Source organism: Callithrix jacchus, chromosome 15 (genome assembly GCF_049354715.1).
Source record: "Callithrix jacchus isolate 240 chromosome 15, calJac240_pri, whole genome shotgun sequence".
In the NCBI taxonomy this organism is placed as follows: domain Eukaryota; kingdom Metazoa; phylum Chordata; class Mammalia; order Primates; family Cebidae; genus Callithrix; species Callithrix jacchus.
In genome coordinates, this window is record NC_133516.1 from 19,241,418 (window position 1) to 19,313,506 (window position 72,089).

A 72,089-nucleotide genomic window follows, 5' to 3' on the forward strand; every position below is an offset into this window, starting at 1 on the left:
TCTAAATTGTACCATTTGACCTCCAGGATTTCTTTCAGTTCTAGGTGAAAGATAATTTTAAGGGGAAAAAAAATCCACTCTTTCACACCTCACCATTTTCATTTTCATAAGTTGTCATCCTTGCATCAGCTCATCTCTGAAATTCTACAAAGAGGAAGCTGATAAAAACAATTTATCTTCTTTTGCCAACTATCTCATCTGTTTAGCAATGAATATCTTAAAATAGAGGGGTGATACAACCTTTATCTTGTAGAAAGGATGTGGGAAACTCAGAGATAAATAATTATTACAATTCTAATTTATTAGGAATAAGTGACAGAAAATTATATCAAAGTATTAAAAGATAAGAAGAGGAGTTAACTGCTTTTTAGTTATTTAATAAATGCTAACTTTGGGCTAGGTACAGTTCTAGAAATAAGATATAGCATTGAATGAAAACAAAAACATTCTAGATATCTGTGGGAATATAAAAATGTGCATGTAAGCCAATAACTACGTGTCCATTGGTGAAAAGGATTATGAATAAAAAACAAGAAAGATGCTGGAGAGTGAGGGGTTGGGTTATGTGATATTTTATATATGATGGTCATGGGAAGCTTCTTGGATGAGGTGACATTTCAGGACAGTGATTGCTATGAGAAACCATAGCATGTTGGATATCCAGAGAAAAACAATCTAGGCAAAGGGTACAGCAAATGTAAATGGTCTGAAGTGGGACTATTCCTTTGATATCTGAGGAAGAGCAAGGAAATCAATGTGATTGGTGAAGAATGTGTCAAGGAGAGGAGATGGTATCAGAGAAACAAAGGATTAGTCTGTTCTCATACTGCTATAAAAAATTGCCCAAGACTGGGTAAATTATTAAAAAGGGAAATTTAATTGACTCACAGTTTCACTTGGTTGGGGAGGCCTCGGGAAACTTACAATCACGGTGGAAGCAGAAGCAGTCTGCAGATGAGAGAGCATGCAAAGGAAGTAAAGGGGGAAGAGCCACCTATGAAACTATCAGATCTCATGAGAACTCACTATCATGAGAACAGCATGGGGTAACCACTTCCAAAATCCAATCATCTCCCACCAGGTCCCTTCCTCAACACTTGGGGATTACATTTTGAGCTGTATTTGGGTAGAAATAGAAAGCAAGACCATATTATTTTGCCCCAGCCTCTCGCAAATGTCATGTTTTTTTTTTTTTCACATTTCAAGACTAATTATTTGAGACAAGTGAAGTCCCTTCCACTGAGAAACCTGTAAAATAAAAAGTCAACTCCTTCCAAGACACAATGCGGATATAGGCATTGGGTAAATACATCATTTCAAATGGAAGAAATTGGCCAAAACAGACATGCTATAGGCCCCATGCAACTCCAAAACCCAATAGGGCAGTTATTAAATCTTACAGCTTCAAAATAGTCTTCTTGACTCCATGTCTCACATCCAGGGTACACTGATTAGCGGGGTGGGCCCCCAGTCTTAGACAGTTCCTTCATGGGCTGGTATTCAGTGACCTGTGGCTTTTCCAGGTATACATTGTAAGCTATGGGTGGGTCTATCATTCCAGGGTCTGAAGACTGGTGATCCTCTTTTCATAGCTCTGCTAGGCAGTGTCTCAATAGGGACTCTGTGTGGGGCCTCCAACCCCACATTTATTTGCCTTCTGCACCACCCTAGCAGAGGTTTTTCATAAGAGCTCTGATCCTGCAGCCGGCTTCTGCCTGGGCATCCAGCGATTTTCATGCATCCTTTGAAATTCAGGTTGAGGTTCCCAAACCTCAATTCTTGACTTCTATGGACTTACAGGCACACACCACGTGGAAACCACCAAGGCTTGGGATTTGCACTCTCTGCAAAAATAACCCAAGCTGTACCTTGGCCCCTTTCAGCCACAGCTGGAATGCATGGCACCAAGTTTCAAGGGTGCATACAGCAGTGAGGCCCTGGGCCCAACCCATGAAACCAGTTTTTCCTCCTAGGTCTCTGGGCCTGTGATGGAAGGGACTGCCTCAAAGAACTCTGTCATGCCCCGGAGATATTTTCTCCATTGTGTTGGCTATTAATGTATGGCTCCTCATTATTTATGCAAATTTCTGCAGCCAGCTTCAATTTCTTCCCAGAAAATAAAGTTTTCTTTTCTATGAAGTCTCTAGGAAGTTCCAAACTTTCCCACATCTTTCTGTCTTTTTCTGAGCCCTCCAAACTGTTCCAATCTCTGCATGTTACTGAGTTCCAAAGTGGCTTCTACATTTTCTACATCTTTTAGAAGCACCTCACTGCCTCAGTACTAATTTACTGTATTAGTCTATTTTCACAGTGCTCTAAAGAACTACTCAAGATGGGTAAATTTTAAAGAAAATATGTTTATTGGACCCATATTTCCATATAGCTGGGGAAGCCTCAGAAAACTCTCAATCATGATGGCAGGGGAAACAGGCACATCTTACGTGGCAGTAGGTGAGAGAGTGTGTGAAGGATGTGAAGGGGAAAGAACACCTTATACACCATCATGAGAACACTCACTGTCACAAGAACAGTATGGGGCAACCGCCCCTAGGATCCAATCATCTCCCACCGTATCCCTCCCTCAACACCTGGTGATTACTATTAGGGATGATAGTTGGGTGGGAACACAAAGTCAAACTATATCAGGCCATGTAATATATAGGACCTTGGAGATCATACTCCAAGGTGCAGAATTTGAACTTTATTCTAAATGTAAAAGCCTTAGATGGTTTTGAGCAGAAGAGAAACACAATTATGAATTGAGTTGTAAGATAATCATACTGCTGTCTGGAAATTAGACCATGAGTGGACAAGGATTAAAATCCAGTGAACAATGAAAAGGTCCAATAAAGTATTAATCATCCAAATGAGAGACTACAGGGACTGGACTAATGTCCAGTTGAGAAGTGAGCAGGATCAGATTTGAGGTAAACTGTAAACTACAGCTAACAGGATTTAATAATGGATTGGACACAGTGTATGAGAGAAAGAATGTATTCAAGAGTATCTTCAAGACGTTGGCTCGCTGGCTAAAGAAACAGATACAGTTAAGCTGAGAAGAGTAGAATCTCAGGTTTTTGTTTCATTTGCTGTTGGTGGGGGACAAAGAGGCTGAAAGAGGGAAGAAAAGGAGGAGAAATGGTATCAACAATTTTGTTTTGTTCATGTTTAGTTTGTGATTCCTATTAGACATCTTAGTGGAAATACTGAGCTAGTACTGTATATCAAGAGTGGAGTTTAAAAAACAAATGAGTCTGGAGTTTTAAATTCAGGTGGTTTTAGATAAGTTTTAGTTAAGAAGACTTGACAGATGTCTGGAAGGAGAAATCAGAGGCTGTCTATTGTCCTGAGAATTGCTTCCCATTGGGATTTACCCTAATGGGGGAGGGGGGGATTTTTCAGCCAGGGTAGATTTTTGTGTTTGTATTTAACTTAAAACACTTTCCTCTAAAGTACTTCAAATCTAAACCATGTCTCATAATCTTTGCACAGCGAAATGCCGACCTCATGACTGTCAAAATAGACACTCAGTTCAAGTTAAAACAATAACAATTTAAGCTGCTCCTATTAAATAAGTGTTCAGAGCACACCACGTGTAGTTGATAACTGTGGGCACTTAATTCATACTTTTGGTTGAATGAGAGGCTGATTGGCACTGAAAGACAGTGTATTAATAGATAAAGTGAATAAGCATTGTATAAAACTTTAATATTAAATGTAAATTAATTTAATTTTTAAATTTCTGGACAGTGCATGCTCTTACTTTTTAATAGGGAGAGTTTTAAAAGCCGTTAATAATAAAAACAGGCTCCAAAACACATCCTGTTTAAATAATTAACAAAATAAACTTTCTGCAAAAGTTTGAAATTATCATTTTATACAAGTTATTAATATATTCAATAAACATTACTTTTATATTTTAGTTTAAAAACAATTTGGTCTGAAGAAGATTTTTTACCCTAATCTTTTCCATAGAACCATATTATTGATTCTGGCAATTTACATTGTTCTTACTATGTTAAATAGTTTAATTTAAACTATAAGCCTCATGACTTATAAAAACTGGATTAAATAGAGCTTTTGAAAATGTCTTACAAACTCAGTAAGAAAGTAAGAAGTATGAGGATTAAAATATAAAGTCTAACACCACAGTTTATTGTTTTCTTCTCCAGAAAACTCAAAATATAGGGTGGAGACTATTAGTCTTTTCTAGCTTTATTTTAATCATGTTCTAACAGATAATACACTGAAAACATGGTAATTTAATGGAGGAATTATCTCAGTGCTGGAAAATTATAAAAATTAAGAACATTTTCCCATAAAATTTTATAGTACTATAGACAAGACACAGTCATGTTTGTATTTAATGACTATAAGTTATCAGATGCCTACTAAGTTCCAGGTACCAAGCAAGATACTTTGTCATTTCTCTGACAATCTCAAGATGAGAATGTGGGGGTTGTCAGGGACACAGTAATACACAAAAACAGCAACTGATAACATTCATCAGAATACAATGATTTAAAGTATCTATGACCTGCAATAAACTCAGAGAATAAAAGCATGAAAAGTACCAGTTTTAGAGGAAAAGAGAATCTTTATAAAAGCAAATTTTCTTTCCTTAACAACTGTATTGTTTAAGTTGGACAGAGAGGGTTAATTCTAATGTTTCCTTGGGAGGATTTATTTTTATTTATTTATTTATATATTTTTCAGAGTCGGACTCCCTCACGGTGAGGTAGCAGTTTAGGCTTAAAAACGATTAAATAGCATAAGAAACTTAATCTCAACCTACTTAATTTCCTAGGATTCCTGGCTGCAATGCCAGGCTGTTTTGTAAATGTGCAACCTGAGATCATGAAGAGTTGGAATTTGCTCGTGCAGTTAGCTAAGCAATACAGAAGAAAAGTATCAGTACTTGAACTCAGAAGATCCATGCTTACACCTTCCATTATTTGTGTGAGTTTGGGCAAAACTCTTCCTTTCTTTCAGGTCTCAATCTACTACCTATTGGTATAAAAGGATGTCAGTGAATGTATTAGTCAGAACTCTTTCAGAAGTAAATAATAGAAACACAAGTCAAAATACATTAAGAAAATATGAAATTTATTTGTGCATAAAACTGCAAATTCTAGGGTTATAACTCTGTGTATGGCTGGATCAAGAGGCTTGCTTTATGTAATCAGGCATTGTACCTCTCCAGCTTTCAGTTCTGCTTTTTTCATAGAGTTGCATTCATTTGTTTTTTTATTGGCTTTAGGCTTTTCTTTTATCTTCTTGATAAAGAGTTTTCTTCCCTGATAATTATAGTAAAATATCTAAAATGGAGCCTCATTGATCTGACTTGAGCCGTATACTCTACCTTTAGAATCATTAATTAGTTTATTAATTTATTTACTAGTTACTATTTGAGCTCTACTATGTGATAGACACTGTCCTAACATTTGTGAAACAATGATGAACAAAAATAAAACACATAAATGTATAACATAGCTGCTTTTATAAAGCATTCATTCTGATGGAACAGTCAGGCAATGCAGTAATGCATGAATAAAAAATATTCTGTCATTCTCGTCATGTTACAAAGAAAAATAAAGCAGGGAAAGAGAACAGGGTCATGGTGGCTACTTTATATAGGGTTATCAGAGAGGTCTTTTCTTATCAGAAAATTCTTCTGGAAGAAAACTGATGCTGGCAAAAAGCAGCAAGTTTAAGATGTGCACTTGTTGCATCTCAGGAATAGCAAGAAGACCAGTATGGCCAGGTCAGGATGGTCTAGGAGGAGAGTAATAACGTATAAGGATGGGGAAGTAGCTAGTGTCAGATTTAATTTTAAGTGAATTGTAAACCTTGGAGGATTGTGAACAGTAGAGTAATAAGATAATTATCTAACTTATGTTTTGCAAAGATCTTCTGCTACATAGAGAATAAACTGTAGGACCAAAGTGAAAATGGTGCTACTCTGGGTTTTTGCAACAAGGTAGCCCTGAGACACTGACTGTGTCTTACTCAACTCTTTATGCTATTTCTGTTTGGATCAGGATTTGACACATATTAAACACAAAATAAATGTAGTCTAACATAATGGGTATTTGGGTTGGTTTCAAGTCTTTGCTATTTTGAGCAGTGCCACAATAAACGTATGTGTGCAACTGTCTTTGTAATAGAATGATTAATAATCCTTTGGGTGTATACCCAGTAATGGGATTGCTGGGTCAAATGGTGTTTCTAGTTCTGAAGTGCTTCTGCACAGCAGAAGAAACTATCATCAGAGTAAACAGGCAGCCTACAGAATGGGAGAAAAGTTCTGTAATCTACTGATCTGACAAAGGGCTAATATCCAGAATCTACAAAGAATTTAAACAAATTTACAAGAAAGAAACAACCCCATCAAAAAGTGGTCAAAGGATATGAGACATTTATGTGGCCAACAAATATATGAAAAAAGTTCATCGTCACTGGTCATTAGAGAAATGCAAATCAAAACCACAGTGAGATACCATCTCAGGCCAGTTAGAATGGCAATCATTAAAAAATCAGGAGACAGATGCTGGAGAGGATGTGGAGAAACAGGAACGCTTTTACAATGTTGGTGGGAGTGTAAATTAGATCAACCATTGTGGAAGACAGGGGGGTGATTCCTCAAGGATTGTCATTCTTATACGTATACCCTGATATACGTATATCAGGAGTTCTCAAATGTGTATGCTTACTAGGGCATTTTAATATGAAGTTAGATGTTTAAATTTACAGTATAAATTTAAAATTTGTTAGACCAATTGAGAGACCATCATTAATCCACATTTCCTACAACACTTCTATGCATGTCAGACATATTGCATTTTGCCAATCTGGTGGACATACGAGTTTGGTTTAAATTTGCATTCTTCATTAATTGTACTAATAAGGTTTCATTATTAAAGTTATTAGTAAGATGAAGCATATTTTCATATTTTAATAAGCTTATCTCATTTATCTTTTGCAAAACGACTTTGCATGACTTTTGCTTTTTTTCTATTTGGTTGCATTTGTTATAATTGATTTATTGGTCTTTTAAAATATTCTCGAAATGAAGTCTTTATTATATACTATGCAGTGGTTATTCTTCCTAATTTTGGATTCCCTGCTGATGTTTCTATTTTGTCTTTGATGAACAGAGTACTTCATTTTAATATAGTTATATACAACTAGTTTTTAAGGATTTGTTTTTGTGTCTTATTTAATTAGAAAAATTCTTTAATTCATGGTGAGAAATTTATTCTCCTGTATTTTTTCTGACAATTTTGAGTTTTTTAATATTTGAGTTCTTAACAGATGTAAAGTTAATTTTTGTGTATAGTATGGATTAGAGACCACGTTCATTCGTTTGTTTTTCTGTAACTATCTACTTGCCCCACAGCATATATTGAAGCATCCCTCATTTTCCCGTTGATCTGTAATACTATCATGTCTTACATCACAATTCCATATATGCTTAGGTCTATTCGTACTCTCTATTCTATCCCACTATTCAGTTTTCTACCCACTGAGGATTTATAAAAAAGTTTAATTTTCTGACATATATATGTCAGAAAAAAATATGTATATACCACTGCTTTCTCCTTTTTGCCTTGTTCTTCTTTTGCTTCTTCATCTTCTTGACTTGAATAAGGTGATAAGAGTGAAGGTAGAATAAACTTCCTGAACCATGAAATAGCCATGAGAATGGAAGCCATACACTAAGAATGACAAAGATAGAAGATGCTTGAGCAATGATATTACAAATTCACCAAAGCATCTGTCTACTACCTACCTTGGGACAACTTGGTATGTGAGGTAAACCAAAGCTCTGTTTGCTAATTCTGTGGACTTTCATGTGACATTCAGGAGGTATGTTGCTCTTCAAGTAAGAATCTGCCATGGAGTGGGAGTGGGGATGGGGGAGAAGTTTGCTGACAGCTTTTCTCTGTAGTACTGTTGTCATCTGCTGCAACTTTCTAGTTAAAGCCACACTTTTAACAGCTCACAGATAATGAGCAAGTACAGTGGGGGTATTAGGAAGTGACCATTGCCACCCAGTGCAGGACTACCTTATGGATGTCCTTTAAACAAGAACTCCCCATGGTCTGGCCACAAGGCTTTAGGAGAGCCACTCATCAGCCTGAAGTTTTTCTGATATAATTCTCCTGCTTTCCTACTCTCCATTCACAGGTGTCAGACCAGGCTGTATTTGCTAACTATCCCCATAGGCTAAATCTGGCCCACAGCCTGTTTTGTGTATGACCCAGAAACTAAGAATGATTTACATATTTCAAAGAATAATAAAAGCAACAAAAACAGAAACATATAATAGAAAATGTATGTGACCCACAAAGCTTGAAATATTTGCTTTCTGGTCATTTGCACAAAAAGGTTTGCCAATCCCTGCTGATCTCTGGCAAAGATTTTTCCTATCTGCTCCTGCTGCCTTTTCCTTTTTTTTTCTCACCACGCACATTAGCCATCATGCTTTTGCAAGTCTAACTCTGTCTTGGCATCCTCCTTCCCGGAATACTTAAATTGACACATTTGGTTTCCATCACATTAAATTATAAAGATGCAATCATTAAAAGGGCAGACTCAGGATCAGGATTCAGGGCTGGTCTGTGAACCTAACACACCAGATTTCTTTGATGATACTCTCACAGAAAAAAAAAAAAGAATGAAAAATTTTAGAGATAATAAAAGGATTCAGTAATGAGAAAAATAAATTTGGTTTCTGCCATTATTAACCAGTTAGCCTAGTGATATGTAATGATCAATTTAAATGTCCAAAGACTGGGGCACATTTTCAACTTGACTCAATCCTGTGAAACTGATGTTTTGCTACTCTATTCCGTTGAAATCCTTTCCTTCATTCTCATTCTTAACGTGTACCTGTTTTTCTATTGCTTTCTGGACATCTCTACTTGGATGTGCAATAGGCATTTTAAGATTACTGTGTCTAGGTTGGATGTGGCGACTCATGCCTGTAATCCCAGCATTTTGGGAGGCAGAGGTGGGTGAATCACCTGAAGTCAGGAGTTGGAGACCAGCCTGGCAAACATGGCGAAACTCAGCCTCTACTAAAAATACAAAAATTAGCCAGGTGTGGTGGCTCATGCCTGTAATCCCAGCTACTCTGGAGGCTGAGGTAGGAGAATTTCTTAAACTCCAGAGGTGGAGGTTCCAGTGAGCTGACATCGCACCACTTCACTCCAGCCTGGGCCACAGAACAAGACTGTCAAAAAGAAATATTGTTCTCTGCCATTTCTCACCTTAAAAGAAAAGAAAAAGGAAAAGAAAGAAGAAAGAGATAAAGAAAAGAAAGAAAGAGAGAGAGAGAAAAGAGAAGGAGGAAGGGAGGGAAGGAAAGAAAGATTGCCACATCCAAAATGAAATTTCTGACTTTCTCTTTCAAACCTGTTCTCTCTCAGTCTTCCCACTTTAATTTTTTGTCTGCTCCATCCTATCAATTTCTTAGGCAAAAAGCTTTGAAATCATTTTTGACTAATCTTTTACCATCATATCTCACATCTAGTCAATCAGTGTTAGCTCTACTGTAAAATAATATCCAAATTCTAACCTCTTCCTCCTATGACATACGGCGATCACCAAGCCATCTCTTGCCTGGATTATTGTAATAACCTTCTATATGAAATCGTTGCTTCTCTCCTTATATCCACTTATAGTCTATTTTCAACACACCAGGAAGAATAATCCTACTACATCTCAATTTAGATCTGTTTCCTCTGCTCAAAACTTAACAATACCTTTTGCTTTCATTCGAAGTAAAAGATGAGGTCTTTAGAATGGTCTGTCATGCCCTATACATTTTAAATCTCTTTCCCTTTATGGTTTCATCTTAAAATACTATCTTCCTGGCTTATTTCATCACAGCTGCACTGGCCTCTGCTCTTTTTTGAACATTTTGTACATGATTCTACCTTAGGGAACTTGCACATGCTATTTCTGGAATACTTTCCTACCAGGTACCACTTGATTTGCTTCATGTCTTTTAAGTTATTTCTTAAACATCACCTCATTGAGGACTTCCATTGTCACCTTATTTTAAACCGTTACCTCCTCCAACCTTCTCAATATTCCATGACTATGTAGTTTAGGTTTATCACTGTTTAATAAGCTATATATTTAGTGTATCCATTTTATCATCTGCATTCCTTATCTAGAATGTAACTTCCTGAAAGGAAAGAATTTTTGTCTATTTTATTCATGGCTCCTGGGTTGCACAACTCCAGAGGCAACTTTTCTATTATTGCAGAAAATACATCGCAAATGATAGATCCTTAAAAATATTTTGTGAGGCCAGCATGGTGGCTCATACCTATAATCCTGCTCTTTGGAAGGTCGAGGTGGGTGAATCACTTGAGCTCAAGAGTTTGCAACTAGGCTAGACAGCATGGACATACCCCATCTCTACAAAGAATTCAAAAATGTGCTGGGCATGGTGGCATGTCTTGGTAGTCACAACTACTCAAGAGGCTTAGGCAGAAGAATTGCTTGAGCCTGAGAGGTAGAGGTAGTAGTGAGATTAGTGAGATGAGAGCATGCCATTGCACTCCAGTCTGGGTGACAGGAGTGAAACCCTCTCTCTCTCTCTCTCACATGATAAATAATAATTATTTAATAGTCATGTAAATATATTTTTTGCATAGCATCATGTAAAATTATTTACTAGATAAATAATAACTAATAAATAATTGTACATGATGCTATGCAAAAAAATAAAAAAGGTAGAAACCCCAAAGCCTGTCTCTGAAAAGGAAAAAAGGCTAGAGAAGTCATGTCAAATTATTAGAAAGTTCTGCTTTTGCATAACATGACTATTATATTTAAAATAATTATTTCTATTTTTTAATATTTTTCTACTTTCTTTATTGTTTTAATTTTATTATCAAATAAATAAATATTGTGGTAAAAATTATCATAAATAATAATTTTAAAAACCACCACCCTTGCTGTATTGGACCTCATATATCTTTGCTGTATTTCACCCTCATCTTCCAGGAAGTATTCTCTGCTATTTCCCACCCTTGATCCAGATCTCTGCTTGACTCAGATCACCTAGAGGCTGTTGGATTTTTTAAATAGAGTCATGCAGTCAATAGACATTTAGAAAAAGCACAGCATTAATAGAAGCAGGAAATTTAATTCACAAAAAATGATTTCAAAAAATAAATAAAAGCCTCTTTAGATAGCAATGTGATCTATTCCAGGTCAGCTCGGTTAAGAGATATGAGCAGTTTGCAGACTTCATCTTTCCTAAATTGGTGTGTGGGGGTTGTGAATGTGTGTTCATTTTTTTTCTCTATTTTGGAAAAGGGGAACAAAGCAATACATTACAAAAATAACAAAATAAGTGAACTAAAATCACAGAAATACTGTTCAATTAAAAATAAGTGAAGCAAGCTTAAGGTTTAGCTAAGGACTTTTCCTGAGAATCACAAATTAAAAAGAATAACTCAGGCTCCCCTTTATAAATAACCACATATCCTCTTGAACTCACATTGTTTGTTAAAAAGAAGCCTGTTCATTTAAACAGTAATACTTTGTATTACTGACTATTCTTTGGAGGTAAATTAAAAATAATAGAGAATGGCAAGAAAAGAGGTCATTTGCCAAAGAAACACGACAAAAGCATCTGAAGACCACCTCTTTTTAACTCTTCCTTTTCCCCATAAACAAAAAACCCAAATTCCATACTAGAAAATAAAGCAAAAACGTTAGATAAGGGGTGAACTGACAGGAAATCTATTAAGTGCCTGGATTAGTGTTACCCAGAAGATGTCTGGGACAAGGTTGATCCTGAGAGCTGACATAGGCCTGTGGTTTGCAATCCGGACAGGATGTTGAAATCCACTGGGGAGCTCCTGCTTGGACTCTCCTCTCAGAATTTCTGATTCCCTTCATTTGGGTGGGGCCTTAAAATTGGGAAGTTTCAAAAGCTCCTAGGTGATTCTAACATGCTGTTATGGCTAAGAACCACTGCATGGGTCTAATGCCTTTGCTTTATGAATGAAGAAACAGTGGGTGGGGTTTCCATGGCTCACCTGGCTCATCAGTGGTAGAACCAGTGCTATGTTTCAAGTTTACTTCTCTTTCCAGCTCACATCCTTTATACTGCTCAGCCCAGGACAACGTCTTATTCATTTCATAGCTGCTTTACCCTGTCTGCATTTAATGAGGCTGGCCCTATGGTAGGTTTCAGTAAACATTAATTAAATAAATTCATATCTAGTTTTCAATTGCTGATAATGACCATATTGGGAAACTTAACAGTGGAAGTGGAGTGTGCAAAATGTCAAGGGATTTCCAGAGTTTCAGCATTGAGAAAGTCTCTGCCTATTTTTAGAGCTCAACAAGCCATCCCCACATAACCCTAGAAGCTGCATTGACTTCTATCAAAGTTGCATGGTACCAGCAAAATGAAGAGATTTTAGGGCAAGGTGAGGGTAAATGGGGTTTGTGGGAAAGAGGAGGAAAGCAAATTCAGAGAGGTTAGACCTGAGCTGCATGTAAAAAGAAGGAAATATGTACAACCAGATCATATTAGGAATAATGACAGGCTGAAAAAGGTGGGAATATAGGGACAAAGTGAGGTTTTCCCTTGATCTGGGCAAATATAGAAAGTGCTAAACAAGAAGAGGAAAGGCTTGAAGAACAATGGTATTCAGGTAAGGTTGAGCTCACACAGAGGTGATATCTACTTGGCATGATTCACAATCCAAGTTTTCCTTTGTTTCTTTTCAGGAGAACCAAGTTATGTTATTGCCTTTCAAACTTTCCCTGGCCTGGACCTTATCTTCAGATATTTAAATTCTGTAGAAACAGAGTGAGAATTCTGATGCATCTGCTTAATTTAAGAATTCAAATCAAACTGACTGGTAATGATCTTTGTATCTCACCCATCATGCTAATGCCTAATATTCCACATTAGAGCTGCGAGCCTTTACTTAAAAGCCTGGTCTCATTAATATGAAAGTTGTCTAGGAACAGGTCACAATGAAGGTTGTGTCAGTTACTGATACTTTAAGATAATGAGTGGATGAGTTTCATCACATCATTAAGGGATAGTTTTGATCAACATCATTACAGAAAGAATAAGGGTGTCCAGTGGCTGTCTTTCACTCTTCCATCTCTGTGAGGAACAAAGACACTTAAGTTTGCACAGTGCTTTACCACTCACAAAATATCTTCATATCTTATTATTTATAATTTATTATTGTATGTCCGCATTTTACAGATGAGAAAAAGTATTAAGTAACATCTCCTGGCATCCTCTTCTATAATCACCCTTGATTATTCAACTTGAGAGAAATAGGGCATCCTAGTGGGTGGAGCCACTCAAATTTGATAAATGAACAAGAGACATCATATTTCTTTCCCAGGAACATGGTGAGTTAGATCCTATCCCAAGCCACCTCCTCTTCTAAGAATGGCAGTCTTAAAATAAATAATTAGAAAACAAGCTAAGAATCCTTTTTTAAACTTAAAAAACAGTTTATTGAAAAAGAGTAATGCTTTATAGAAATTCCCATTATAAAACTCCAAAATATCTACTGGTCTATTTTCAGGTGTCGTAGAAGAGTATAAAAATATTGAAATTTAATAAATTCTATTGTAACAATTTTGTTGGTCATTTTGGACCATAAAATGTTTTGTGACATTTAGTAACTAATATCCACATGGAATTACACTCACACATCATGAAGATCTATGTATGTAGCAAAAGCCATTTACGTGTTAATTTCCAAAAGCATATATTCTCGGGTTTGGAAGGCACACTAATATTTATTGGGTCACAGTCCTCATAAGACACAGTGGCTGACTTTCCTTATATGGTTTATTGTGAAGTACCATTTCCAAACTATCCTCGCAGCCTCAGCCGCCAGCAATGGTGAGAGCTAAGAGAGCATCACTTAACAGATAGCACCTTACAAGTTACTATGATTCCAAAATCTCCCGTGCTATTGGATTTACCAATACTTAATTTTTTATTTCTTCCCATTACATCTGCTTAGCCACAAAAAGCATCAGGCCATACTCACTAGAGAAGATAAGACTTCCTTAGAATCTTATTCATTTATGAGTGAATTTTGCTTCACTGTCTTGTCACTTGAGAGATGGTTAAGGCAAGAAACCTATTTCTTGATATTTTTTTCTGTTCAAATATTTGTAAAATAACACCAAAACCTATGCAGTTAATTCCTTAATTCTTTCCCTTAGTAGAGCACTTTTTAAATTACAAAACCACATTTACATGTATTCTATCTCACTGGATTCCCCACAACATCACTGTGAGGTGGGCAGATCAGGAATTACAAACCACCTCTTGCAGATGAAGCAATAAACAGGGCAGCCAAGTGCTTTGCTCAAACACAGATGGTGATTGATAGCACCAAGACTCAAATCCAGGTCTTCAGACACCAGTGCCAACACCCTTTCCATTACATCATCTTGCTTAAGTGAAACAGCATTCTGTACAGACTGGAATAGTGAGAGCAGTTGTTAAAATGGAACAGAGCACAAACAACATGTCAGGCACAGCTGAAAGAATGGAAGTAGACTGGTAGAGAGAGGAAGGTACTGAAACACACGAAGGTATGTGTGTAGGTATTTTTCAGTGACTTCTAAATAGCCAATTGAGCAAACAAAAACACTACACAGACATATTTCATGATCAGGGAATACGATTAATATAAACTAATTAATACTTACACTGCCTCTACTAACTGGTTAAGTATCATTATCTCAATTTGGCAGATAGAAAAAAGAGGTAGAAAGATCAAGTGACTTGCTGACAGCTATAGAGAGAATATTTGTCACCAGATTCTCACTCCAGAAAGTCTAGCTCTTTGTTCAGACAAACAGACCATATCTTATCAGGAAGATACAAAATACATGAAAATTACATGTGGGAAAACAATACAATTAAGGAAAGGGGAACAAAAGGTGGTTCGGGGGGATATACAACTGTGAATAAGTAGTTTAAAAATTCAATCAATAAAACTGTGTTACGACACCTGGGTGAACAGCATGCAGCTACTCAATCGGACAAATATTTTCAAAGCAAACAAGAGTGCTGTGGGTCAGAGTACAGGGATTGTGTGGGAAGGTCGACAGGAACACATCACTTTGGTCATGCAGAAATATTTGCCTCCAAAGTTCTGATTGGTGAGAAATTCTTCCATTAAAAATTAAAATGTAGGCTATGAAATATGTTAGATTCAGGGGTTAGAGACCAGTGAAATATAAAACAAATAGGGCTTAATGAAAATGCAAGTGGCAGAAGATGATGGTAAAAAATACAATAGGTATATGAGAAAGGCACACATGAATTGAGAGAATCATCGGTAAGGCAGGCTAGGTCTTATGGCAAAGACACTAAAAGCTGATGAAGATGAGTAAATGATATTTGACTATGATATCTGTATATATAGACAAAGAAGAAAAATATACCAATAAACTTTTTCATTAATATGGAATTAAATACATTTACCTATTTTTAGAGATACTTTAAGTATGCTAGTATCAACATAATGAGAAGAATATTTTACTATGTTTAATAGAAAAACATGTATATATACATATCTATATATATATTTAAGGAGCACCCCCTTCCCCAATTTGAGTTTGGCTACTCAGTGGGAAGCAGTAACACAAATGGAAAAATCTTCCCTCCTGTATTGAGGAAAGAAGATAAAATAAGACTAAGCCATGTTTAGCAGTGAGCATTTTTAACACATGAGTTTTGCGTTTGTTTTGTAATACCATACTTCAGATTACAATACTCAAAAGTCTAAGGTCCTAATGTTAATGATAGTTTCTCAACGTCCATTTTCGGTTTGTTCCAACATGATTGTCTCCTTTTGTGTCTGTGTCACACGTAGTCTTTCCCACTTGAAGGTGCAGGTTTTGGATAGGGCCGTGGTGTTGGGTAAGAGGATGTTTTTTGGGGACAGGAACAGCAAAGTAGGGCACCTCCTAGAAGGCAGAGAGAAGCAGCAGCCCAGCCAGTGAAGAGAGCCTGACCAAATTCATACCTAAAAGGAAACACCAATGCACCTGTTAATCAGAGAAATACTGGCAAATTTTCTAACACAATGAAGGAAAGAAATCAATACTTACTATATTTTTTTCGTTGAAAATAACCCCTCAATATCCCTTGGGAAATACTTTAAGATTTGTGAACACATACACAAAAGAATGTTTATATTGCAATTGTTGACACTTTGCAATAGTAGATCAGGAAATCAAACTTATAATACCAGGTCGATTACACAAATAATTCCAAAGACTTTTCCATATGTAGGATACTCATAAAGCATGTTTATATATTTTAGAAGTCGGGTTTGGATCATGGTTCCTAGGCTAAGCCTTAGCACAGTAGGCTTTATCATTAAGTAATAATCATATTCTATTAAGAAACTGATAGAGCATAATGGAGATAATCAGAGTTTTGAATAGTTGATCCATTGATCCCAGGTACCTATATAAACTGAAATTCTATTTTTATGATTTTATAAAGAAAAGGTCTAAGCAGCCCATGAACCATTCTGGATTAAGCTGATCCAGGCCGATGTATTAAAGCAGACACTTAGGTGAGGTATCACTCAGATGTGAGTGATTTTGGACAATATGGAAGAGTAGAGAAGGGTTGGTTCTATAGATTATAAGGCCTGAGTCTGAATCCTGATGCAAACTTTCTGCAATTCTGGGACAGCAACGTCACCTCTCAGCATCAGTTTCTCCTCCTCTCAGCAGGATAATCCCACCTGCCTCAATAGACTGCCTTCAAGATCACATGCAATAATGTAAATAACAATTGCAAAATGCCTGGCAATTTATAAAGTGCTTTCCTGTGAGTTACTGGTATTATTACCTTGGTGAAACTTTAGCCTACTGACCTCTAACAATTTCTGTCCTTACATTGTAAATCTTATGGGATGGGCTCCAACACAAGTATTGCAGTATGTGTTCTCCATATGTGCGTGATTACATGAAAAGAAACACATCTTATCTCTCCAAACACTGAGGATTTTTATCCATTCATCCAAGCATTCAACAAGCAGTAATTATGTTTTAACATCCTGACTGAATATAGTTATTAGGCGTTAAAGATGTGAAGACAGTGAGATGAAGAGCCTTGTCTCTGATTAAACAATGTTGTTGCATGAGAGCTAAGAATTAGCTCTTCAACTTGCACAACTTGCAGCATAAAAAAAGACCTTTGTAAAGCCAATTTTACAATTGTGAAAGAACAAAAAACTTCAAGGTGGTATCTGAACACACTAAAAACGTACATCATAGTTTTACATGTAAAAATAAACCATTGGAAATGAAGTATTATTATTCATTAACCCCTACAGTAGTATAACTTTTCTCAGTCAATCATAAACTGCGCATTAGTTATAAACAATCATAGGTAGGTGTTGTAAACATCAGAATACACTTCAAAAAGGAAATCTCAAATATATTAACATCTTTATTAATACCTGATTTAAAAAAAGAAAAAAAAAGTCCAGTATATCATTGGAAAGCATAGAGCTTAAAACTTTTCGACTTTGGAAGGTATTTTGTTGTCATCAATACAGGCTATTAAAGAAATTATCAAACTCTTTTTAACATAAGTCACAGATCATTTAAATTGTTAGTTTCACATAAAATTCTGGAAAGCAAATCTGGGAAGCTAAGGCACTAGCAGGACTTTGTAGAACATAAAAAGGGTATTTTCTCAGAAAACAAACTATTTCATGCATGAATAGCATTACCTGGCATTGACTGGGGTCATGGGGTCATAGAATTCTTGAACAATTCTATTGCCATACCATGCTGTGGCGACTAAAATAGCCAGACCTACAGAAATTCAAAACAAAAGACTGTCAGTCACCATGGAACACTGAGCCTAAATACACAGCCTGTTAAACCAAAACATATTTTGCATGAATTAAATCTCATCAATAGTGCTGACATTTTTATTTTGGTATTAGGGAGATCAGAAGTCCAGATATGATTGATTTCAAGTATCTATTAAAATACAAAAATCCTAGGTTGGAGCTAGACATAATTTATACATTTTATGACATCTTGGCACAAATAATGCTTTTTTTGGAAACAGGCAAGTATATGTTGTACAAAACCACTTTCAAATACACTGTTATACATTAGGGTACTAAACTACATTTGATAAAACTATTGTCATTATTAGTATAGATAGAATTGCTTGCAACAGGGGAAGATGAAAACCCTTCTATGTTCTTGATCAAGCTCAAAATTTACATTTCTGCAGAATCAAAAGAAGAATGCAAGCAGCTAGATAGTGGTGAGATTAGGACATGTCTCAGAATGGACCAGAATACCTGCATTGCTCCTGCCCCATTGGCCAAGGGAATACCTGGCATAGGCATACATTGACCTGAGATTTGTTGAGGGTGTCACATCAGATCATTTATGCAACCAAATCTCAATTTCCCCTGGCATTTTATATTCAATGATAGCAGAGAAATCATTTAGTCAAAATCATTCACTTCATCGTTTATAAGAAATATAAAATACTTCACTTTTTCTTACTAAAAAAGTTAAGTAACTTTTTTATAGGAATTCTAAGCATTCATCAATATAGACAGATTAGACGTTTGTATGGTACTCTCTCTCCCCAACAAAATAATGGTTCAATGTAATTACCTCTAAACTTGACAGAGAACACTATTGCTTTTGGCTGCTCAAATAGACCATGTGAATGATCTTGAACTTGTGACCCTTACTCTTAAAAGAAGTCCCTGAAACTGGAATAGGAGTGATGCAGTAACCTGGAGGCAAGAGAAGGAAGAATGCCATGCAATCAGTCTATTCACAGTCTTTGCTATAAGGTGAAATGATTGGGAATAAAACACTATCCATGTCTTTTCAGACAGGGGCCAATCTGTATTTGGGTAAACTGAGAGCCTGGTCCTTTTAAACTAACCATATATTTAGCAAAGCCACAGATACTCTTCCTCAGTTACTGGTTAAACTGACATATTATACTGGAGCAAAATCCCCTACAAGTCTTCTGTCAAAAAGAAAATAAGGCAATAACGTCTATTCTAGTTTTTTTCTTTTTTCTTTTTTTTTTTTTTGAGATGGAGTCTTGCTGTTGCCAGGCTAGAGTGCAGTGGCACAATCTCAGCTCACTGCAACCTCCGCCTCGTGGGTTCAAGCAATTCCCCTGCCTCAGCCTCCTGAGTAGCTGGGACTATAGCTGCACGCCACCATGCCTGGCTACTTTTTTGTATTTTAGTAGAGACGGGGCTTCACCATGTTGGCCAGGCTGGTCTTGAACTCCCAACCTCAGGTGACCTGCCTGCCTGAGCTTCCCAAAGTGCTGGGACTACAGGCATGAACCACTGTGTCCAGACTAAAAAGCACAATTTATTTTCAATGGAAAATATAATGTCATTATTTTATCAAAAAATTAAAGATACTTCTGTATTGTTTTCTTTCCTAACTGCTTTAATCTGATGATTCCAACAGGCCACCTCTACTCCAATTGGCCTTTCTTTTCATTGATATGTAGGTACATCCTGTTTATTCCAGAATTAGATCTGCCCAGCTGGAATTCTATCCTTATTTTTCTCTAATAATCTCAATCCTTCCATCCCTAATAGACTTGTGGAGTTCACATATTCTTGTGTTTTCTCTCACGATTCCCTATCTTTTCCACATAGTATCTGTGGAGACAACATAGGAATTTTATGAATTATAAAAACTTCCTCTTTAGTGTTTTCTAAATAGCCAACAACTTTCTTCACTGGAAGAGACTGGTTCTAACAAACTTCAACCTAAAGACCTGTCAGATGTGAGCAGAGATCTCAAGTTTTCATTTGGTTTGTTTTGAGAACACGAAAGTCAACTGGACTTCAGGTCTATGTTTGCAGTTTGTTTTGGAGACTGAAATGAAGTGTAATGAGTCCAGCACAATATATGGAAGCTGAAAACTAGATTTCAAATCATACCAGGAACAGGTTAGTAAGGTAAAGGGGGGCCTTTTGTTTAAATTTTGTTTAAATTCTAGATTTACAGCCTCTATTACCTGCAAGAAGAAATATCACGCCCCCAATGACAGCCATCCGCATCTTCTGCACCTCATCATCTTCCAAGCACTTCATACACTTCATGCCAACGGTGGCCACAAAGATTGCTATCACTCCCAGCAGGATGCCAACCACCATCAAGGCACGGGTTGCTTGCAATGTGCCTGGCAGAAAACATTTTAAAACATGTAAAAAATACGCTTATACCAGTAAGATAAGAATGGAAGAAGACCAAGTATATGTCACTGTTGTATAGAAGAGAGAAAACTGGACTAGGAATCTAGGAACCACAGTTATAAGGATGTTTACACTGGTAACACAACATATAGTATCTTCTCCAGAAAAACAAATGCCAGGCTGGATGATGGAAAAGTGATCCTTCCATTCTAACATTTTACGTTTTCAACGTTAAATTCAAAATAAACTGGAAAGATAATTAATGATCTAATTGAATGAGGTTAGCTTAACTGATACATGTTTAATGTTTACTAATGAAATTTAATTCTTGCTAGGATAATTTTAATTTTAAGTAACAATCATATGTACTATCCCAGATGGTAACTACTCATGACCAAAATGGTTTACAGTTCATATTTGATATTAGTCACCAGCTTTACACTCCCATCATCAAGCTTCAGAAAAACTAGGTGAATTGGAAGATAAAAAGTAGATGTTTCATAGATTATCATGACTGGATAAGCAACATTTGTATCTCAAGTGATGTGAATAGGAAGAGTCGGGGAGAATAAGGAAGTTATTTTCTTAAAACGAAACAAAATCATCTTTGAGATGTTACCTTGGAACATAATAATAGATTCATATTCAAAGACATCACCAGTTTTTAAAACTATTTAAGCTGTCATGTTGTAAAAAAGCATATGCAATAATACAATGTAGTGTTTCTCAGGATTCCATTAATTTTTCTAATTTCCTGTTATTATTTTTGGTATACTAACTCATGATTAGATAAACAGAGTTAAGCTAGAGAGATAATGTCAACATGTTTCCTAGAGTACAAGCTTGATGTCGTCATTGTGGCAATAAAGGCACAGACTTATAAATATAAACTGAAACTATGCTGGTTAGAAGATTTTGTTTAAATTCTAGATTTACGTCCTCCTTTAATTAAAGATCTCTATATCATTCACAATGATAATATGTGACAGGTACTTTTGGGATATATACGGATTTTTTTATCTTTAACAAACTATGCTATCTTGAGCAAGCCACTTAGTATTCTTTGGAATATTTCTATTACATAAGTAAAATGTAAATTATGTCTTTATCCAGTGGATTGGAACTTGGTGGTCTTAAAAAGTGGCTCAGATGTTAGAAAGGTTTTGTATCTCAATATCTAATTAAATCTAGGATTAGCCTCAATATCTTCAAGATTGAGAACTTAGGTTACCCATCATAATTAAAGCTAAAGAGTTCTAAAACTTTATTAAATCTTGATTTAGTGATTTTCCATCTTTGCTATAACCAGACAATCTATGATAAAATTATATAATCTCTCTCTCTTTTGTTTTTTTGAGACAAGGTCTCACTCTGTCACCCAGGCTGGAGTGCAGTGGCATGATCTTGGCTCACTACAACCTCCACCTCTGGGGCACAAGCGATTCTAGTGCTGCAGCCTCCTGAATAGTTGAGATTTCAGGTGCCCGCCACCACGCCTGGATAATTTTTTTTTTTTTTTTTGTAGAGACGGGTTTCACCATGTTGCCCAGAGTTGTCTCCAACTCCTGAGGTCAGGTGATTCAGCCCCCTTGGCCTCCCAAGTGTTGGGATTATAGGTGTGACCCACTGTGCCCAGCTGTAATCTCTTTCTAAGAAGTATCAAAGGTATTGTTTACAGTATTGGAGTGATATTTTGGAAGCCAAGGTAAAGTTTTATTGATTTCATTTAAAAATAAAAAAAAAAAAGACTTTCTGATTCCCCTCACACATTGACCTCCTCATAAGCATGAACAGGCACACATGCACACTGACCCACACACCTGTCTTTAGATTCCAGGTGGTAGAGGAACTGCTGAATAAAACACATGTTCCATGGACCACAGGCTTACCAGGAAGGAGCTGAAGCTGCTTGTAAGGTTATTACAAAACTTCTTCCTTGGAATCACAAACCATACTGTGGTATGAAGAGGAAAGTACCAAGGACTCCATGGTTAAGGTATGTCCTCTTTCTGATGGGTGGTTTTTGCAAAGGCTGTCATTAATGGGAAGTAATGAATAAAATAACGAAACCATACATAACACAGATGTCAGATATAATCCTAAGATTGCACTTGGAAGGAAAATATTTCAGGCAGAGATAGGCTGGAAGAGGAGATGCTGAAAGTAGCAAAGATGTCTGGAGGAAAGGGAAACCACATATCTCAGTTTGCCTGGAATAGACCCAGCTCTAAAGTTTCAAGTCCTACCTACTTAGAAGGGCCTCAATCCTGGACAATCTGGAAAAGGTGGTCACCCTACTCTAGGATGATAGGATGTGCAAAGTAAAATGAGGTTTAGCAAGGTGGGTAGAAGGCATATGTCACACAGAGCTCTGCAAATTAGGGTGAGAAGTTTAGATTCTATTCTAAGTATAATCAGAAGTCATATGATTATCTTGAGGAAGGGGTAATATGATTTTTGCTGTCATTATAGAGATCAATACTGACATAACACAATCAATAAATATTATTTCTATGATAGTCCTTTTAGCATGTATAGTGTCTTACATGTCACAGCCTCCTCCATTTTATTTTTTCATAAAAACTGTTTTTCAACATTTTATTAATCATTTTAGATGTTTTCTCTGATCTTGCTCCAAGTTTTTCTCTTTGTTTAAGGAGTGGGCCCAAAACTGGACTCAGCTTATATAATAATCGCACTGATCTTCCCTTCAAGTAAAATCAGAAGGCCCCTCGTCCAGCAGGTCTGAGCACTTAGATCACAGGGTATTCTTCAAGAGAAGTCTAACTGGGCATCAATCTCATGAATCAGACTGTATAAAAGCACTGATCTCCCAGGCAAGGAACATGTGTGAATAAACTACTCCAGGGCCCTATGTGCATCCACCTGGAATGATCTAATATTCACATTTTAGTCTCTAAGTTTTTGCCCATTAAGTTCTCAAGGAAAACACATTTGATTCATGTCAAACCTATCTTGCTGCTTCATCTCCAAAGTGTTCTTTCCAGGGTGCTAGGGGCTGATATTCTGTTCTATGATTGCTAGTAAACCTACCATGTTTCCTTTCTCTATAGCATAATATATTACTAGCATAACACACAAAAATAATGGAGAAAATGGAAAGCACAATACTCAAAAATTACATAAACCATAGAAATGAGATTTCCTGTTTTGTTTTCTAAAATGTCATTTTGCGAAGTAATATTTTCATTTACATCCTGGAACCACTGACTTAGGAAATTTACTTGTTTGTTCCAATATTAGATTTGCATCAAACCCAAAATCTCACTTTGCTTTATTGGAGACATTTGCATAAATTCTTAAGTATAGTGATTTGTGAGGAAAATGTAAAAATAATAGACATATGCAGTCATACACAAAAAGCTGAGAAATTAAAACAGCATGAAAACTCATGAGCAAGGCATAGGTAATGATACATCACAAGTCAAAGCATGCAACTATTGTCCTGCAAATTACGAGTGGTTTTTTTTTTTTTTTTTGAAACGGAGTTTTGCTCTTGTTACCCAGGCTGGAGTGCAATGGCGCGATCTCAGCTCACCGCAACCTCCGCCCCCTGGGTTCAGGCAATTCTCCTGCCTCAGCCTCCTGAGTAGCTGGGATTACAGGCACATGCCACCATGCCCAGCTACTCTTTTGTAATTTTTAGTAGAGACGGGGTTTCACCATGTTGATCAGGATGGTCTCGATCTGTTGACCTCGTCATCCACCCGCCTCGGCCTCCCAAAGTGCTGGGATTACAGGCTTGAGCCACCGCGCCCGGCTCCAAGTTACGAGTGTTTTACATGCAGATCAAATCTAAATTGCACAGCTTTAAGCTGGAACCAGATGAATATCTTCACATCATGGAAGCGTTTTAAGTCAGAGGTCTAAAGTATATAATTGTGAACTCCTGAATGATTTGAGTCAGATATTTATTCCTATTTCCATCTAAAGCACCAAGCACAGTACTTAAAAGTCCCATGGATTTATTAAATTTCACTAAATTTAAATTAGAACATGTCTTTATTCTTAAAAATAAAACTGTATCAATATGATAGGTAAAAATACTTATTCTCTTGTTTTTAGCTTAATTTTTGAGATAATACTGAGAAACACCTCCCTTGAGACCCTAGTATGCTAAAATCTTGCTACAAAAAGCCAAACAAGCTCAGGTCACTAAAAACGAGAAACTCATGCAGAGAATACAAATTGTACTTTTTGTGCAGTTTTATCTATTTTTTAAAGTATGCATCTAATAAGCTTAAAAGCTGTTTTGTTTTCCCCTAGTGGAATGATGAGTAGCAGGGCAGAGAAGTTAAGAGCGATGTTTAAAGGCAATAAAATAATATTTTGGATGAGATAGATGTGGTATAGCTTTGCAATATTAACTTTGAACTGGTCTGATTAGAACAAATCTAGGAAAAAATGTATTCCTTTTCTTGTCCCTTAAATTTGCAGATAACTCTACCATATTATGACCACTGATTAAAGTTGTCTATGAGGAACCTGGCTTAGCAAACATTCAAAAAATCACACAATTTTTTTTTTCATCATTATTCAGCAGTAAACAGAGAAGGCAGTCTTTTAATTATATTTAGCTAGACTGATAATCTTGAGATTAAAGACCACCTAAGGAGTTCTCATCATTTTCAACCTGAAAGTATAATTAAAAGTAAATACTTACAAAAATCTCTACTTAGAAGACAAGAAATGAGTTGAAAGTTACTGATTTACTACAGTTAGGTTAATCAACTAATGTGTAGAAAGACAAACTTGGAAATTTTCTAAAGCTTTCAAGTCTTGCTACACAAGCAGCAGAATCTACTACCAATACTGGACATCGTTTATGCTATTTTCTAGCCATGTTACCTTAAGTACTACATATCATAAACAAAATACAGTCATCTCTTGGTATAAAAGGGTGATTGGTTCCAGGACTACCCACAGGTTAAAAAAAAGTATGCACATGCTCAAGTCCTAAAGCTGATCCTGTGGAAGCCTTGTATACAGTAAGTCAACCCTCCCTACATGCAGGCTTTGGACCCCACAGATGCTGTATTCTTGATCAGTTTTGGTTGAAAGAAATCCACCTATAAGTGGACCCTTGCCATTCAAACCTGTCTTGTTCAAGCGTTGACTGCAGATTCCAATTACCTGTACTCACACATAGTCTCTCTTTTTATCCGCAGTTGCTTAGTAGGTATTAAGTGAATAAATGGACTGATGATTGGGTGACTAAAACAAAAAGACTGTACTTCCTTCTCCCCTTCAATTAAATGAGCTCAACATAAGCCGTCACAGAAGTGTGCTCCCCTGGCTTTTTCCCTTAGGATATCTTTTACTTTTAAAGTTCAAAGTTTCATAAGAGTTCACATTGTTAGCAGTTCCCTCTTATTGGCACACGAGGTGGTGGTCACCAGCTGTGACCTCAGAACAGAAGCAAAACCAGGAGTGAAAATGATCCTGGATGAGGCAGGATGTGCCACTTTTCAGGATGTCCTCAGAAGTTTTGCTACTTTTCTTGTTCGTTTGTTTCTTATAGAAATTTTCTCCGAATTAAGTTGATGCTTCCACATTACCTCCACCATACTTACTTAATCAGTCCAGTCAAGGAAACCTAAGCTATGTGACTTTTCTCTTTCCCTTCAATCACTTAACTAATAACAAAGAATGCTGGCATTGGAAGGAATCTTAGAAATTATCTTAGCTGCTTCATCCCTAGCAGCAAGAACAGGGCCTGGCTTCCATATGTTGAATGGATAAATGAATCATAGATTCATCTCCCCATTCCTCCTGCTCTGCCCTATTTTATAAGTGGGGAAACTTCTTGAACCCAGGGAGACCAAGTGGTTCACCATTATACACATGGCTATTTAGTGCAAAACCACAGTAAGAATAGAGAACTTCTGATCGCAAGCCTGGATTTTTGCTTCAACCTCCATTATTCTAAGAGTCAGAACTAATTTATGAAGTGTATCTGAACACCAATGGCCCTTCGAGTACCCTTGGTTCAGCAGGCATAAAGCAGCCTGGGGAAGCATAAGTGGGTGCCCTCCTCTTCACTTACGCTTCAAAGACTGTCCAAGTCAGTGATTTTGTCTCTCTGATTGAGCCTGACATCATGGTGAGAGGCTGGGAAACCTCACAGCCACCAATACTCATTAAGCACACCTACACACATGTGGATTCATGCAAAGCAAGTTAAACAGGCTAGAGGAGCTTATAAACAAATTACAGAATCTCAGGGTTAGGTGAGATTTAGAGAGAGTCTAGCCTAACCTCCCATTTGTCTGGTGCTTGGATCTTCCCTACAACATTCCTTCAAAATGCTTATTTATTCTCTGCTTGCACACCTCCCACCATGCAGCCTCCTACAGCAACCTAATTTTCGGACAGCTCTAGCTATTAGAGTCAAGTAAGAAGAAGCAATTAACACAGCACCTAAAATTGGTGCTAGATTCCTGAAAGTTTAAGAATTAGATGAAAACGAGACAAGATGTACAGGTGAATCAAGAAAAGTCTACTGCAACTGTATCTGGCACTTTTTCTATATTCCAACTTTCAGCTACAAGAATGACCAGGGTCAATAAAATCATGTACTTTGGATGAAATGGAAATTGTATCAGCCATTGTAACTACAATACACAATGTGACATTTGTTTCCCCAGGAAGTTTCTCAATTACATTTTCATAAACTGCTTGGCAAGAACTACCTGAAAGAAATCCTGCTCTCATTTTGTATTTACTGTGTACACTATTAGCACACTGTATTCCTTTAGATACCTTACAACTGACCCTACATCAAAGCAGGAAATCAAGATATTTTAATACTTCCAGTGCTAAAGCCTTGATAAAACCCTGCATCTGTACTCTAAGACATCAAGTGTGCTCTACTGGGAAAGACAGCAAGGTACAATTCCAGGAAACCAACAGCTAAGCTTTTCACCTAAAGACACTCAAGGAAATGCAGCTTTTTTATGAGGGATACAGCTTAAATATGCACACATAACCCTTTTCCTCTCTAGATGTAACAAAACTATACCAAAAGCAGCCAATGAATCACCACCCTAGATCTCTACAGCTAGTGGGCGTGAACACCACTGCTCAGGCAGAGGAATGGAGAAAAGTTTCCTGGGCTCCATCCAAAAGCATCCAGTGAGTCATGGCAGGTTAGGAGAGAGAACCTGTGAGTCAAGGGTCTCTCTTCCGAGAATTGGTTTTGAGAGAAAAGCCTAAGCCACACCTTGGATAAATTATGGCTTTCAGTAAAACAAAAGTGGATTCTGATCTGGAATTTAAAAAAAAAAAAAGGAAGACATCTCTAAATTGTGTGTGTGGGGGGATAGATATTTAGTCCTTTCACCACAGTTTTAAAAACTTTAATAACTATATTATCCAAAAAATGAAAGCAAAATGTTTTAACACATTATCATGTAAGGATGATCCATTTGAATACTTACAACATGGATCAATCTGATTTCATTTGTTTATTTAAGGAAGTTAAAGGAAAACCTATTTTAAGATGTCAAAAATGGACTATTTTGACCAGAGCAATGAAACTGAGAGTGAGACCTCTCTGGAATTGTTCTTAGAAACTTCTCCAGCCTCCAATTCCTTCATGTGGTACCTAAAATGCCCGACACCATTTCCTTAAATATACTTATCTTTCCATGGAGAAATTCAATAATTATTGCCAAATTTTTCACTTTATAAATACAAATACAACCTATGAGGGCAATAAGCAACACATAATTACCAAAATTATAGATTGGTTTTGGTTTAAAGAAGTCCTAATATGGAAACCTTCAAAAGCTGAAATAACACTCAAAACGACCATGCACATTGAGCAAATGCCACAGGTACTCAAGGTGTTTAAACAGATTTGGAACAGGCTTAATAACTAAACTATACAGCTTTTGACATACCCTATTAAAAGTTGTTCTTTGATAGGAGGTGAACAAAACAAGTTAAGTAAACTTGAACAATGGCAACACTTCTTACCCTTAGCACTCCATGGGGGCCAGTGGGCAGTCATGTTTATCTAGGCAAAGACTGAGGGACCTTTTCTTCAAGTTAGTTGAAGGGAATAACAAACATATGATATAAGACAATTAATGTGATTTCTCAAGGAAGATACTCCAGCAGTGAATCATTATTACCTAAGTAAATGGGTATTTAACGATTTTTCTGACAATACACTCAAAACCTTTAATTTAAAAAACATATGTAAAAACAAAGATCCTATTATCCTTCTTCCACCATGCTTAGAAATATGTCTCTCTATACAGTCCTTTCCAACTTGACAAGGGGTCACTGAACATCCATGGCACAGAAATTCCTTTGTGGAAGATGGAAACCTGAAAGACGCACCTCTTCTTTCTTTCTCACTGCCTCCTGCTCCCAGCTGACCTCTCATTTCATCAGCTGTGACTATTTTGCTGCATTTCCCTTCAGTGTCTTTACTTTCCCCTTTGTATTATGTTGGGCAGGTTATTTCGAACCTTTCTTGTCTGGCTTCTGCCACCTGCCACCAACCTTTTCATTCCAAGATAGCACTACACAATCAGACTCTACTGAAGACGTTGGGTCTAAAAGTTAAAACTTTGTGGGAAACTCAAGTGGCTTCTCCAAGGAGTCTTGCAAGAGGCCTCGCTGCACTAACTGAATCTTAAAAATGGAAAGAATCAACCTGAAGTATGAGTAGCAGACACTTAGATAGGATATTTCAAGTAGGGATGTAACTTTTGCTATGAAAAATCATAGTAAAGATTAAAAAATCGATCTAATACTTGAGGATTTTTAAGCTTGCACACCTGAGTAGTTACCAGGAGCATGTCTAGGAGAGGCCTAAGAGCTCAAGTTCAAGTCTGGCCTTCACTCTCTCAATCTCGACCCACCAGCATAGGAATTTCAGATGAAGCCACACCTAGTGTGGCAGAAAAGTGCCACCTAGGGAGTTAGAGGCAACACTAGAGCTTATGCCTGGGCATCCCTTGTCTCAAACCAGGATTCGCATTTGCTTATGACAGAGCACGTCATCAGAAGACTTGATCAACTCCAGACTGATAACCATGTAATCACACGACAGAATGAGCCCATAAGGGAACGGCAGGGGGACTGGGGCCTCTGGACGGCGGCTGTGAGGTGGGGGTGCACTCACTGTTCAGATTCAGCAAGGAGTCAAAGACTTTGCACTGGATCTGCCCGGTACTCTGCGACACGCAGGACATCCACAGCCCCTCGTACATGGCCTGGGCGGTCACGATGTTGTCTCCGGCATAGGAGTAAATCCTCCACTGGGGCAGGGCAGTGCTGACGATGGCGCCGATCCATCCCAGGAAGGCGAGAATGAAGCCTAGCAGCTGCAGCCCCGCGTTGGCCATGACTCGCTCGGGCGCCCGCGCTGGCTCGGGGTGGCAGGTGCAGAAGGCGGAGAGTTTGCAGGTGCGCAACGCGAACTCCCGAAGGTGACCCGGCCCCGCGGAGGAAGTTAAGGCGGGGAGTCCAGCTCGCTGCGCAGCCGCTGGAGAAGCTCTGGGTCCGGGTCGGGGTCCGGGTCCGGGGCGGCGCTGGAGTCTGGGTACTAGAAGCTGCGGTTGCTCCCGAGCTCAGGAACTGAGACGCCAAACCGCTGGGCGCCGCGATTTAAATCAGCTCCGCCCGCCTCAGCCCTGCAGCCGGGGAGCGCCCCCTGGCGGTTTCGGGGCGGCTCACCGGGAGGGGGCGGGGGGAACGCGCTGCGGGCGGTGTGGGGACCTCCCCGCAGGACCAGGCACCAGAGCTGCGTCGCTGCTCCTTTCTCTCGTGGATCTCCTCGCTCCTGTCAGGAGTTTCACGCTTTTCATTCACTCACTCCAATCATCCAAAAATTACTATGCACTGTACCTGTAAATCCTAAAAACAACGATGAAGAAATGAGCCCTCAAGAGCTGCGGTTTTAGCTTTAATACTTTTTCCCAATATCTTATTGAAAGACATGTCTACCCAACTCCGCATCTCCTCCCGCATCTCACATACATTTCTCTCTCCTTTGCTCAGCTTCCTCCCCTTTCTCCTTTCCCCTGCCCCCTTCTGTCAAGCTCTTTCCATCACTTGTCTCTCCGACGGCCCCCAGAGATCTATACACTCTACAGATTGGGAAGCTGAGACCCAGAGAGCAACATGATCCACGCGCGCGCGCGCACACACACACACACGAGCATATCAGTACTTGGCTCCCCTCCCAATCTGCTTTCCACCACATACCAAATTGACCCAAAAATATGCCCTTTGATCTGTGATTGTCCTTTTGATGTATTATTGCCCTTACGAAAATGCAGCCTAGCAGCCCTCGCCTGCCAAACACCAACCTCTTCCCCACAGCAGTTATGTCTTATAGCAGCAATTCATTATCAGAGGGACTTGGCCAGTGGTCCGCTCTCCCTCAAAGGTGTTAATTTTGTGAATTACCAAATGTTGTTTGTCACAGGTGAGGGCATGTAAACAGTGCTTCCCCAGTGGAGAAAAGACTGCGCTGGAGTTTAGGAGGGCCGGGCTTTTAGGAAGTTCTGGCTTTCACTGCAACTGGGTATGCCACCCCTCCCTTTTTGGTCTCTCTGGGATGTTTGTTTTCCTCTAGGGTCTCTAAAGCTTCCTTCTTTGCAGTTAGTCAGAAGTGCTGCTGTGGTTGGGAATAATTGAAATGTTTTTCCAACTGCTTTTTGTGTGTGGTGCGAGTGTGGTGGGAGGGGAAGCTTCTGTGGTTTTAGTAAAAGCAGAAGATCCTTAGAGGCAGAGATAAACATATGAAGGAGAAAAAAAGATCCACCCTTGTATACCATGGGCAGCTGCTAGTTAGTGACAGAGAAGGAAAAGCGCGAATGCTCAAGATGGGAATGGGAGGCAAGGCCAAGCCCTCCTGTCATTTCCACCTGGCGCTCTCTGGATGCCTTTTGGGACAGCTTATAGCTAAAGAACTTGGCCATACTAGGATTTGGGGACAAGCAATGAAGAATGTAAGACAGGAGCTAGATGAAGGCATTTAATTTGGACTAAGTGAGATTAACACAGTGAGTGCTATCTTTCTTCCATCAGCTCTTTAGGACAAGACCATGTCCATGCCGTATCCCAGGGCTTGGGCCTGCAGTCAGTACTACTTTCTAGGTCCAGATGGATGTTCTGTGGGTGCCTGTCAGTGTGGATAAAGATGTGTCAATCACATTTGATTTTGTAAAAATTCCCCTATCAGAGAAGGTGCTAGAATTTGCTGTAGGACTAGGGCAGTACCATGTGAATCATATAATCTCATCTTCCTTTTTTGTTCCAAACATTTCAGAATTAAAACTATTATCAAACACCCGGGCATGGTGGCTCAGGCCAGGTGCAGTGGCTCATGCCTGTAATCCCAACACTTTGGGAGGCTGAAGAGGGCAGATCACTTGAGGTCAGAAGTTTGAGACCAGCCTGGCCAACATGGTGAAACCCTGTCTCTACTAAAAATACAAAAATTAGCTGTGCATGGTGGTGAGCACCTGTAATTCCAGTGGCTTCAGAGGCTGAGGCAGGAGAATCACTTGAACCCTGGAGGCAGAGGTGGCAGTGAGCTGAGATGGTGCCATTGCACTCCAACCTGGGCAACAGAGCAAGACCCCATCTCTGAAAATGAATAAATAAATAAATGACATTATTTGAATTCAGTAAATATATTTATGCACAGGCCCCTTTAATCTGCATTAGGACTTATTTCTATCAACCTACAATTAGCAGGGAATTGGAGGAATGAATTCTGTGGCCAGCAGGGCCTCCTGTTTTTGTTTTTTATTCCAGGTCTGTATGAGGCTGATTACTTCACTGCCCACAACCATGTTTGTGAATTGAGGCGAGTGCTGTTTGTTTCACTGTGGTCCATGCCCATCTCTGGCATTCTTAATCCTGTCTAGTTTTCTGCTCTTAGCTTCAGCGCAGAGGAGAGGTGAGATAATGGCTCAGCATAAATCTATCAACTCAAGAGAAAAAACAGCTCAAAAACACTGGCTTTTCATATACGAAACCTAAACACTCAAGGCAGCACTGAGATCCAGAAGGCTCTAGAAAGGCTGGCAATGGTGTGGTAAATGTCCTCACCTGTTGAGTAGTAAAATCTGCTATGTACCCTCAGACAAATTACTTCTTTTCTTCCTCAGTTTCCCTACCAATAAAAGTTATGAGGTTAATTTCTGAAAGTCATCCAACTCTAAAGCATTATGACTTGAAGTAATGATAGCTGACACTTGTTGTATATTTTCGTCAAGCGTTGAGCTCAGAGTTTTACATGCTATCCCTACATGCGGGTAACAGAGACACAGAGAGGTCAGGCTGCTTATCCAGGGTCATGTTGAGTATGGCAGGGCTGGAATTCCAAACTATATAATTGGACTCTGGTGCTTATGCCTTTAACTGCTCTCCTATACTATTTCTCTGTGTGACCCAAATCAATTGAGAACACTTTTCTTTTTTTTTCTTTTCCATTGGAAGAGCTTAGTCATACTTATCATGTGTTTCTCACTCCAGGCAGTGGCAACACAGTTTACTCTGCGACTGTCTCTTCTCAATATCTGTTGCAGCCCACGGAGATTTTGTACCTTGGATATTTGGAATCCTGTGGCAGAAAGTCGTTGCTGCTGTGGAGGGAGATACATGTTAAAACAGCAGATAGCCTACTGCTTTATTCCATGTGCTTGTGTGACTGATGCTTGGGCTCAGCCATGATCTTGAGAACCAGTAATAATTAGAAGAGATACACACCAAAAAAGATAGAAGGAAAGGTAAGACTAAGAGTCAGAAGAGTGTAGACAAACAGCCAACCCCCTAAGAGGCAGCATGGCAGATTCTCAGAAATGGTTAATGATGAGAGTTAGAAAGCCTTTGGGATGTACATTTTTTTTTTTTTTTTTTTTTTTTGCTTAGTGATAATATATGTTAAGGTTGACTTTTTAGGGCTTCTTAGGTGGTAAAAGCAGAACCAAGGAACACATTACTAAGTAAGCAATCTACTGTGTAGTTATTTAGGGCTTCAGAGAAGGATCAGAGTACAAATACTGTGAAAATTTCACATGAATTTTAGTATTAAAACATACAGGTTACTAAAAATACAATGTTGCATGACTGACACAACCTTTTAAAACGGCCCTTTGGAACTCCTTGGGGTTTTTGAGGGGGTAGTTAGGGGTACCGGATAAAAGCACAAACTTTTTGAATCCTGCTTCTGCCACTTAAAGTAACCTTGAAAATTTTTCATAACGTTCTTCTTGTGGCTTAAATTTTTTCTTCTTTCAAATGACTCAACCCCTAGTGCTGTTATAAACGTTAAGCAAGTTCATACATGCCCATTATTTAGAATAGTAGTTGTTGTACAGCAAGCTTACATGACACAATACTTATTATTTCAAGCAGAACAGATGCATTTAATTTCTAATCCTGCCATTTGCAAATGATCTTCATGTTTGTTCAGGACCCTCTTGTGCTTCGATTCTGTTATAATCCCACTTAATGTCATAGTTAAATCATAGTGAAAAGATATGCAGTTTCTCCAGAAGGTAGACACAATCTTGTGTTCAGAAAAAGAAAATGCAGCAATGGCAGGGATATGAGCTTTAAATGAGATTTCTAGTTCCCCTCTCTAAGCCTTGCACACGGTTTCCCTTTAAGCCCTGTAGGGTTTTCCTGGTTAGGACTAGTGCCTGAGGGCTTCCTCTGAGGAGGGGTTGGCCAAGAGGGAGAATGGTGATGTGATGTAAAATGACTCTCACAGATCAACAAGATTCTTTAGAGGGTAATGTGAGAAAAAACAAAGAAACAAAAACACACTTGGATATTTTTATTATTTTTTTCTTTTTTTATTATTTTTTTCTTTTTTTTTTTTTTAGACGGAGTTCTGCTCTTGTTACTCAGGCTGGAGTGCAATGGCGCGATCTCGGCTCACCGCAACCTCCGCCTCCCGGGTTCAGGCAATTCTCCTGCCTCAGCCTCCTGAGTAGCTGGGATTACAGGCACGCACCACCGTGCCCAGATAATTTTTTGTATTATTAGTAGAGACGGGGTTTCACCATGTTGACCAGGATGGTCTCGATCTCTTGACCTCGTGATCCACCCGCCTCGGCCTCCTAAAGTGCTGGGATATTTTTATTATCACATATCTGCCTTGTTATCATGGAACATAAAAATTCCCCTATAAGTTCGCCCCTTAAGTCCTAACCTAGCAGATCCATCTCCTCAAAGAATTTGGACGGGGGTGGAATTTTAGCCATTCAGTCTTCTATTTCAGTCATAAAAGGTGACTTTGAAGCAATTTGGTGAAGGACTGTTCCCCTCATCCTTGTACTTGAGTCATTCGGGGAAGATCTTCTTTATCTTGGAGATGCTAGAAACATGCAACTGATTTCAACAAGAGTCAAGGTCAAATTGGTAATATTTTACTTTTAATTTTTTTAATATAACACACCTTTATTAGTTGGGTTTTCCAAGGAATACACTATATGTGTGTATTTGTGTGTTTGTGGGGAAAGATGAAAGAGAGAGAAAGGGAGAGTCAGAGATTTTTTGTAAGAAATTGGCTCATTCAGTTGTGGGAGCTGCCACGTTCAACATTCGTAGAGCGTTCCAGTGGGCTGAAGATTTGAATAAGAGTTGATTTCACAGACTAGAGTCTGAAATATTTCAGTCTTTAGGAGAATTCATGCTTTTCTGGAAAGCCTCTGTATTTCCGTGATTGAATTAGGCCCACCAAATTATGGAGGGTAATCCATTGTTTTCACAGTCTACTGATTTAAATGTTCATGACATCTAAAGGATACAGCCACATCTAGGACACCATAGCCTAGCCAAGTGAACACATAAAATCAACCATCACACTAACATTTACTGATCATTTAGCTTCTAAGGACTTTACTTGTATGAACATATTTAGTGCTCAAAAAGCCAGTGAGTCAGATAACTTTCAACACAGATGAGAAAATGGGGTATGAATAAGTAGAGTAGTTTATCCCAAGTTACACAGCTAGCAAAAAGCAGAGTTGGCATCCAAACTCAGTTGTTCTGGTTCTTGATCCAGTAAGTGTATGCGGTGTGCTCTACTATACCGGAAGCAAATGTTTATCTTTTACCTTCTTTGTAAATCCCCAAACTACCTAGTACCGTGATACCCAGAGACTGCATCATCACCAAGCCTCCAAATCAGAGTGATATCAGAGTGAATAGGAAGTACTCAGTGAGGGAGGGGTCACTCAGTAAATTAGTGAACGATAGAGGAAGAATCTCTAATCTTTATTATGAGAAATCCAAGGCACTAGGAACACTACAGTGAGTGAAAACAGTTTGGACTCTCAAGGAGACCTTGGATTTTGTGTGGAGAACATAGCAAAACAAAAACAAATAGCAATGTAATGAAGAACATAATTTTTTGGACAGGTGCGGTGGCTCATGTCTATAATCCCAACAGCTTAGGAGGCTGTGGGAGAATTACTTGATCGCAGGAGCTTGAGACCATCCTGGACAACATAGTGAGAGTCCATTTCTACAAAAAATTTAAAGAATTAACTAGGCATAGGTGGCATGCACCTATAGTCCCAGCAACTCAGAAGGCTGAGGTGGGAGAATCACGTGAGACTGAGAGATGGAGGCTGTAGTGAACTGTGATCTTGCCACTGCACTCCTGCCTGGGTGACCTGACAAACACACACAGAAAAAGATCTTAATTTTTAATACTTTGATCTTTGAGGTAAGACAGAATCTAGGATATGATACTGCTTTCTTTCTCCATTAGACATGAAGTTAGTCAAGTTAATTCATCTCTCTTTGCCTCATTTTCCCCATCTGTAAAAGAAAATAAATATATGTGTCTCACAAATGTTGTGGGAAGTAAATAAAATTGATTGAAGTAACGTATAGTTGATGCTGAATCCTGTATCTGGAACTTGGAAAGTGTCTGATAAATGATAGCAGTACTGTGAGACCCCAGGTGCCTGTTCTATTACCATGGAATCGAGTGTGGTAGGCTGGCTGTGACTTGATCATGTTAAGCAAAATATTTGAACTAGACTCCCCACTACATAAAAAAGAGAACATTCTATATATATATATATATATATATATATATATATATATATATGAAACAGTGTTACAAACTGTTGCATCTCAACTGGTGCATCTCAACTGTGACCTCAATATGCATTTTGTTTGAACTGCCTGGTAATTTTCCGAAAACTAAATTAGCTTTTAACTTTGAGAAAATTCAAACATTTCCCTAAAAATCTAGATTCCCTTTTGTCTAGAATAATCAAAAGAGGTGGCAATACTGTGCTGCTCTATGGTGACTGATTTCTCCGTAGTATCTGCTTTTTCTACTTTGTTCCTTCATGTTGCTTCCTTGGGTCCCATAGGCATTTGGTGCAATATATGCACAGGTAGTGCACAATGTAAATAATTGAATCGACACGACTTTTGCACGCCAAGCTCTGCATGGACTTTATCACATAGTAGTCAATAAGAAGGATTCACAGAATTTCGAGAAGACACGAGCAAATTTGTTATTTTTTCTGGAAGGCAGAGGAAGAGATGTAAGTTAGTTTAATGAAGAGGCTGAATAGTTTAGGGATGGGCTGATGAGAGTATTTGAACTATGCCAAACATGGGACATTTCGGATAGAGAGATGAGTACACATACCAGAGATGGCTAAAAATGAATATTAATACTTTTATGTGATTTTGTATTTATTCTGAGCTAAGAGCCATGACAATTTGAAAAACTTCTGGGATTTTATCCAAACAACACAAGACAGAGACATTACTTGTGTTCCTAAAGGAGAACAAACATTGGATAAGAAGAATGACTCTTATTTTCTCTCTCAGTTTTAGCCATTTCAGAGATGAAGGAAAAGCTGAACCTTTTGGACTTATAAAGTATGCCAATCTCTATTATGGTTCTTTCCTGAGGGATTTTCAAGAGCAATAATATTATGCATAATTTTAGCCTGTACGATGCATTTTGGCTATATTGTCTTAGGAGGAATAATAAGACTTGGGTCCAGGAAGATTGATGAGCAACAGTGAGTATTAGAGATTAGTTTTAATTAATACGTTCATGCAAATGATTAATGTAACCTGTGCTTATTTAAATTTTTTCTCAAGGGAATTAGAAAGACATTCAATGGTTTAGAGAAGCAACAATGCCTGATAAGATTTGCATTTTAACATTACTCTAAGAGTGAAGAATGGTTTGGGGAGAGGGATCTTGGAGAGTTATAACAGTGTATTCCAGCTAGAAGGATGTCAGTATAATCTAGGTGAGAAATGGAGTTCGGGACTGAAGTCCGAATTGAAAGAAAAGTAGCAAAAGAAACAGTTGTCTAATTTGGGGACTGTTGAAATATGGTAGAAGAGATATCTCAACCTTGCCCTCCACATCACTTAATCATATTCATGACCAAATACAAGATTATACACAACAGGTTCACTGGCTAGAAATGTTTCCAGAATTGAGAATATGGTACCTAGTATTTGCAAGCTCCAACTGTATGCTGACTATTCTAAGCGTTCTGCCTGAGAGGTTAGAGGTAGAAACTTGAATTACCTTTCTTTTACTGAAAAACTATTGTTTCATTGTGAAATGTTAGTTCTAAGGGATAAACTATTAAATTACTAAATTATACTGTTTTATAATAACAGTAACTAATTGTGATCCATACTCTAACTAAAGCTCACTCTGTGTGTCATAATAAAGTTGTTTAAGTCAATATAGTAAAAATGGCCAGAAGCATGGGTTGTAGCTTCCGACTGATGCATTCTAATCTTGCTTTTGCTGGTTGCTTGCTGTATATTAGGCAAGTTACTCGTCATCCTCTGGATGCTTCATTTATTTTTCTTTGCAAAATAAGAATAGTAGTAGTGCTTCCATCATCTGGTAGTGGTAAAGGGTGGGTTATTACATATAACTCATTTAGAGAAGGGCCCGGTGCATGTTAGCTGCTCAAGAAACTTTCTCTCTTAGAATAACTGGAATAGGGGGAAGATGTGAGGCTCAGAACCAGTACATGACCCTAAGGATAGAGAATAGGGTGAAGTGAGACATTTTAAAATAGAACAAACTGCCTTATTGTGTTGTGAGATGAATTATAAATAATTAAATGATATAACTGCTAGAAAAGTAATCAAAATGGAAATTAATTTTCCCAAGTTACATATACATGTGTATATGTAACTTTTAAATCTTCAGATTTAAAACTAAAGTCTCAAAATCAAATCTGCTACTCTTTCAGCCCCATACCCCATCCTGTTTTTTCTCCTACCTCAGAAAGCCTCCAAAACAACTGCTTATTCTATGACAGTTGCACAAGGTAGAGGTTAAACCGGGTGGAACCAGAATCGATGAGTAAACATGAGAAACAGAAAGAGGACAGAGTACAACATTGCAAAAGTCCCACAGCTAGGAATGAATTTAAAACTGATTTTCTGTTACTCTGACCTTTGCTACCATACACATGTGAGGTTATGGTCAGTAGCTGAGCATGGACTGCTGTCTGGTTACGCCTGCTCTTAGTGCTGCAGTGACCATCCAGCCTGGAATTTGACTGCAAACAGCGGATATCTTCTTCCAGGCAACCTCTTCCTCTCCTATTGACGTTAATGGTGGCTACCACCATATTCCCACAAGCTTTATCAAATATTTACTGAGTACATAGTTTACTATACACAGCTCCCAGATATAGACCAGGCAAAGACTTATTTATTATTTGCTACAGTATTATTTTGTAAAAATTGTCTTTTGAACCCTAGGCAGGATATAGGGAGAAGCATTTAGTTATAATTAAGGCATTAACAGTGTTGTCCAACTTGATAGCCACTAGTCACATATGGCCATTTAAATTTTAATTAGTGAAAACTAAAAATTCAGTTCCTGTGTTGTACATGACAATTTCAAGTAACTACATGCTGACAATGCAGATATAGAGCATTCTGCCATCTCACATACTTATGTTGTTCATCACTGCTAGAGTGTTCTTGACACAGTTCTAAAAATGGATTTGACTACATAGAAAGTCTCTGTTCAATTCTTTAAAATATCTCTCTAAAAATTAGTGTATTTGAAAACTGTAACATATTTCTAGCGAATTTGTTACAGTTCGCTACTGTAACAAATTACCACACATTCGGTGGCTTAAAACAGCAAATTTATTATTTGCAGTTTTGTAGTTGAGAAAACTGAAAGGGATTTCACTGGGCTATAATTAAAGTGTCTACAAGGCCATGTACTTTTCCGGAGGCTTCATTCCTTGTCCCAGTACATTTAGAGGCTAGCTATATCTCTTGACTCATGGCTAACTTCCTCCATCTTCAAAACCAGCAAGTATGGGTGTTTTCACAAAGCCATTTCTTTGGTTCACTCTCTTTACCTCCTTCTGACATTTACAAGGACTCTTGTGATGACACTGGGCTCATCCAGATAATCCAAGATAATCTCCACATCTCAGGATCAATTGATGAGCAATCTTCATTCCCGTTGTGCTGTGTAATATAACATATTTCTAAGTTTGAAGAATAAAGACATGGATCTCTTTAGCAGAGGGAGATTATTAGTCTACCTACCATGATGAGTAAATATTTTATAAAGTACAGTGATTTTCCTTGTAGAGAGAGAGGCTATGTAAATATATTGCAGATCATTATTCACATATTTCTGATTTAACAAAAATTTTGATTATATATAATGAAATTAATTAATAAAATAAGATATTAATAGGTTGTACTTAATATGCAGCAGACAGTAAGGGCTAAGATTTAAGAGCTTATATGCGTAAACTCATGATTGATGAGTGAATAGAGGCATTTATAATGCCTTAAGTAGTAGTGTGTGATAAATGAAGACATGGAATCTTCATTGGGAAAATGGGGTTATCTCCATGGCATAGCGACTTACTCACCTGTGCAATTTCTATGGAATTAATTTTTTCAGGTAGATAAAAGGAGGAGAACAGATAAAATTATCTCTGAAGTCTCTTCCAAAACTTAAATTTCCACTATAAATTAAGTTAGAAGAAAAGACTATACAAAAGCACAATTTTGAGTAATACAGAATTGCTGTTTATTACTGGAAATTAAGCAAGTTAATATGTCTTGGAAGATTGCAGAAAGATTATTTAATCAGGTATAGCAGAGCATGATTTTTTTTGTTGTTAAAAGATATACTATGGCTTAAGATGTAAAGAAACTGGATAAAAATAATCAAACTAAGTCGAGAAACCAATGGCATACACTTTGCTTTATTAAGGATTGAGATTTGAAGGAGTAATGCTAAGGGAACATTGTATTTCCAGCTGGGTTAGACTGACCTTAATTGTTAGTCACACACATGATTAAGCAACTTTTATCCCCCTGCTTTACTGTAGTCAGGTGTTTAAGGAAAAAGGAGAATATTCCTGCAATTAGAATTCCTGCCATCTCTGTCAAAAGCTATCGGTTCGTATGTAAATAAACCTTTACACCCAACTAGGTCGATAAAAAACTGAGACTTCATTTACTGTAGACAAATGAAGGTTGTCTATTAGCATGTGTGTTATGTAGTAACTCCAAGTGTGAGACAAAGGCATTTTGTCCATAAAATTAGGTAAGTAGAAGCTTTTGGAATGAAATAGACCTCAGGTTTAGGAACTCTGAGGATCCACAACTTTCAGATCAAGATGTGTTACAATAATTTATTTTCCCTGAAAGGGTTAATTCTGATTTATTCCGATTTTTAGAAATCTTTGGATCAGTGGCACTCTATTAACAAATTGCCCATATTGAGTGCCTTAAAATACTTTAAGTATATGCATTATTACTCAAAATCTGCAGATAAAATTTCATACAATACCAGTAGGAAATTTTTCCTTATATAAATTGAACAATATGTAGCTAAAACTACTCCCTTATCTATCTATCTATTCATCTATCTATCTATCTATCTATCATCTTGCTATCAACCTACGGATCTATCATCTTTTTATGATATTCTGCCTAATGTTCAGCAGACCATTGTGCATGCCACACTTACTAAAATCTTATAATAATTTGGAGTCCTTTCTCTGATAACGGAAAAGAAAAATATTCTGTCCTTCCTTGAGATTCTATGGTTTTTCACTCTATTACACTCATTTATTCATTCAATCATTTATTAATCTTTCATATTCTTCCAAGATGTATTATTTGCAAGGCACTGGAAATACCGTGATAAAAGACACATACTTCAATGGGGTGAGGTGTAACATGAACTGACAGAAGCCTTGTCACAGAACCATGTACATCCTATGAAAATTGTAGGTAAAGAGTATTATGGAATCAGAGTAGAGTGGCATTTAAAATTTCAGACAAGGAGGAGGGGCTAGAGTTGCCATTAAAAAGATGTTGCTTGAAATGGCATCTCCAAAGACATGAATGAATCATTCATTACTTCTTCCATTCATTCATTTATTGCTAATCTGTGCCAAAAAGCCATTCCTGTGCTAGAGTAATTACAAATCTATTGGAAAAATAACTTATAACAAACTATAGTACAGAGTGATTGTGGTTATGCTAAAGCTATTCATGCGTGTTTAGCACAATGAGGGAACTTGTAGTGGAGTAGCCATAGGATGTACTCAGATTAGTGAGAGGAATACCAGACAAGAAGAAAAGTATTTGAGAAGTGGAAGTATAAGAAATTTGGCTGGAGTATATGCTATACCAGGTATGGAGGCATGGAATATGAAGCTGCAAAATGGAATAAGAGACTAGGAAGGGCCCACTATGCTAAAGACTGTACTTTACCTCTGTTATGTGCAAGCACTGAATGATTTATGTACAAGCACTGGACACTCTTTGTGTGTGCTCCTCTACATACATTCTGCAATCTTTTCCACTCATTCTGTTCCCCAGCAAGTGAATCTTTCTACTTGTATCCGTAGTCTTTCTTGCTTTCTGGCTTTGGCCAAAGAGAAGCACCTTCACAAAATCAGAGGGCAGGAGAAAAGTGAAACTGGTATGATAGACATTGTTGGTAATCACCACCTCGTCTTCTTTGTTAGGATGGTAACCCATCTCCCAGGTGCTACAGGTATTGGCTACTAACAAATTATGTTATTAGCAGCAATGAGGAAAGCCCTTGGCTAGTGAGAGCCATCTCACTTAAAGATGCCTGGGAAGGTATGCAACTCTCCTCTTCACCAGTGGCTGGTAACCAGTGATTAAGCTATGCAATGATGTAACATCCCTGTACCCTTGCATCTAGTCAGTAAAACCTCTGTAAACAGTTTGTACTCTAGAGCTCTTTGTGGGTTCAGTCTAAAGATGAATCCTTTTTTTTTTTTATTTTTTTTTTTAAATAGAGTTTTGCTGTTGCCCAGGCTGGAGTGCAGTGGTGAGATCTTGACTCACTACAGCCTCTGCCTCTGGGGTTCAAGCAATTCTTCTGCCTAGTAGGTGGGATTACAGCTGCCTTAATAGCTGGGATTACAGGCACCTGCCACCATGCCCAACTAATTTTTGCATTTTTAGCACAGACTGGGTTTCACCATGTTGGCCAGGCTGCTCTCGAACTTCTGACCTCAAGTGATCCTCTTGCCTCGGCCTCCCAAAGTGCTGGAATGATAGACCTGAGCTACTGCACCCAGCACTAAGGATGAATATTTCTGAAATAATATCTTTATATAGCTTCTTCCTTTGTACTGTTCTGCTTCTCTTGCCTCTTTGAAGGTTTATCCTAAGGGCATGCCTTGAATAAATGACTTGCACAAGATTATCTGTCTCAGACACTGACTCTAGGGAACAGAGCTTCTAGGTAACTCAATATCAGTGACAGTTATTGCCAGAAATGGTCCCATAAAGCAGACTCTAAAGATTTAATTCTGCAGTTGAATCAGACCCCAGCTAGGTGGTAATGACAACCCCAAACCTAGTGGTAAGTAGAGTATTTATAGTTTCTTGCATGTTGTAGCAGTGCAATAGCTGCTTTTACAGTGTCTTTGGCATCTGAGAGAAGTAGGGAAAATAATAAGATTAAGGAATGTGAAATTTGGTATTAGTTGGTTAGTGCCTCTTGGTTACTCAGAAGAAAAAATAATGACCGATTATTAATTTGAAACTAAGTACAAAAGTGAGAAGTTATTTAAAGGGACTCAGTAAAATTCATAAGTCTTTAAAAGTCTTCTCTCTTGCTGCTTGGGAGCATGTTGAGCTAGTAAACCATAGGCGTTAGTCGTGACAATAACAAAACTTCAGAAAAGCCTAAATTCAAGCCTAGGTGAGACTCTGGATGCCATAATAACGCACATGTGCTTCAGAGAGTGGGAGTTAAGCCAGGCAAAGATTCAGTGGCTTGCCACATATATGATGCTTTTAGGGATCCAGTGATCAGGTGCATACTGGGTTATCCCTTCCAAAGTAAGGGGCAAAGTTACTGCATCTTTTGTATCCTACCATTAAAAAAGAAGCAAAGCACAGAAAATACAATACTTGGGAATACTTCACTGAATGATTTAGCAAGTGCTATGGAAAGCTCCCAGTTTTCAGTGAAGCCCTGAGCAAGAAACGACTTGTCCAGGCCATATAGTACAAGCTGTCCTACCACATGGCTTATGTGGCCCAACAGATCCTATAGTGACATAAAAATTATCTCTAGGAGATAAAGATTTTGTGTGGAATATCTGACAGGCCCCAACAGAAGGGTTTCATAACAGACTGCTGAGATTCTGGAGTAAGGCCATGCCATCTGCAGCAGAGCATATGATTTAAAATGCAGTTGCATCAAGACATGAGACAAAAGCTGTTCACCATGAACTGGGGATGGCAGACCAAGTCATAAACTAGAGCAGCCACAGCAGCAATTATTTATAAAATAGAAGTGTTACAGAATGGATGACCCTCAAAATGTCCAAAGGGCGTACGTAAGCTGGATGAACAAATATTCCAGATTTCTGTGTCACCAGCATGGTTTCACCTGACACCACTCAATCAGCTCACACTTGTAACCTCATAGAAGAATCCCTATGAGCAGCTCAATAGAGGAAGAAAACAACACAGGCTCGGTCCACAGATTGTTCAGCTCAGCATGTTGGTGTGGACTAAGAAAAATGGACTGCAGTTTATAATATAGCCCCAAGTCCTGGAAGTCCCGGAAGACAGTATTGATAGGAAAATACAAAAACAGGCAGGATTTTGGTTAGTGTTACTTGTAGTCCAATTTTGTTGAGAAACAAATGGCTTAAAAGAAGGCTATACACAAACGCATGAGCATTGGTGGATAGCTTGGCCTGAAAAAAGCAAAGTTTTCATATTAGGGACAAGACGATCCAAGAAAGAAGCATGTGGTTGAACATATGGAAATGGGCAGAAAATAAGAACTTGCCATTATACGTTAACCCTCGTCAGGTTAGAGACACAAAGCAACCAAGAGTGGAGAATGGCCCAGTAGATTTGAATCCAACTTTGCTAGCTGAAAGGGCTCATGAATGGAGTAGTCACGGCAGCACATATGGAGACAATATGTGGACCTATAGGAATATGTTCTCCTCTCGCCAAAGCTGAATGCCCGATGCCATGTCTAACCTATCAACCAACAAATTCCTGCACTGAACTTTTTATATGATAATGTTCTTTAAGGAAATCAGCCAGACATTTTTGTGGCAAAAGGACTCCTCTCATCCTTACAAAAGAAACAATTAATCCTGAGCAGGAGTGATACGCATTCCAAGGATGTGTTTGCCTTTTCTGCCAGTAGTATTTAAGTCAGCATTATAGGGAAAGGCTCAGAGATACGTTGGATAGCATCTCATACAATATCACTTCAGATCAAGAGAACCCCTTTATGGGAAAGGAACATGGTAGTGGGAACGTGGCAAAGACATCCTCTGATCTAGTGGTGCATTAAATCAATTAGTGGCTACTGATCCTATAGAGCATGGGAAGGCCCCATTTAGAGTATAGCTGTAGTACCACCACCTTGGAGATGGATGCCCATAGATGGGGACATTATATTTCAGAAAGAAGTAATTCATCCTAAACCAACAGCCATTACATGGTGCCAGGTCCCCACTAGGTAGAGTACATGAGTTCAGTAACCAAGAGATAGAGGAAATAGTAGCCCTACTTCATCATCACACCAAGAATTGAGTAGGAGACATTGTATTGCCTGTCTACTCAACTTTAGAGCCTGTGGATCCAGAGGTTCTATTTCCCAGAGAAGATATGCTTTCACTCAGGGACACAGAAAGAATGTCACTAAACTTAAAGACACAGCTGATACATAATCACTTCAAGTGGACAAACAAGCAAGAAAAGAAATTATCATACTGCCAATATTGTGTACACTAGGATATTTTAATAGGTTCTGGGGTATTTTAGCCTGATTGCCTAAGGAAAAGTGCTGCTGTTACTTAATAGGGGCATGGAGAAATACTTTTCATACTCAAGTGAACTACAAGCTATGTCTTGGTACTCTCATGCCCAAGTTTAACTATAAATTAACAAGTATAGCAATTACTGCCTGGCAAGTGCATAGTAACTAGGGAATCAAAGCTCTCTCAGATAAGTACCTGAGACATTCCACCTGACAAGCCACCTAGATGATCTGAAGCCCTAGCTGAGTATAAAAGGAATCTAGAATTGTAGCTGATGGGGATAATGTGTATTATTTATAGGCTTGAGATCAATTGCAGCAAAGAAGAAGATTGTAATTCATTCTATGAATGCTCCTCTTACAAGTTTTCCCAGAAATTGAGACCAACCCAAATTCTGAAGAAGCTAATACCGGATGGGAAGAACTTACTGTGAGAAGAAAATGGATTTGAGAAGTGCGAGTGGTAGACTTGGAAGTGGCTCTTGGTATCTCTCCAGATCTCCTTGACTGGACTGATACACCCATACCCCTGCAGGCCTTGGCTGATAATTGCTCAAGCTGGCACATTTCACTGTAGGGTTGTCCTCCGCTGATTGAAGCTACCTCACCCCGAGATGCTTGAGAAGTTATACTGTTTTCTCTCCAAAGACTGACCACTGCAGGGATAAGACAGTGCATCTCTCTTTCCTCTGGCCAAAAAAAAAAAAAAAAAAAAAAAAAAATCTGATTATAATCTGTTCTAGAGAGCTACCTCTAAGATTAGAATGAGCCTAAACTTCTCCTGAAACCATATTCTTGCCTGACTGCAGCCATCCATCACCTTTTCCTGCTCTTTTTGCTTCCTTAAAGACTTCTAAGAGTATTCCTTCAAGAAATCACCTGCCCTCTGTCTATTACTTTGCTTCTAGGCTTCTGGGCCTAACTCAATTACATGTGGCAATGGCTGTGTTCCTCTCTGGAGACACACAGTCTCACCTAGTGGTCATTTCCTGAATATACATTATTCTTCATTTGTATGTGACATTCGTTTCCTGTCACAATCCTGACTAATGAAGCGAAAGCAATCAGTGAGTAAGATGATTAGATCAACATTTAAAAAGCTTAATCTGGAAGCAGTGTTGAGGAGAGATTATATGAAAGGCAAGTCTAGCTGCAAAAATATAATTTCACAGATTGTAATAATAATCCAGAAAACAGTTGAAAAGAGCTGGACTTTTAATAATCATTGGAGATGGCATACATTAAGCAAACTTGTAAGATAGGATGGCAGTAAAGTTGATTTAAGGATCAGTATGTTCTAACGTCCTACAAGAATTGAAATCACATATATTTATTACCTTATAAACTCATTAAACAATTATTGTTTTACTACATATGTAAAAAATATTACTACTACTCTTGAGAAGCTTGTAGTCTTAATAGTGAATCATGACTATTTTGATAGTTGTTATAAAAGTCAAAAATAAATATTATACCAGAATTATAAGCAAAAAGGTGTGAAAGCAAGGAAAACTACAGGATAATACTTCCAATTAACATTGATGCAAAAATCAACAATTAAATATTAGCAAATCAAATTCAACAGGATATCAAAAAGATTATACATCATGATCAAGTGGGATTTATCCCTGGAATCAAAGTGTGTTTAATATAAGCAAATCAGTTGGTGATATATCATGTTAACAGACATAAAGACGGAAAGCCTCATGATCATATTTATTAAGACAGAAAAAGTATTTGACAAAGTTTAACATCATTTCCTGATAAAACTCCTGTCACTTTAGGTATAGAAGGAAAGTTCCTCAACTTAATAAGGGCTATTTATGGAAAACCCACAGCCAACATAATCAATGGGAAGAAACTAACAGCATTTCCTCTAAGATCTAGTATAAGACAAGGAGGCCTGCTGTATTAGTCTGTTTTCACGCTGCTGATGAAAACATACCTGAGACTGGGCAATTTACAAAAGAAAGGGGTTTATTGGACTTATAGTCCAATATATGGGGGAATAACCAAACCATATCATTCTGCCCCAGGCCACTCCCAATCTTGTCCTAACACTTCAAAACCAATCATGCCTTCCCAATAGTTCCCCAAAACCTTAACTTATTTCAGCATAAGTCAAAAGTCCAAAGTCTCATCAGAGACAAGGCAAGTCCCTTCTGCCTATGACCTTGTGTAAAATCAAAAGTAAGTCAGTTACTTCCTAGATACAATGCGGGTACAGGTATTGGGTAAACACAGCCATTCCAAATGGGAGAAATTGGCCAAAATAAAGCGGTTGCAGGCCCATGCAAGTCCAAGATCCAGCAGAGCAGTCCAATCTTAAAGCTTCAAAATGATCTCCTTTGACTCCAGGTCTCACATCCAGGTCACACTGATGTAAGAGGTAGGTTCCCATAGTCTTGGGCAGCTCTGCCCCTGTGGCTTTGCAGGGTACAACCTGTATCCCAGCTGCTTTCATGGACTGACATTGAGCATCTGCAGCTTTTCTAGGTTCACAGTGCAGGCTGTCAGTGGATCTACCATTCTAGAGTCTGGAGGACCAGTGGTCTTCTCACAGCTCAACTAGGTGGTGCCCCAGTAGGGACTTTGGGAACTCTGACCCCACATTTCTCTTCTGCACTGCCCTAGCAGAGGTTTTCCATTAGGACCCCACCTCTGTACCAAACTTCTGCCTGCATATCCAGGCATTTCCATACATCCTCTGAAATCTGGGCAGAGGCTCCCAAACCCCAGTTCTTGACTTCTGTGCACTCCCAGGCTCAACATCAGGTGGAAGCTGCCAAGGCTTGAGGCTTGCATGCTCTGAAGTCATTGCCTGAGCTCTATTTTGTCCCCTTTCAGCCGTGGCTGGAGCAGCTGGGATGCAGGGTCCCAAGTCCCTAGGCTGCACATAGCAGAGGAACCCTGGGCCTGGCCCACTAGACATTTTTTTCCTTCTAGGCCTCCAAGTCTGTGATGGGAGGGGCTGCCACAAAGGTCTCTCATATGCCCTGGAGACGTTTCTTCCATTGACTTGGTGATTAATATTTGGCTTCTCATTAGTTATGCAAATTTCTAGAGCCAGCTAGGATTTCTCCCAAAAAAAGGGATTTCCTTTTCTACCTCATTGTCAGGCTGCAGATTTTCTGAACTTCCATGTTCTGTTTCCCTTTTAAAACTGAATGCATTTAACAGCGTCCGAGTCACCTATTGAATGCTGCTGCTTAGAAATTTTTTTCACCAAATACTCCAAATCATCTCTCTCAAGTTCAAAGATCCACAAATTTCTACGTCAGGAACAAAATGCTTCCAGTCTCTTTGCCAAAACATGAAAAAAGTCACCTTTGCTCTGGTTCCCAAGAAGTTCTTAATTTCCAATTTCCATCTGAGACCACCTCAGCCTGGACTTTATTTTCCGTATCACTATCAGCATTTTTGGAAAAGTCATGTAACAAGTCTCTAGGAAGTTCCAAACTTTCCCACATTTTCCTGTCTTCTTTTGAGCCCTCCAAACTATTCCAGTCTCAGCCTGTTACCCAGTTCCAAAATCACTTCCACATTTTCGGGTATCTTTCAGCAGCACCCCACTCTACTGATGAGGGAATATGTTAACTTCTCTGCCTGGGACCACAAGGGGCGTGGTTTCAAAGGCAAGAACTTCCAAGCGACATGCCTAACCTGCCTTCTTTCACGTCTCCATCCAGGAGCCTAAAGTTCTTTGTCTAACTTTCACACAGGAAGGTAGACTGCCCAGGTGAGCTTCTTTTGTTTAGAAAGCCTGGGAAAAGCTATGGGAGAACTACGGGCCAGACAGCCAATCCGATGTCAGAGTCAAAAATCAACCACTACAGAGGAAGTTTGGAAGAACTCCTCTCACTGGATGAGGACTTGAGTGGAGCCGGAGTAACTCTCAGATTAAAAGTCCCCCTGCCACTCACCTGTCCAGACTCCATCTCTTGATCCCCCCTCATGACAGCATGGGAGTTTCACCCCCCACCCCCCACTTCTCTTTCTCTCTCTCTCTCTCTCTCTCTGCCTAATAAATCGCTTTCCTGCAAAAACTCCTGGGGTCCGATATTTACTTGAACAAGCCCAACGCACCTCCAGCGCCTCTTCCCCCATTCCTGGGGTGGGGGTGCCAAGAATCTGGAACACCCGGTTACATTGGTACCAATTTATGTATTAGTTTGTTTTCATGCCACTGTTAAGGACATACCTGAGAATGGTCAATTTACAAATAAATAAATTTATTGAACTTACTGTTCTGCATGGCTGGGGAGGCATCATGATCATGGCAGAAGGTGAAAGGCATGTCTCACATGGTGGTAGAATTTGGTAAAGTTGCAGGATATAAAATCAACATGCAAAAATCTGTGGGATTTATATATGCCAATAATGACCTAGGTGAAAAAGAAAGAAAAAAGAGAATCTGATTTACAATAGCATAAAAAATTAAAATTCTTAGGAATCAATTTAGCCAAGGAGGTGAAAGACCTGTCCACTGAAAACTGTAAGACACTAATGAAAGAAATTGAAAAGGACAGAGTAGTAAAAAAAAAACAGCATAGTACTGGCACAATAAGAGGCACTTAGACCAGTGGAACAGAATAGAGAGCCCAGAAATAAATCCAAACATTTAAAGTATACTAATTTTCACCATAGATACCAAAATGATGCAATGGGGAAAAAAATAGTCTTTTCAATAAATGGTACTCAGAAAACTGGATTTCAACATGCAAAGGAAAGAAATGGGACCCTTACAGCACACAAAAATTAATTTAGAATGGATTAAAGACTTAAACATAAGAAATGAAGCCATAAAACTCCTGGGAAAAAAAAATAAGGGAAAATCTCCTTGACATTGGCCTTGGCAATGATTTCTTGAATATCACACCTAGAGCTTAAGCTACAAAAGCAAGAGTAAATAAATATGACTATATCAAATCAACATGCTTTGCATAGCAAAGAAAACAATCAACAAAATGAATACAAATAGGAAATACTTGCAAATACAGATAAGAAATACTTGCAAACCCTATGTCAGATAAGGAGTTAATATATAATATTTACAAAGATCTCATACAATTCAATAGTGAGAAAACTTATTACAAACTTAAAACTGCACAAAGGACTGAAATAGACATTTCTCCAAAGATGACATGAAAATTCCCAAGAGTGTATGAAAAGGAGCGCAACGTTACTAACGATTAGTAATATTTGTCATGAGCCTTTGTAAGATACCACCTCTGTTAAGATAGCTGTTATCAAAAAGACAAGAGATAAAAAGTGTTGGCCAGGCTGTGGAGGAAAGGGAAGTCTTGTACACTTCGGTAATGTAGATTGGTACAGCCATTATGAAAAACAGTACAGAAGCTCCTGAAGAAATAAAAAATATATACCATATGACCCAGGAATATCTCTTTTGGGTATATACTCATAGGAGATAAAATGATCACCTCATAAAGATGTCTGCACTCACATGTTCACTGCAGCATTGTTTATACAATACCTAAGATACAGAAACAACCTGGGTGTGCATCAGTGGATGAATGGACAAAGAAACTGTGGCGTATACATACAATGGAATGCCATTCACCTTAAATACAAACAGATCCCGCCATTTGCCACAACATATATTAATCTGAAAGGCATTATACCAACTGAAATAAGACAGACACCGAAAGAAACATATCACATGACCTCACCAATGTATAGAATCTTAAAAAAAAAAAAAATGGAGGGAGTCAAATCAATAAATGGAGATAGAAAATAAAACAGTGGTTACCCGAGTTCAGGTTTGGGGGAGCAAATGCGAAGATATAAGCCAGAGGATACAAAATAACAATGTAGGGTGAACAAGCTGAAAGTTCTAATGTACAAATAGAGACAACAGTAAATAATAGTGTATTGTGGTCAAGATTTTTGCTAAATGAGTAGATTATATCTTCACATGCAATAGGGAGAAAATGAATAACTGTGTATGATGATAGACATGCTATTTTTTCACTGTGGTAACCATTTTACTATAAATGTGTATCATAACATTATGTTGTATAACTTAAATGTGCACAATAAATTTTTTAATAAAATAAAATATAAAAAATTATTTTGAAAAAGCCTTTGAAAGCACATATAAAGAATAGTCATCCGTCCTACCATTATAAAATACAGGGTTGCCAAATTTCTGAAACTAAATATTGTATTCAAAGTAATTGCTTATATTACCTAAACATCTCTAAATAACTTCTTAAAATTCCCAGAAAAGCCATATGTGAATTTTTAAGCATTCATCTCCCAGAGGCTATATTTAATTATCTTAATCAGTATTAAAAGTACTACAGAAAAATTGCTATTAAATATTACTTAAACAGTCATTAACATTTGATGGATTTAATGTGCATATAAATTATACTTAATGTTCATATAAGTATCATAGAGTAATGAATAATGTTATACATAATTCATAATTATACATAGTACATATTGTATTATATACTATATTCTGTAAATATATTTGTATAAATGTAAAAATATACTAAATACTAAAATTATATATGTATGTATAATTTTAGCCCACATTTTTATTTTGGCCAAACATTTAGAATTAAATCACTAAATTATCTTTGTCTTCCATAAATGAGTAGCATGAGGAAAGATGTGGAAATGTAAAAAAATAACTAAGGATTTCAGCTAATCCTGTGATTAGGTTACAGAATGAAGGAGGATAGATGTCTGGAGAGAGGGTTGCAGAAGTTAACTTAGGCCAAACCGCAAAGGCAGTCTTCTTGTTCATGCTAAGAAATTGGTTGGGATTTAAGGATACATTAAATATTGGCAAGAAGGGTTAGGTAGCTTTTTTTTCAGACAGATTGATGCAGAGAAAATAATTCTGTTTACCCAAAACTGTAAATAAATGAATAAGAAGATTGAACTTTTACTCATAAGAGTTTGGGAAAAGGCCGGGCGCGGTGGCTCAAGCCTGTAATCCCAGCACTTTGGGAGGCCCGAGGCGGGTGGATCACAAGGCCCGAGGCGGGTGGATCACAAGGTCAAGAGGTCGAGACCATCCTGGTCAACATGGTGAAACCCCATTTCTACTAAAAATACAAAAAATTAGCTGGGCATGATGGCGTGTGCCTGTAATCCCAGCTACTCAGGAGGCTGAGGCAGGAGAATTGCCTGAACCCAGGAGGCGGAGGTTGCGGTGAGCCGAGATCGCGCCATTGCACTCCAGCCTAGGTAACAAGAGCAAAACTCCATCTCAAAAAGAAAAGAAAAGAGTACGGGAAAAATAGACAAACTTCAAGAAATTAAAAATATTGCTACTGTATGACCCAGCAAAATCTCTTTAGGGTACATACTCAAAGGAGATAAATCACCACCTCATAAAGATGTCTGCACATCCACGTTCAGTGCAGCATTGTTCATACAATACTTAAGATACAGAAACAACCTGACTGTACATCAGTGGAAGAATGGGTAAAGAAACTATGATGTGGGTGGGGCACGGTAGCTCACGCCTATAATCCCAGCACTTTGGGAGGCCGAGGCGGGTGGATCACGAGGTCAAGAGGTCGAGACCATCCTGGTCAACATGGTGAAACCCCGTCTGTACGAAAAATACAAAAATTAGCTGGGCATGGTGGTGCGTGCCTGTAATCCCAGCTACTCAGGAGGCTGAGGCAGGAGAATTGCCTGAACCCAGGAGGCAGAGGTTGCGGTGAGCCGATATCGCGCCATTGCACTCCAGCCTGGGTAACAGCAGCGAAACTCCGTCTCAAAAAAAAAAAAAAGAAAGAAAGAAACTGTGAAGTATACATACAATGGAATATTATCCAGCCTTAAGTACAAAGAGATTCTGTCATTTGCCACAACACATATGAATCTGAAGGTCTTTATGCTAAGTGAAATAAGACAGACACAGAAAAAAAAATCACATGATTTTGCTTATATATGGACAGAGGAAGAAACAGAGGAAGAGTTAAGCTAACACCATTGGATAACACTGAAATTTGCAGATTCAAAGGGTAAAGTAATTTGACTAAAAACACCCCTTTCCACCCTGACACACACAGTGCTGCCACAGAAATCTGTATTAAGCTGCATTTTAAGTTCCTGGTTCTTGTTGTCTACCAACTTTGATAGTAACCAGGGAGAGAGCTGGCAAGAGCTTCTAGGGGCAGGCAGGCGGGATTTTGGCTCGGATGGATCTTACTAGATAAAAGGTCTTTCACAACCTCTTTGTTCATTTTGTGATATAGCTCAGTTTAGGGACTTTTCTACTCCCCATATCACACACTCACTGCACCTCAGGAATTTGACTTCTCCTCCCTTAGTTACACATTCTCTCACTGCACTTAAGGAATTTGAGTTACTTCCTATCAGTTTTGAATCACCCTATTTGGCAATCCTGGAATTATTTGAAAATGCTCTCATCTCCTCTCTATTATTTTTCCTCTGTAAACAAGCCTAGTGTTTTTCCTGAGCCCGTTCTTTCAGCTGTGTTATCTCATATTTATTTTTTACAGGGCCTAGCTCTGTCTCTCCTCAGCGTAAGCAGTATAATGCTATCTAGAAAGACTCTTTGGTGAGGAGAAGGAATTCTGGTTCTAGTTCTGCCATTGATAGATGTTCAGCTTTGGGTAAATGCTTTATCTCACTGAGCTTCTAGTTATTCATTCATGATATACAGGAAGAGGCTAAAATAAACACATATTGGAAGCTTTCCTTTCTTCCCATAAAATTCTTTTAGTTTTCCCCACGTAATCTGGCAAGCTATCCATCTGATCTCGCCTTTAAAGTAACAATTGTATGTTTATCATTGTACTGATTACATTATATTGTAATAATCTTATTTAGTTATGTAATATATATGATATTTATTGCAGTAATGCTGAGTATATGCCAGGGACTGGATTAAACACAATAACAAGACTCTTGTAACCAGTCCTTTTAGATCTTACAGTGTAAGTGACAATACAAATGGACATTCGGAAGTGTGATGGAAGTAGGCAGAGACAGATTTGAAGGGTGCTATGGCATGTAAGACACAGGGATCTTCCCTAATCAGGAAGGAACTCCCTTAAAGAAGGAATTTACACAGACATCAAAGGAAAGAAACAGAAAAGAAACTGTTTTCCACAGAAGGAATCACATATTAGAATGCCTGGGGGTGAGAGACAACAAAAATTCAAAAGAAGTTCTATTTGGTTAGGGAAGGAAAAAAAATGAAGGAAAAAGAAGTACTGTGTAGAGAGGTAGGTATGTGACCAGATTTTGCTACAAGGAATTTTGAACTGTTTCAAAGTTTTGATCTCTATTCTAGGCACAATAAAAAAGCCTCTGACAATTTTAAGCAGGGTTGTGACCTGGTCATATTTGCATTTTAAGAGTTTTGATCTAGATTCATAATGATATTGAAATTAAAATAATAATTTTATTTCGTGCTTACTATAGTCAAAACCGTACATTCTTTATGTAAGTTGTCCTAGTTATTCTCTACAACAACTGTAGTAGTTTCTTAGGGGTGCTGCGACAAATTGCCACAAACTAGGTGGCTTAAAAGAAATTTATTCTCTCATGATATTGAGCCCAGAAGTCTGGAATAAAGATATCAGTAAGGTCACGCTTTGTGACCTTACTGAAGAGGCTCCTGGGGAGTGTCCTTCCCTGCCTTTTCCTGGTAGCTTGTAGTGGTGACTCACAATCCTTGGTGTTGCTTGGCTGATAGATTTCATCACCCCAGCCTCTGCCTTACCACATGACATTCTCCCCTGCGTCTCACATTGTCTTTCCTCTGTCCATGTCTCTGTGTCCAAGTTGTCCTCTTCTTATAAGGGCACCAGTCATAGTATTAGTGTTCACCCTAATCCAGTATTACCTTATTACTTCTGAAAAGCTCCTATTTCCATAATAAGGTCACATGCTAAGATTTGGGAGGGCACTCTGGAGGACACTGTTATTATTTTGGAGGGCACTCTTAGTTACGGTACTGTAACTGTAAGACATTTGCCTAACTGGAAAGGTGAGGAAACTGAGGCGCTGTGAAGTTTAAAAGTATGTCCAAGTTCACAAAGCTAATATATAGCAGAGCCAGTTGACAGGGAGACAAGCTAGGAAATGACTGCAGAGCCATGATGACGGTAGGCAATGGAGATGCCAACATATAGATGATTCTGATAAATATTTTTAGAGTAGACTCAATAATGTTTGTTAACAATTTTGATGTAAAGAGAAAGTAGGGAGGATTCAAGAAAAATTACCAGTTTTCTGGCCTGAGCACCTGTGTAGACTTCCTATTCATAGAGATAGAAAACCTTGGACCAAGGGTAGTTTTAGTGAGAAAGGAAAAGAATTTCAGAGCTGCCTGTGCTGAGTTTGAAGTGCCCATGGGATATGTAGTTATAAATAAATGGATATAATGGTCTAGCACTCAAAAGAAAGATCTGGGTTAGACCATCAGAACACTGAAGCATTCACTCATCATTCAGCAAACATTTTTGAGTGTCTACCATGTATCAATTATTATCTTAGGTATCAAGGACACAGTTGTGAACAGGATAGGCAAGTTCCTTCCCTCATGGAAACGTCATTCTTGATGAAGGAGAGTGATAATAAACAACAAAAAATAAGACAATTTCAACTAGGGATGGCTGTTGTGTAGACAATAAAAAGGGGTGATATGAAAGTCAGTGATTGGTAGAAATTACCTTCTTCAGTTTGGGTGATAAAAGTAGCCTTCTCTGAGGTGGTTACAAGTAAGCATAGATCTGCATGATATGAGGAGATGATCTCATGGATCTAATTGTACAAAAGAAGTAGTGATGATCTTGTAGTCTGTTTTTGTCTGAGAGACAGAAACAAAGTCTGTGGCTGAAGCATAGGGAACCTCGTGCTGGTACATGGGAGGCATCAGTAGAAGATAAGCCACGATATCAAGGAAGATGGTAAGACCAAAATGTATGTGTATATATATGTGTGGTGTGTGTGTGTCTTTGGAAGATTACATGTCTTACAAAGATATACACACCCACACTGATTTGCTTTTTAAATTTAAAGCCATGGGAATAGAAGATATTGCTTAGAGAGACTATGCAGAGCGAAGGAAAACTAAAGCCTACAACATAGGCCTGCAGTCACTTAAGCCTCATGGATAAAAAAGGGGGTCAGACCAGAAGAAAGAACATAATGTGCTTTCATATCTGTTTATCTCATTAAATGAAAACTGTCCCCCCAATCCAAAGCAAACTTCCTTTTATGAAATTGTGTCAATACATATTTAATGAATTCATTTTTTAAGTTTTACTTTAAGATCGGGTTACATGTGTTGGTTTGTTACATAGGTAAACGTGTGTCACGGGGGTTTGTTGTACAGATTATTTCATCACCCAGGTACTAAGCCTAGTACCCATTCGTTATTTTTCCTGATCCCCTTCCCCCTCTCACCCTCCACCCTCCACCTTCCAAAAGGCCCCAGTGTGTGTTGTTTCCTACTATGTATCCATGTATTCTCATCATTTCACTCCCACTTATAAACGAGAACATGTGGTATTTGGTTTTCTGCTCCTGTGTTACTTTGGTAAAGATAACGGTCTCCAGCTCCATCCATGTCACTGCAAAGGACATAATCTCATTCTGTTTTATAGCTGCATAATATACCAATGTATATATGTACCTCATTTTCTTTATCCAGTCTGTCGTTGATGGGCATTAAGGTTGATGAATTGATTTCAAATAGATGAAAGGACTTAGTAAGATAAGACTCAGATATGGTTTCTGTGTCCCCACCCAAACCAGTTGTTCAATTGTAATCCCCAGTGTTGAAGAAAGGACATGGTGGGAAGCAATTGGATTGTGGAGGTGGATTTTCCCCTTTCTGTTCTCATAATAGTGAGTTCTCGTGAAAGCTAGTTGTCTAAATTGTGTAGCACTTCCTGCTTCACTCCCTCTCTCCTGCCACCACAGGAAAACATGCTTGCTTCCCCTTCACCTTTCCAACATGATTCTAAGTTTCCTCAGGCCTCCCAGCCATGCTTCCTACGCAGCCTGAGGAACTGTCAGTCAAACTTTTTTCTTTATAAATTGCCCAGGGTCAGGTAGGTATTTATAGCAGTGTGAGAACAGACTAATACAGACCCCCATTCATGGTATTTTTCATCATTGGTCATGTCTTCACTTTTCCTGAGTCCACATTGTTTGCTGTGTGACTTCACCATTTTTATGTATAAAAGGAATATAGTATAGTTTCCCAACCCTTGACTTGCACAGAGTTTGACTCTGTGACTTGCGTTATTCACTGACATGAAGTAAAAATGATAGTCTGCCAGTGCTGCATACAGGTCACAAGAGGCTTTCCATGTTCCTTTTACACACTTGCACTTCTGCAATTACCAAGAGAAGAAATTGCGTAAGCTTGACCCAAGACAAAGAAAGAAAATGAAAGATTTCCCAGCTGTGCTGCCCCAGCCAAGCCTATCCTATGCAGAGCCCCAGTCAAACTGCAGGTATACATGTGAGTTGAGACTGGGTCAGCCTTCATTAGCCTGGTCAACTCACAAGCATATTAGCTACAATAACAAAGAAAGGGCTGATGTGCTAATCCTTTGAGGGGTGACCTGAGAAAACAAGCTATGGGAAAATGAGGAATAGATGCGTGGATCCCGGCACAGGGCAGGCCCTGGAGAAAAGCATTTAACCATCATCCACATCTAAGTACATCTTGCTATCTCATGAAGATTCTAAGAATCCAGTGGAATCCAGTATAAATATTTGCAAATTTGTATGAAAAAGGAGCAGCCATCAAAAACGATAAGTTCGTGTCCTTTGTAGGGACATGGATGAACCTGGAGACCATCATTCTCAGCAAACTAACACAAGAACAGAAAATGAAATACCGCTTGTTCTCACTCATAGGCAGGTGTTGAACAATGAGAACACATGGACACAGGGAGGGGAGCACTACACACTGGGGTCTGTTGGGGGGAATAGAGGAGGGACAGCTGGGGGTGGGGAGTTGGGGAGAGATAGCATGGTGAGAAATTCCACATATAGGTGAAGGGGAGGAAGGCAGCAAATCACACTGCCTTGTGTGTACCTATGCAACTATCTTGCATGTTCTTCACATGTACCCCAAAACCTAAAATGCAATTTTAAAAAAAGAAAAAAAAAAAGGAACAGGTTTTTGAGACATGATTCCTTCGATTCCCTGAATAAAGCTCTTCAAATTGGCCCAAAGTCTGGTGTGAAAGGATAAAACTTTTCTACATAAGAGCAGTGATTGAAGTTTAAGCATCATAGTTCATAACGATATATAGACTTTATTATAGATTTTTGCATTGCACTGTTACTTATCATCTTACAATGACTTACTCAATGTTAAACAAAGTCAATGTGTATTTTTAAAAGCAACTAAAAATTGCTAATTTTGATTTTATAACATTGAAAAACGTATTTGACACTATAATCAAGAGAACATGAGAAGGTCATGAAACATATCATAGGTAGAGGGAAAGCCCTCTAGAGTCAGGAATGTACGGGTTGAATTTCAGCTCCATTATCTAACTAGCTGTGGTAGCCCTGAGAATGCACATCCCAGGCCTACAGGGAGCTTAGTTGACTGGGCTCAGGCTGCTGACAATGAAACCTATTACTGTGTTTGGGTTAAGGCCATAACTTCCATAGGCTTATCTGCTCAGTGACTGAGTATAGAGGAGATAGTATTCCTGGGAGTTAGGCAAATCTTTTATCATTGACTTTGACTCAAGGCTTCCCAATGATTTCACTCAAACTTCTTTAGCCTACAGGCAATCTTCCCTCACTGGCGTCTTCTTTCTGCACCAGACTTGCATTGTGGTCTGTGATAAGGTTTAGATGTGTGTCTCCTTCAAATTTCATGTTGAAATGTGACCCCCTCTGTTTGAATTGAGGTATAGTAGGAGATGTTGAGTGATGGGGGCAGATCACTCATGCATGGCTTGGTGCTCTCCTTAATTGACGAGTGATAATTGAGTTCATGGGAGATCTGGTTGTTTAAGAGTGTGCACTTCTCCCCACCCTCTTGCACCCTCTCTTGCCATATAGATAAGCCTGTTTGTTTTCACCATCCACCGTGATTGGAAGCTTCCTGAGGCCCTCACCAGAAGCAGATGCTGGCACCATGCTTGCTGGACAGTCTGCAGAACCATGAGCCAATAAATCTCTTCTGTTTATAAATTACTTAGTCTCAGGTATTCCTTTATAGTAATGCAAAAGGGAATGAAACAGTCTGTTTTTTCTTTTTCTTTTCCCCCAGCCTTCTCCGGCTCTCTTTCTATTTTCTTCTGCATAAGTGTTTCCTTTACTTAAATTTACAAATTTAATGCCATCTTGAGAGCTGCTTCTTCAGAACCCAGATTAACACACTAGCCTCTCTGAGTCTCAGTTTTCTCATGTGTAAAATGTGACCTAGTCCATAGGATTATAGTAATATCTAAATAAACCAGTGAATTTAAAGGAAAGTTGTACAGTGACTGCCATTTAATAAACTTTGAATTAATTAATAGAACATTTTATTACTGTTGTTATTATTGCTTCCTACGCTTTTTTTTTTTAGTCAAAATCATGAAACATATTAGCAGACACTGGATTAACACACTAGCCTCTCTGAGTCTCAGTTTTCTCATATGTAAAATATAACCTAGTCCATAGGATTATAGTAATATTGAAATAAACCAGTGAATTTAAAGGAAAATTGTACAGTGACTGCCATTTAGTAAACACTGAATTATTTAATATAACATTTTATTATTGTTATTATTATTACTTCTTAAACTTTTTTTTTTTTTAGTCAAAATCATGAAACATATTAGCAGATACTGGGCTGAAGACTGTCTGTTGCTGGGGAGAAATAGGGATAAACAGATGGAAAACAGAATAACCAAGAAACAAACTATGTAAACAATAACAAATATTGCAGCCAAAGAAATCTCGAAAAGTTAAGGTTATTTTATGTGCTAGCATATTAAAAGGGAAGGTAATATTGATGATAGGACCATTGGGAATTACATTCTCTTTTAATTGTGAAAACATTCAAGAGTATTCAAGTTAAACTGGGCCATTTTCTCCCAAATATAAATCAGAATATCAGGGAGAGCTCTAGCAAGTACAGCAAAATGTTTTTCCTGGCTTAAATTATCCCAGTAATTGCATATATTCTGTATTTTGCTTAGGTTGAGAACACACAGGTAATTAATGGTTTTAATGTGATAGTGATTATAATTTTGGGATTATGCTTTTCTAAATATTGTTTGTCTGAAACTAGAGGGCAATTGAAGGAGTGTGTGTGTGTGTGTGTGTGTGTGTGTGTGTTTAAAGACACGTAAGTTAGTAAAACAATAGAAAAGGAGTTCAGAATTGCTTCTTTTCAACTTCAAACGTAATTTTAAAATTTCAAGAGAAAAAAAGATTGCCAAGTGAATTTAGTTTTCTTGTTCTAGATATTGTGCCTACCACATATGAAATCTCAGTAAGTATTTGTTGTATTTAATTATATTGGACTAGCTTAGAAATAGAATATGTGATTGAAATAATCTTTATTTAGATCTGCCCTAAAGCAGAAGGATAAATAAAATGAACATTCCAGGTCATTTCCAGCTTTAGGAATATTTATAACACTATTTTGAAATGTTTATTCTAACGGTAAATTCCACTTTCTGCAGCAAAGTGCTGTTTGAATTTTGTATCCCAGACAGAGATAATCGGGTTAGCTGCTAATCATGTAATTAGAAATCAAAGTAGCTATGGATGAGAAAAGTTGCACAGAAAAGTGCTGTATTTGAATGCGACGATTTTCTTTTTCTCAGTGTCTCATTAGTATAAGCAAAAGCTACTATTCTCGGCATCAAAAGGTCCTTGAAATATTGTAGTTGCTTTCAGAATAGTTTGGGGCCTCCAATGAAAATCTCTTAGAATTTATTGGGGCTCTATTTTTTTAATCAAAAAAAAAAGAAAAAAAACATCTTTTCTTATATCAACAGTATAAGCAATGAGTAGATCACTGGTTTTAAACAATTATGATAGTGCTAAATTATTTCACGTTTTTCTCTCCTCATTGTTTTACCCTTTATAAATCGGTGTCAAACAGACTTGAATGTTATCCCAGCTCAGTATCTAGAAGGTTTACAGCCCTTAACTACAATTTTTCCTCTCCAGCTCTTAATAGAATAAATATACAAGCAATAGTAAATGTTCATTAATATTTGCTGAATAAGTTATTTTGTAAAATGGGATAAACATAATACCTACTCCAAAGAGTTATCATGAGTATCAATACAAAGTCACAGAGACTGCCAACCTGTCAGTAACCCCTAAGTTGCTTATTATTATATTATTAACTTTAAGATTATGACATCTCATCCAAAATTCAGTCTGACTTAACTGCGGTGAGTAATTTAACAACCTCCTAACTGGTCTCTTTGCTTTCAGTCTCTTCTCCTCAACCTACTTTTCACACTATTCCAAAGTTATTATGTCTAAAATAAAAATTTTATCATGATGAATGCACCCAGCCTCCAATTGCTTCCCATTGTTTATGACAATGGCCTTCAAAATTATTTGGTCACCCAATCCTAATAGTAAAAGCATAGATAAATGAATAAATTCTAATAAGTAAAAACATAAATAAATAAATTAAACATGTACCCTAGGAATACATATATTTAATTATATAATTATGTCTATGGACCACAAATTTGTTTTACTAAACCTTAAATGAAATTTTGATCAAGATGAAACAAACACTACTTTAAAGGTTTTCTTACATAGCTCTATTTTAACTTTCAAGGTGCAGTATGTACTTAAGATTTATTCAAGCCATTGAGATATTAAGTCATTCTCTTCATATTTAATTCATTTATTTATCTGTGCTTGGCTTTACCAGGTCTTTCTGTATCATCTTTTTTATTGATAAGTTGCTGACAAAGAGCTGGTTATAGTAGTAGAAGTAATAGCCCTCCTCTTCTCATGGAGTTTGTCTGTTCTTAACATTATTCATCTTACCTTCAACTCTTGGTTTCTGTTCTAGTTTCCTGTGGCTGTTGTAACAAATTACCACAAACTTGGTGTTTTAAAGGAATGTAACTTTGTTCTCTCACAATTCTGAGGGCCAGAAGTCAAATCAGCTGCACTGGGCTGAAATCAAGGTGTTTGAGGATTCCACTTTCTCTACAGGGTCTAAGAATCCTTTCTTTGCCTCTTCCAGCATCTGCTGGCTGCCAGCATTTCTTGGCTTTTGACTACATCACTTCAATTTCTGCGGGTTATAGTTATGTTTCCTTCTCTTATGTCTGTATTGAATCTCTCTCTCTCTCTCTCTCTCTCTCTCTCATAAGGATACTGGTGACTACATCATTTAGGTCTCAACTTGATAATCATAGTTGCAAAGTCATTTTTTGTATAATGTAACGTTCAGAGGTTTCAGGAACAAGGATGCAAATATCTTTTCGGGAACCATCATTTGGTCAACCATAGTTTCTTTGCAGGAATGTTTAATACGGCTGTGATAGGTAGAATTCTGAAATGGTTTCCAAGATTTCCTACCTTGCATATTAATCTCCTCTTCTTCCCTTGTATGTGAGTGGAGCTGTCATATGATGGATTTCACTTTTAATTATGTCATATAAAAAGGGATTTTGAAGATGAACTCTTTTCTTTATGACACTCTTGTGTTGTCTTGGTGTTCTCATTGATGGCAAGACAGGTGAACCAATCATTGTAACCTGATGCCTGGACCACAATCCGAGATGGCACATGATCTGATCTGGCCAATAAGAGATATTTCTACTTTTTAAAAGTGGTGCAAATAGGGCAACATTTTGTTCTTACTGATTGTGAGATTTGACAGAATATTTCACAAGAAGAGATAGAGAGCCAAGCCTAGGACTACTTGAAACCTTATCATTCCAGGCTCTGTGGTGTTTCTGCCATTAAAGAATGAAGGAAACAGCTAGGGAGAAGCAGAGAGAAGAGATGGGAAACACTAAAGGGTTGAATACCCTGAACTTGGATGTCCTTGAGTTTAGATCTATTCCTGCTCTTTCCGATATCTCTACTTTTTTTTAATGTGATCTCATAAAATCTTTCCATTTGCTCAGAGTAACTGTGTTTTTATACATCTTAAAGAGCTCTGCTTAACACATCTAGTGCCTAACAAGTGCTTTGGCTCACAGAAAAGGTCAAAGTATTCATTCAATAAATCAACATTATTCTAATGGTCTTTCTTGGCACTGTTATATTCATCTGAAAAAAGAAACTAAAAGACTGTCTAACACACACAAAGCATTTCAAAGTTATTTTTAGAGCTCCTTTGTGTTTGAATTTGTCTTACACACAACAAACCCTCCTGGTAATCTGGTTTCTGTTTCTCACACCATCATTATATATTTTAGAGGTAATTAAATGTCTGTGATAAATAAGGTTTTCATGGCTAGACTAAGAATCATTTGTTTTTTTAGTTGTTGGTGTTTATACCTTTTTTTTCTAAATGTTCTAATTTCCACCAAAATATTGATTTCTGTGATTTTTCCTTACCTCCCCCTTAGCCAAATACTTAACAATTATTGACCTGTTAAAAATCCCCAAGTCCTGTTATTTTCTCTTCAAATTTTTGATTTTGGAGTGCAAAAGCAGGATGCCATAAACTCAGTTTATTTTTCTTTTTTGAAAACTTTCTGATAAAAGCTACTTGAGAAATACTTTTATAGAAATACCCACCTTTTCTCTAGGATGATTTAAACTTCATAAAAAGTTAAAGCAAAACATCAGATCTCAGGTTATTAGAAAAATGTGTGATTTATGAACTTTACATGTCATTCTCTAGTAATTCTAGTAATAAACATTTATGTTATTACACTGTTGTTAGAAGAAAAATTCCCTTGCAGTCTTGTGAGAATCAGTATAGGACATTTTAATGGGCTGTTCACATGCATTGAGATTCTAGCAGCATGCACATAGCCAGTGCCAGATTCCCCACATACAAGAAAAATAACAATATAATTAATTATTGATGGAGCTTAGGTAGGGAAAAAAGTGAAGCAATTTTCAGGTTCACACTTTGATTTCTCGTGTCTGTAGAATTCTTTTGTTTGTTGGTTTTTTTTTTTTTTTCTTTTTTAACTTTCTATGGAATGTACCTGAAATGGTCAATTTTTAGTTTTTAGAGTCTTTCACATGAAGAAAGTCAGGGTCATTAAAAACTGAACTGAACCTAAAATTATTTTAGGCTTCTCTAAAATTCTTTTAGGTATAGTTCAGATTTAGTCACCCTGAATTTCCTTTTGAAATTCAGGATGAAAAGGAAATTGAGGAAAATCAATATGATTTTTGCTGAAAAGCATAAAACCCATCATTTTGGTAGGCTAAGCAAAATCTTTTTTCTTTTTAGGTTCTTATACCATGAAAAAGTAAGAAATAAATTAGTAATTACGTCTTTAGATTTTTTTATTCTGCATTTTATGGAGTTAACACAAAATCAAGCTTGAATATGTCTCTTCATTTTTTTAGACTATCCTGATTAATTTCTGAAAAAAATATTGCTATAATAAATGTGATAAGATCTGAAAGCCATAACTTTCAAATTTAGGTGACTCTTGCTTATAACAAAATGTTGTGTACATGATGCATACATACTCATGTGTGGACAAATCTGTAGATTTTCAGACTAATGTGCATGTTGATGGAAAATTTTTGGACTGCCAGGCAGAAATACCACTGTGGAAAATTACCTATCTGTGGTAAACCAAAGGCCTGTTTATCTAAAATGATTAGATAGCCCTTCCTCAATCTGATTTAAAACCCAATGTTATTCAAACTAAAACATATAAAATAATTTACTTTGTAATAATGCTGACATTTAAAAGCAGTAGCAATATAAAATTCAATTAGTTATTTTGAGGTAGCTCTCTGTTTTGAAGAAATCAAGTTTTTTCTGTCCCTTACACTATAACATCTTACTGAAATAAATATTCCAAGCTATAAAAGAAAAAATATTATTACAACTATGGATGATTTATATGATTTTGAAGCATAATAATTGCAGATACCATATTATTATTTAGCTTGAAAATAGTTTATTATTCAGCTTGAAAATAGTTTATTTTCCAATTGTTAAAAGTTGTATAATATTGCATTCAAATTGCAAAACTATCTTATGTGAATTAATATACAAAGATTTTATTGTAGTTGGCATATAATTCACCATGTAGATTATATACAGCCTTGCATTTTATATTCTCAAAAGATGAAAATTAATGTTTACACTGTTAAAAATCCTGTTGATTATTATCCAATATATTCAAAGTATATGTCATTATATCCACTCTAAAGCTTTAAATGTATTCAAATTAATCAGCCCTTATTTTTGGAACTCAAAACAACATTGCATTCATTTTTACAGGGGATATTTATACAGAATCAATAGTCTTTTATGAGTGTGTCCTAATACAGAATTTTGACAGAATTCTGTAGAAGAGTTCTATAGAATTCATATTCTAAAATATGAAACTTCTCTAAAACTGTGCAGATCTGGGATTGGAAAAACATAACCTTGAATCTATCTAATCATTAAGCCAGACCCTTCTCTGAGAACTCAACATTTTGGTTTGAAAATTTTCTCATATTTATTGTGTCCTCTCTCCTGATGGCACCTTTATCTTTGCCTGGACTAACATGACAAGTGTTTAACTTTTCTTTCACCTTCATTTGTTTCCCCTTCCTCATTCTAGTTCCTCTTCTGTGCTTCACCTCTGCTCTTGATGAATCTTTCTCAACTTCAAACATGACTCTTAAGGAATTCTGGTTTTCCAAAGACTGAAGTCCATTTCCTCAGTATGATACTCAAAGTTGTTTCCCAAATAATTTAAACTTACCTTTCTGACTCCCACACCACACCCTGCACACTTGGTATGTTGACTGCATTTTTCTCTTTCACACATCGGTGTTTTACTGATGGTTTTCCATCAGCCCAGATTGCAAATGTACCCCTTTCTTGTTGTTCCTAAATCTTTCTATTCTTGTAAAATCAAACGACAGCCTGCCTAAAGTCATCTTTGAGTCTGTATCAGTTAGATTTCCTTCTCCATAATCCCACAGTATTTCAGACTAGTCTCATGATCCTTACTACACGTTACTTTATATTGGATAAGTGTCTTTCTGCCACAATTTATAAATTCTTTCACAGGATAGATTGTTTGTTTTACTTTTATATATTTGTATTCCTCTGGGTCATGGGGACCCACACAGAGGTCTGGTAGTAAGACTTCAATACGTATATATAGAGTAGGACTCTAAACATGAGACTGACATGTATTGGTGGATAAGTAGTATTATTAATAAAAAAAAAAGAGATCTTATACTCTGGTATCTTTTCTATCTATGTTTCTTCCACAAATAAAAATAGATATCCTTTGCTTTGTGATTTAGGAGAAATGATCTTTTTTCTTTTTGCCTCAAATTTCTGTAAGCCCAGAGTGTGACTCTGAATTTTCTGTTATAATAAGGGCCACTGAGAGTTACTATAAGGATACCAGAATAAAGCAGACATTATAAAGCATGTCTTCTCTATAATGTAAAGAGAGTTACTATAAGGATACCAGAATAAAGCAGACATTATAAAGCATGTCTTCTCTATAATGTAAAGAGAGTTACTATAAGGATACCAGAATAAAGCAGACATTATAAAGCATGTCTTCTCTATAATGTAAAGAGACTATTTCATCATGAGTGCATTCATTTCCCCAATTCAGCAACTTGTAACTTTCAGAGTAGGAATGACACATAGGATTGAATACTTCAAGTAGAATAAAAATGAGGCTAGTCCCTCCTGAGTACAAGCACATGGATTAGTCAGACAGAAAGATTCACTCTGTGAATTCTCTACCATACACAGAAGGTAGACTGGAGAGCCAAAGCATCACTAGGGATAACAACAATTGTAGGATAATTGCAAATTGTGTAGGATTTTGCAATAAGAGCTGGCTGTTTATTCCCAAGATTTCATAATTAATCCCTACAGTAAACTTTTCCTGCAAAAATAAAAAAAAATAGTTCATTGCTCAGGACTTCAACAAGCTAATATTTTATTAGACAACTAATGATGTCCTAACCCATCATACCAGGCTGCCTAAATTGAAATTCAGTGGACATCGTTTTTTCATTAACTACAATTCCACTGCAGATCATGTTTCTTTCTTCCCACTGTTACCTTTGGAAGGACATCAGTAGCTACTGAAAGATATAATCCAATTAAATTGGTAAATTTTCCTAAATAAGAAGCCTTATGGCCTTTCCTTAGGAAAATATTCAGAGTTTAGGATATTACAGAAACCTAATTTATTATTGTTTTTAAAGAATAAAGAATTTCAAATTACAAAAGATTTCATTCTGGGCTTTCTAATATTTTATTGTTTTGATACATATTTTTACTCGTTAATACATTTTTCTTATAGCACAGTAAGTATAATTTGTAATCGGCATTTGTTTTCTGTATATAAGTGAATGTTTGGGAATGCTACAATTTGGTCATTCAGGTGTTTTAAGTACCTTCTGCAATTGCAATCTTGTTTGCATTATAATTTGTCTTATTTCTGGCAAAAATTTTGACGAATAAAAATTATCATCAATTTTGCTCCTGCACAAATGACCTTAACATTATATTCAGACACTACACCACATGCACAAAGGAGTTCCAAATTTGACGTTCTTGATGCCTATTCAGCATTGTCACTCAGTTTCTTCCACATATGCTTCAGTTCTAGCTCTATACAGGTGTTTAGTAAACGCTAGCTGAGCTAAATGAGTTGAATCCAGTGCAGCTTTATTGCAATCCTACAGTTGTTTCTAAAATAACTCTTCATTTTTTGATGTTTCTTATCTTGCATTGTGAAAAACTGTATCTTCAGTCAACTATAATTTAGTGAAAAGCTTTTAATATAGCATTAGTACTGAGTACAAAGAGGGTACAACATTAAATAAAATCTTGTTCCTTACAGTTCAGTGGTTGAGTCATACTGGCAATATTTACAGTTGAATGTGATCTGTGCTGATTCAAAGTAGTATGGGAGCACTCAAGAAAAAGAGGCAGACTAATTCTGCTTGGGAAATGTTTCACGGGGTATTTTTAAGATTTGAGCCAGGTTTGAGAGGAGAAATTCCCAAAACAGAGAAAATGGGCCAACATGACACTCAGGTGTTTTTTGTTTGTTTTTGTTCTTGTTTTTGAGACAGAGTCTCGCTCTGTCACCAGGCTGGAGTGCAGTGGTGTGGTCTTGGCTCACCGCAGCCTCCGGCTCCCTAGTTCAAGCAATTCACCTGCCTCAACCTCCCAAGTAGCTGGGATTACAGGCACATGCCACTACGCCTGGCTAATTTTTGTATTTTTAGTAGAGACGGGGTTTCACCATGTTGGCCAAGATGTTTCTCCATCTCCTGACCTCATGACCTGCCCACCTAGGCCTCCCAAAGTGCTGGGATTACAGGCATGAGCCACTGCACCCGGCCGAGGGCTGGGATTCTTAACTGGGCTGGTTGAAGCTATGTAGGATTGGGCTGAGCTGAGACAGAGGCCGGGCTGACCCTTGGTCTTTAAACTGTAGAACCAAAAAGAAACTGACTCTGTAATATTCAGAGCAAAGTAGGCAAGAAACAAAAAAACTTTGCAAACCAAGTATAGATGCCCAAAGAACTACAACAAATGGTAGAAATCTAATCCACAGCAGAAGATGTACAAAATTCTCTAAAACAGTATAAATTATTTCCAGGGAGGACACTAAGAACATTTCCTAAGGTTTCAATATTCAGCCCCAGTCCTTCTTTTTCTGAGAGAAGGCCTGAAACCTCACATGTAGATGGGAGAGAAACTAGAAAAGCAATAAGAATTGCACAAGCTGAGTTTTATGTCAAGGTTTGGGTTTCATAAAGATTTATCTGTTATTGGTGTGACATGTGAGGGAGGGGAGGCAGGAAGACCATTTTAGGAAGACTGCTCAATCATCAGAATGAGAGAAAATAAGAAACGCAACTGACATAATATCAGAATTGAAATGGGGAGCATGAGTGTGATAAGAATAAAATATAGCTAGAGTTTTCAGTCCATTTATATTATATTCCATTCCATTATTAATTAAAAGATAATGATTTGTTTGATTGAATGTCAGGCAGCATCTTAATATTCTTTAATTTTTCCGTTCTATTCTTTGTTCCATTTTTCCTCCTTTCCTTTTATCTTGGATTAACTTTTTTTTCTCCATAGAGTTCCATTTAGTTTCCTATACTGCCATTTTGTCTATTTCTTCTTGTTTTGACTTTTATTTTATTTTTATGTGGTTGCTCTAGTGACTTATAATATGCATTCTTAAATTATTATAGTCACCTTTGAAATAATACTATAGTACTTCATGTACAAAGAACTTTACAAAAATATACATATATTTACTCCCACTGTTCTTTGTGCTATTACTAAGTGTGATAAACTCCATAATACATTGGTATTATACTTGATTTAAACCATCAAGTTATTTTTTAAGTATTTAAGAAAATATGTTTAGGGTAGGTTTGCTGGGAACCAATTCCTTCAACTTTATTTATGTTAAAATGTCTTATTTTAGCTTTTTAAAATAAAGAGCAAAAATACTTGAACACTTCAGTGTAATCATATTATTTCATTATTTCATTCAGTCAGTATTTACCCAGCACCCTGTATATGCTAATCACTCCACAGGCACAGAGAGCTCACAGTCTTTATACTGTTTATAAAATGCTCATTTGCAATGGGGCATTTGAACATGCATTATCTTGGTTAGTCCTTAGTGAAAGTGCCTTTGCAAAAATTGTAACCAAGGAAATTATGTCAGTGAAAGGGATTAGACCTAACCGACTGCATCTTGCTTCTAATGTGTAAGCTGTTCTTGTTCATTTCTGGATATAGGCCGAACTAACCAAGGAAAAGAATTAGTTTATGGTTTGGTTCTGAAACAAAATTGATAACAGACCTTCCCTGAAAAGACTCCCTTCATGCCTTGGCACCAGTCTGCCTTTGTAGGACTAACAAATAAGGTATAAGATTAGAAATTATGGGCCGGTGTGGTGGCTCACGCCTGTAATCCCAGCACTTTGGCAGGCTGAGGCAGGAGGATCATGAGGTCAGGAATTCAAGACCAGCCTGGCCAACATGGTGAAACCCTGTCTCTGCTAAAAATATAAAAATTAGCCAGAGGTGGTTGCAGGCACCTGTTATCCTCGCTACTGGGGAGGCTGAGGCAGGAGAATCACTTGAACCCAGGAGGCGGAGGTTGCAGTGAGCCAAGGTCACACCATTGTACTCCAGCCTGGGTGACAGAGTGAGACTCTGTGAGAAAAAAAGAAAAGAAATTATGGTTTAGGGGTTATGCTGCGTCTGGCTACAAAAATCTGAAGGTCCCCAAATTGCCCCTGGAGATAACATTGATACAGGAGGAAGAGAAATTATTTAGGCAGATGATGAGGGCAAAAGAGTCCTCGGCAGAGCTTCCCATCTAACAAAAAGCAGCCCAAGAATTTATTTTTTTTCCTAGCAAAGAGCAGCCTGAAAAATTGAGCTGCAAACATAGGTAAGCAAGCTGGAAGCTTGCATGAGGGGAATGCCAGCAGTTGTGCCCATAGAAAAGGGCTCTCTGGGGGCCAGACATGTCCAACATGGGGTCTCCATCTTCCTCTTTTTTTTTGTTACCACAGGTACAGTAACAAAGAAATGGGCAATGTGATACAGGTAGAAAATCCACCTGAATAATGAAAGATTAGGGTGGGGACTACCAGAAATTTGTGCCCTATGTAAATGGCACACCTGGCCTAACCAGTCTTTCACACCCTATGTAAAGCAGAGAGCATCGCCTCACCAGCTCATCTATAAAACCCTTTGCATTTCACCACATATTTGGCAGCCCATTTTGCTGGGACACTTCTTTTTTACCTATAAAAGTTCTGCTCTCAACCTCACTCTTTGTGTGTCCACATCCTTGTTCTCCATGACAGTGAAAGAACGAACCCCAGGTGTTATTCCAGACAATGAGGCATTTCAACAACACTATTGTAAAACCTAAGATCAGTGCCTGAGATACTTTGCAGACCCTGCATTCCATGGATCACCTACCACCACCCAGGCCAGCAATCTGTTCTGCCATCCTGCTCACGAACAGAAGACAGCAAGAAAACCCCATCTTCAACCTGACCAATCAGCACTCCGCACTTCCCGAGCCCCCTACCTGGCAAATTGGCTTTAAAATCTCTGCCTGAATTACACCTTCTCCATTGCAATTCCCCTGTCTTGATAAATTGACTCTGTCTAGGCAGCAGGCAAGGTGAACCAGTTCAGTGGTTACATTAGCTCACTCTCATTTTTGAAGAATATTTTCACTAAATAAAAAATTGCAAGTTGACTTTTTGTTTTACTTAGCTTTATTTCAAAAACTAATCTA

General features: G+C 37.7%; 1 protein-coding gene across 1 annotated transcript; it reads right to left on the bottom strand.

The window, feature by feature from the left end:
• Window positions 1-13,497: 13,497 nt before the first annotated feature.
• Window positions 13,498-29,889, bottom strand: CLDN1 (claudin 1). The gene is made up of 4 exons (XM_002758187.6): window positions 29,428-29,889; window positions 20,090-20,254; window positions 17,790-17,874; window positions 13,498-16,061 (listed from the first exon to the last, which is right to left on the bottom strand). The coding sequence occupies exons 1-4, from the start codon at window positions 29,648-29,650 to the stop codon at window positions 15,899-15,901; spliced, it is 636 nt and encodes a 211-aa protein (XP_002758233.1). The 5' UTR covers window positions 29,651-29,889; the 3' UTR covers window positions 13,498-15,898.
• Window positions 29,890-72,089: the final 42,200 nt, after the last annotated feature.

Excerpts from the sequence above, each read along its gene's own strand:
- CLDN1 (XM_002758187.6), bottom strand. The coding sequence starts at position 29,650 with ATGGCCAACGCGGGGCTGCAGCTGCTAGGCTTCATTCTCGCCTTCCTG. Across the intron at positions 20,255-29,427 it reads CTCCTTGCTGAATCTGAACA|GCACATTGCAAGCAACCCGT; the intron begins GTGAGTGCACCC and ends GTTTTCTGCCAG. Across the intron at positions 17,875-20,089 it reads CGTGATATTTCTTCTTGCAG|GTCTGGCTATTTTAGTCGCC; the intron begins GTAATAGAGGCT and ends GAATTTCTGTAG.